A 71,915-nucleotide genomic window follows, 5' to 3' on the forward strand; every position below is an offset into this window, starting at 1 on the left:
TTGAGTGTGGTGCCTTTATAACACAATGTGCAAATGCAGAAACTGAGACGCTGATGATGTTATTTCCCAGAGTCCCAGTCTCTGCCCAAGCTGTAATTCAACACTGCAAATTATTCTGTAGACCTGAGCCTGTGTTTTCTGTTTCCTGGCTGAGTGCTTCAACTGCTGCTGTTAGTTTTTTGAACAGGAGCACCTGACTCTTTTATCTTTATCACCTGTGCATTTATGATTTGAAAGCAGCCCTTGCTTTAATTTTCTAGTAAAAGGGCCTAAAATCAAAGCTGTGGACATTTAGAAGGGTTAAGTAGAACACTGAATGAAATTTTTATTTTAGGCCCACAGTGAGCAGGTCTGAGGCCAGAAATTGGTGCCAGAGTAAGTGCCTTTCTGTGCTTGTGCTCTCCAGCTCTTCCTGTACTTGTATGTTCCCCTGGACACAGTGGGATGTGTTGTCATTTCCTGGGACTTCTCCTGAAGGCAACTGATTTTCTTTCCAAGGTGATTCTTATGTTTCCCCTCCTGGCTTCCCCAGGTGACCAACCTCCGTTCCAAGGTGTCCTGCTCTGCCATTGTCACTCTGGGAGAGCTCTCTGGGACCTTGAAGAAGGACATGGACTCTGAGGTGGATGAGGGTGCTCGGGTCCTTCTCCAGATGGTGTCCAGCTCCCCAGAATTTGTTCAGAAAGCAACCAGTCAGACCCTGGGGATCCTGGTGGAGAATGTGACTCCTGCACGAGCAATGACTGCTCTCATGGACATGGGAGTCAAGTAGGTTCTTCTTCTTTTTGTGATATTCTTCACCTTTGTGCGTGTGGGAGGGAGAAGGGATGAGACAGAGAATGGGAATGGTTGGAGGGAAGGGTCCTGTATCCTGCATCTTCTGGGAACTCAGTGACTTGATTCTCCAACCAACCTCACATCTGTCCTCTCGTCACCTATTTCTGCCCTCCTGCAGCCCATCAGTTCTCAGAATCACAGAAGTGTAGAATATGGGGAGCTGGAAGGGGCCCATCAGGACCATGGAGTCCAGCTCCTGGCCTTGCCCAGAACAGCCCAAGGGTCACACCAAGTGCCTGAGATTGCTGTCCAAATGCTCCTTCAGCCCTGTCAGGCTTGGTGCAGTGACCACTGCCCTGGGGAGCCTGTTCAAGTGCCCAACCACCCTCTGGGTGAAAAACCCTTTTTCCTGATATCCAAACTAAAGCTCCTCTGACTCAGCTTCCTGCTGCTTCCTGCAGTTCTCCCAGTCTGTCAGATTTTCCTAGATGTGGTGACTGATGGGGAAGGGAAAGTGCCTGCAAAGGCCAAGGATAGAGCCTTGTGCTTTTGTGGGCAGAGGGGCAATTGCAATTGCAGCTGTGAGCAGTGTTTGGTATTTCACAGTGCTAACCACAGAGGCCCTGGGAAAACCATGTCTCCTCATGATGCCACTAACTTGGGAAATGAGGAGGGTCCTTGCTGGGGCGTGGAGCACATGGGGGACAATCTGCTGGGTGTGGCACAGCCTGCACAGCAGGTGCAGCTCCTGCCAAAGGAGTCTTGTATGACTGTCCATGCTTAGAGCTCTGCTTTCTATGCAAACTGATGTTTCATGTTAGCCTTGAGAAGATGAATCACTTTACAGGCACCTCCAGAGGCTGACAGCCATGGGACAGTTGAAGCAAATGCTGCCTTAAATGTTGGTGCTGGGCCTGATAGTTCCCAAGAGACACTCTCTAGAACAGGACAGCCTGGCTAAACTGCCTGCCACCCTTTCCTCAGCTTTGCAATAGGATAAAACACTCAGATGCATCCATTGCCAAGCCCCAGAGAAGAAACAGGCTGCATTGCTGGATATTCTGCAACTTCACAGCCCACCACGTGTTTTCCCTGCATTTGTTGTTTTCCAAAGGTCTGCAAGTTTGGGGATAAATGGGTGGAAAGAGCCTCAGTCCTGCTGTCGCTCGGTGTACTGGGTGCCCTCTGATGGGTCAGCATCAATTGTCCTTAATTTCTAAATTATTCATATGTCATCTATTTCTTTAATCTTTCTCCGAGTAAATACTGTGAGAGAAACTGAGTATCAGACAGTGCAGGGAGACTGAATTCCTCCCTCTCCCGTGCCGGCAGGCCTAGTGTGCAATGCTGCCTTTGTGTTTAGCTGAGGACAGAGCCTTGTGCAGGTGTCTGAAGGTGCAGGGAGAGCCCAGGCTCCTTCCCCCAGCAAGGGCAGGGAGCGGCTCTGGCCAAGGCCGGCGCTGCCGCTGCTCCTTGTCCCTGTGCCCAGGGTTTGCTCTCTCCTCCCCAGCAGCCGCCCCGCCCCGGGGCGCGAGTGTGCGGCCCAACTCCTCCTGTCCCTGGTGGAGAGAATTGGAGTCACCCAGCTCGCAGGCACCCCCAGGGCTGAGAGGCTGCCACACGTGGCAGGGAAGCTTGCTCAGGACTGTCACAAGGACACAAGTAATGATCTTCATTTCACCTCCCAAAACAGGAAAACCGTTTTGTGTCTGGCTGTAAAGGTGCAACCACACAAGAGTGGAAACTAAAGGGAATATGAAGTTTCCTCACGGTGTGACTAAGGGTCATAGAATCATGGAATATGCTGAGTTGGAAGGGCCCATCAGGGTCATTGAGTCCATCTCCTGGCCATGTGCAGTGACCCCAAGAGTCACTCCAGGTGCTTGAGAGCATTGTCCAAACTCTTCTTGAGCTCTGTCCGCCTTGGCACTGTGACCACTGCTCTGGGCTGCCTGGGCAAATGGCTGTACTGGGAAACCTGAGGTTGGCCAGCAAAAAGGAGCATTGCCACCTTTTTCCTGTGGCTTGAAGGATTCTTTATCGAGATCAAAAGAGCTCAGATCAGCCAGTCCAACACTTTTGTTTGGCATTAGGTGCACAACACAAAGCCAAAGTATTGGCTAATGTTCATCACTGAAGGATCCCAACATCCATTTTTCATTAACTTGAGACTTTCTAGAAATATTTCAGGGGTCTTTAGCCAAAATATTCAGTCTTTCTAAACCTGTTCTGCAGATTTCTAGAAGGCTGTCATCTGTGGCTCAGTGAGTTCCAAACTTCTTCTTGAAGAAAACTGTGGTTTCCTACTGGCAAAATTGAAAAGGAATCTTGCGATTTCAATGGGGACCAATAGAGGAAATCTTTGGTGCATGTCCCTGCCCTTGATGGCATGCCATTCCATTTGATGGCTTTGGTTTTGGGAAAGATTTATTCTTTTTTTTGGTTGTTTTCTGAAGTGTCCATGCCATGTCCCTCATATCTTGCCCCCTAAGTTGTGTCTTGGTCCTTGACTTTTTCCCCTGCTTTTGCAACATCTGTGAGCTTAGTTTTGGCATGTTTTGGTCCCTTGCAATGCACCTGATATAATCCCGGGCCATTTTCTTAGAGTCACTAGATTTCCCAAATTTTCCTTTTTTTCTCCTCCAATTGCAATTCCTTTGATGCTGTCTCCATTCCAGCATGCTTGTAAGTCCTTCTTTTCTGTTTTGGCCTTCAGTGGGGATCAATTTTGGCAAGCTTTGCTGCATGTGCCTGCACTTGCTGCCGTATGGCCTTCATGCATTTTGATGGCTTTGACTTTGGGAACGATATTTTCTTGGTTTCTTTTTCTTTTTATGTATTCATGCCATGTCCCTCATATCTTCCCCTCCAAGTTTTGTCTTCCTACTTGACCTTTTCCCCTGCTTTTGCAACCTCTGTGAGCTTAGTTTTTGCATGTTTTGGTCCTTTGCCCTGCACCTGATATAAACCCGGGCCATTTTCTCACAGTCACTAAATTTCCGAAATTTTCTTTTTTTCTCCTCCAATTGCAATTCCTTTGCAATGCAGTGATTTTCTCATAGCCTGTTTTTTCTGGACACTTATATTCCCAATATTCTGCTTTTTTAAATTGCATTTCATTTGAACCTAACTCCTTTCCAGAGTGTTTGTAAGCCTTTCTCTTGGGATGTGCATGATTCCTTTTCCTTCCCGAAGGGAAATGAAATTTCCCTTCGGGAAGGGAAAAGAAATCTTGCGATTTCAATGGGGACCAATAGAGGAATCTTTGATGCATGTCCCTGCCCTTGATGGCCTGCCTGCATTTTGATGGCTTTGATTTTGGGAAAGATTTTTTTCTTTTTTTTGGTTGTTTTCTGAAGTGTCCGTGCCATGTCCCTCATATCTTGCCCCCTAAGTTGTCTCTTCCTCTTTGAGTTTTTCCCCTGCTTTTGCAACATCTGTGAGCTTAGTTTTGGCATGTTTTGGTCCTTTGCAATGCACCTGATATAATCCTGGGCCATTTTCTTAGAGTCACTACATTTCCCAAAATTTCTTTTTTTTCCCTCCAATTGCAATTCCTTTGATGGTGTCTCCATTCCAGCGTGTTCTTAAGTCGTTCTTTTCTGTTTTGTCCTTCAGTGGGGATCAATTTTGGCAAGATTTGCTGCATTGGCCTGCACTTGCTGGCGTATGGCCTGCCTGCATTTTGATGGCTTTGACTTTGGCAAAGATTTTTTCTTTTTTGGTTGTTTTCTGAATTGTCCGTGCCATGTCCCTCATATCTTGCCCACTAAGTTGTGTCTTCCTCCTTGACTTTTTCCCCTGCTTTTGCAACATCTGTGAGCTTAGTTTTGGCATGTTTCGGTCCTTTGCACTGCACCTGATACAATCCCTGGCCATTTTCTTAGAGTCAGTACATTTCCCAAATTTTCTTTTTTCTCCTCCAATTGCAAATCCTTTGATGGTGTCTCCATTCTAGCGTGTTTGTAGGTCCTTCTTTTCTGTTTTGGCCTTCAGTGGGGATCAATTTTGGAAAGCTTTGCTGCATGTGCCTGCACTTGATGGCGCATGGCCTGCCTGCCTTTTAATGGCTTTGACTTTGGGAAAGATTTTTTCTTGTTTTTCTTTTGTTTTAAGTATTCATGCCATGTCCCTCATATCTTGCCTCCTAAGCTGCGTCTTCCTCCTTGACTTTTTCCCCTGCTTATGCAACATCTGTGTGCTTAGTTTTTGCATTTTTTGGTCCTGTGCAATGCAGCGGATTTCCTCACAGCCTATTTTTTGAAGTCACTAAAATTCCCGATTTTCTGCTTTTTTCAATTGCATTTCATTTGAACCTAACGCCTTTCAGAGTGTTTGAAAGCCTTTCTTTTGGGATTCGCAAGATTCTTTTTCCCTTCCCGAAAGGAAATGAAATTTCCATTCGAGAAGGGAAAAGGAATCTTATGATTTCAATGGGGACTAATAGAGGAATCTTTGGTGCATGTCCCTGCCCTTGATGGCATGCCATGCCTTTTGATTGCTTTGACTTTGGGAAAGATTTTTTTCTTTTTTTGGTTGTTTTCTGAAGTGTCCATGCCATGTCCCTCATATTTTGCCCCTTAAGTTTTGTCTTCCTCTTTGAGTTTTTCCCCTGCTTTTGCAACATCTGTGAGCTTAGTTTTGTCATGTCGGCCCCTGCCAGGCGTCTGAGCAGGGACGAGGAGGCAATGAGGCCCCAGGCCTTCAAAGGTCACTTGTCCCATCGTGGCCTCAGGCCCAGGCCCAGCAGCCATGACAAAAGTGTGGAGAGTATTATTAATAATTGGTTAGCTGAGAAAGGCCATACTGACATAATGCCGCTGGTTAAGCTGAAGGAGAAAATTCAGCAGTCAGCAAGCTGAAAGGAAAAGTCAGCAGTGACCTTGCTGCAACATGAGGATAGGGAGTAGAGATTAGTCCTGAATATATCCTAAGAATATGTAGAAAGTATCAAAAGTAGAACTATAGGAATGTAGAAGTAGGCGTAGGTGCTGATATGTAAGCTGACCAATCCTGAGCTCAACTTTTGCAATATGTATGAAGCTCATTATTAACTGTATTTAACCCGCTGTACTGATCAATAAAATTGAGCCTGTGATGATCAAATTGATGTCCTGGTTCCCTTCCGTCGACAAATGGTGGAGAATGCGGGCATAACCAAATCTCTGCCCTTTTTCTCGGATTAAAAGAAAAAGGGATTATGCCATGGTCGAGGAAGTTGGGTTTCGGTCCCTGCAGCCGGGACCGTGCCAGAATTTGAAGCACCCTTGATGGTCACAACTGTGAATCAAGCCAATACGTGTCGCAGGAGCCTGGAGAGCTGCAACAGCGCACGCTGATTAATAGGTATGGATAGGCAAGCGGCATATGATTTATTTACCGCCTATTTAGAGCGGCGTGGGATAAAAGGGATAGATTTTAAAAAGGAGTTACCAGGGTTATTAGCTTCTGGCCATGCTAAGGGTATCTTTTCTAATCCTCATACAGTTCATGAGCTAGCAGAGTGGAAGAAGTTTGGGGAAATATTGTGGGATACAGTACTAGACGATGATAAGTCAGCAAAGAAATTCGGGAAGTTATGGCGGGTGGTGTATAACACGTTACTTCAGCAGGTCTCTGAGAGAAAGGCAGCAGAAAGGGCAACAGAAGCTCATAAGAGGAATATAGGGTATGGTCGTGAAGATGATCCCCTGGCACCTTCTGTAACTAAGGTACTTATGCCTAAGAGTCCCCAGCAAAGTGGTGTGGAGGATTTTCCTATAGGCGCAGTGGAACCGTCTGCACCTTTCCTGTCAGAGGGGGAGAGCGAGTCGGATGGTGGGGGTAGGGGCAGGCCAGCTTTGCCTCCGCCACCAGCTTCAGGCAGGTCGGATGGTGGGGGTGGGAGCAAGCCAGCTTTGCCTCCGCCGCCAGCCTTGCCTCCGCCGCTTCCCCTCAGCGAGCCGGCTCTGGTTACAGCTTCAGCGGGGGGGTCGCTTTCCCCGCACGAGCCGGCTCCGGCGGGGGGGTTGCTTCCCCCGCGTAAGCTGGCTCCACTTGTGTTGCCTCCGGTTTCACTGTCAGCTCCAGTGGGGGGGCAGCTTCCCCTGCTTCCCCCACGCGAGCCAGCCTCTGCTTCACTGCCCCCCCCGCGCAAAAATTCGGTGTCTGCACCGAAGCGCCAGCAGCATAGCACCCTTAAAGAGCCAGATCCCATCCCAGGGGCGCACCGTGATCCATGGGGGCAGATGGTTAAACAGAGGAGGGAAGCTTGGGCTGCTTTGGCGAAAGAAGTAATGCAAATGGGGGATGGTGAGGCGGTGGAAATAGCTTCTAGTCTTGCATGTCCAGTTACATACACACCACAGTATGATGCACAGGGGAACCTTACGCATAATATAGCAGAATATACTCCCTTAGATTGGAAGCTGTTAACTCAGCTACGTTCTACGGTTAGTCAGTTTGGAGTAAAAAGTGAACCTGTCAGGCAAATGTTAGATTATCTTTTTAATACTCAGGTTTTATGTCCTAATGATTTAAGAGGAATAGTTCGGTTGATATTCACTCAGCATCAGCAGTTATTGTTTAACGCCCATTGGCAAACGTTGGTGAATGAATCGGTTGCTGTACAACGAGCCCAGGGAGACCCATTACATGGAGTGACAGTAGAGCAGCTGATGGGCTTAGGGGCATTTTTGCGTACAGAGGCACAAATGATATTTGGAGCTGATAAACTTAGAGAGTCTATGGGGTTAGTGCGTGCTGCAATAGACATGGTTAAAGAGCCAGGAGGGTTACCGGCTTATATGGGTATTAAGCAAGGAAGGGAAGAATCATTTGGAAATTTTATTGATAGAGCAGCTACTGCTATAGATCGGGCTGGTGTCGCAGACTACATGAAGGGGGCGCTATTGAAGCAGTGTGCCTTGCAAAATAGCAATCCAGCAACCCAGAGAGTGTTAGCTACTTTAGGGGCAAATTGAACTATTGAGGAAGCATTAGAGCGAATGGCATTAATGCCAACAGCTTCACAGGCATTTATAGCAGAAGCCTTAAAGGAATTAGGATTAGGGTTACAAAAGCAAGCAGAGTCCACTCAAAATCAGGTGTTAGCTGCTCTTGCTCCTCTCCGAAGTGGCTCACTGGCATTCACGCAAGGAGGTTTGAAGCCATTCCTCAAGTGTTACCGATGCGGCAATGAAGGACATACACGCCGAACATGCGGAGCGACTGGCGTATGGTGTCAACACTGCTGATCCAGCTCCCACAACACTACGGCTTGTAGGCGCTGGTCGGGAAACCATCCGCGGAGCGCGCATCACGGGGGCCGCGCCCAGACACAGGTTGCCGCCGTGACATCGGAGACACCAGCAGCTGCCGTGACATCGCTGCCACCTCCTGTCTGCAACCCGCAACAACCGGGAGCCTCGGCTTGGACTTATCAGCAGCAGTAGACGTCACACTAATGACGAACCGGCCTGAGAGGATACCCACTGGAGTAAAGGGTCCTCTTATATTAAATGGACAAACATGTGGAGCATTATTGCTGGGACATTCCTCTATAACTATGTTGGGATTATTTGTTTTGCCTGGTGTTATCGATGCGGACTTTACAGGGGAAATACAAATTATGGCTTACACCCTTTATCCTCCGATTAAAATTACAAAAGGACAACGCATTGCACAATTTGTACCACTGTCACAAATGACATCAGGAATACAATCATTTACTGGGCAAGCACGGGATGAAAAAGGTTTTGGCTCTACTGGTGTTACACTTTTAACTGTGGATTTACAAAATAGACCAAAACAAAAGGTTGAAATTACCTATGGGCATCAAAGCATAACCCTTTATGGATTATTGGATACAGGAGCAGATACTAGCATCATTTCTCCAGAAGCATGGCCACAACATTGGCCTCTATTTCCTTCATCAAACATGCTCACAGGAGTGGGAGGATTTACATTGGCAAGCAGGTCGCCGTCTTTGTCTGTGTGCATTGAGAATCAACAAATATCTGCTGTGTTTTCAATTGTTCAACTGCCTCCTACAGTTTCCTGCTTAATTGGAAGGGACATTTTAACACAATTGGGAGTGGTGTTAACTAATCAGCACCCTTTGGGGTAATTGCCATTGCTTGGACTTTCCCCATTCCACTCACCTGGAAAACGGATACACCGGTGATGGTTAAGCAATGGCCATTAAAAGGGGAAAGTCTTATGCATGCCCATGAATTGGTACAGGAACAATATACAAAAGGGCACCTACGACTGTCCACAAGCCCTTGGAATACACCTATTTTTGTAATCAAAAAGAAATCAGAGAAATATCGTTTGATACATGATTTGAGGGCTGTAAATGAACAAATGGAACCAATGGGGGCCTTACAGCCTGGACTTCCAAATCCAGCTATCATTCCAGAACACTGGCCACTTTTAATTATTGACCTAAAGGATTGCTTTTTCACTATTGGCCTGCATCCTGATGACATGAAGAGATTTGCTTTTACTTTACCAGCAATAAATCATGGGGAACCAGATAAAAGATTTGAATGGACATCTCTTCCGCAGGGCATGCGCAACTCCCCCACTTTATGTCAGCTTTATGTTGATGCTGCATTACAGCCACTACGTCGTAAATGGCCAGCAACTATAATATATCATTACATGGACGATATTGTTTGCACAGCAATAGCCATCCTCCTCTTTACAGATTAACACCATTAAAAATACTCTTGCTGCATATTCACTTGTTATTGCTGCAGAGAAAATTCAGACTACAAAGCCCTGGAAATATTTGGGATGGACTTTGATGGATCAAATAGTGATACCACAAAAATTGGAATTACAATTGGACATTAAAACTCTACATGATGCACAGAAGTTGCTGGGAGACTTACAGTGGCTGAAGCCTATTGTGGGAATACCAAATCATTTATTAGAAGCCCTATGGCCTTTCTTAAAAGGCGTGGACCCTACTACTCCTGTACACCTGACAAAGGAGCATCGTCTTGCGTTGCAGCAAATTAGTAACTGTGTACAGCAAGGGTATGTGTCTCGTCGACAACTCGACCACCCCATTGACCTTACTATCTGGAATAGCCCTTGCCACTTGCTTGGTGCTCTCTCTCAGTTGCAAAAGAAAACGGGGGAATACGGGTGTTGGAATGGTTATCACCACCACTACAGCATAAGAAAACAGTATCTTCAAAAATTGAACAATTGGCTGCATTAATCAAAAAGGGGCGTCTCAGAATTCTTGAAGTGGATGGTAGAGAACCTGCTACTATTAGATTGCCTATGGAAAAAGAAACCTTGGACTGGTACTTGATAAATTCAAAGAATTTACAAGAAGCATTATTGATGTCACCTGCTAAAGTAGAGACTAGTAAATTAGTGCCTAGAGTTTTGCAATGGATGACAGAATGGAACTGGATTACTCGACCTTTGAGAGAAGAAAACCCCATAGAAGGAGCTATTACAGTTTTTACAGATGCAGGAAAGAAATCAAGGCGTGCTGCTGTTACCTGGCAAGAAAAAGGACAATGGAAGCATCAACTCCTCACAGCAGACCCTGCAGATAGCTTACAAACTTTGGAATTGTTAGCAGTAGTATGGGCGGTGTCCAACTTACAGGAGCCTTTAAATGTGGTCACAGACTCTATGTATGTTGCAGGAGTAGTCAAACGAATAGAGGAAGCAGCAATTAAGGAAGTGAATAATAAACAATTGTATGAGTTACTGATACAGTTGAGGAAGGCTTTACGAGAAAGAAATGCAGCATATTCTGTGATTCATATTAGGAGCCATAAGTGGTCTGAAGGTTTAGGAGAAGGGAATGAACGTGCAGATAAACTGGTTACCCTACCCATTGATAATTCTTGTCCTATTGACAAGCACACATTGGCCAGAGAAGCACATAGTAGATATCATCAAAATGCAAGAGGTTTAGCAAAACACTTTGAGCTGAGTTTGTCAGAAGCCAAGGCCATTGTCAGAGCATGTCCAACATGTAGTTATCATAATGGTGGGATAGGTCTAGGCATCGGGGTTAATCCTCGAGGTTTAAAAATAAATGAGATATGGCAAATGGATGTTACACACATAGCTAGATTTGGTAAAGTCAAGCATGTGCACGTCACCATAGATACATATAGTCATTACATATGGGCTATGGCTCAGGCAGGAGAGAAAGCTATACAGACATCTGTTAAGTTGTTTTGCTGTTATGGGAGTTCCAAAGAGTATCAAAACGGATAATGGTCGAGCTTATGTAAGTGCTAGGGTCCGGAAATTTTTGAATCAGTGGTCTGTTAAGCATGTGACAGGTATTCCACACTCTTCTACTGGACAGGCAATAGTGGAAAGAGCAAACGGTACCCTTAAGCAGTATATTGAAAAACATCAAGATTTGACAGATCCACAAGCATGTTTGGCTAAGGTTTTGTATGTGATTAATCATTTATGCATTTTTGGGGAAGATGATACCCCTCCCGCAATGAAGCATCATCCGAGGTCAGGTCAGGAAAATACTAAGGAAACAGAGGTCTGGGTTAAGTATAAGAACCCAAGTACAGGATTATGGGAAAAACCTGCAAAAGTATTATATTGGGGTCGGGGGTATCTTTGTGTTTCCTCACCTACAGGGCCTTTGTGGGTGCCTGCTAAGTGGACTAAACCTGTTTTTGATGCAGCCTATGGTGGATCGCCTTACGGAGGAGGACAGGGAGCGACTGGGGAAGAAACTGCTTCTAGTCCTACAACCACTACTGTTTCAATTGAAGGGGTACTCGGAAGCGGTGGACAGAGCACTGACACGTCACTACCGGACGGCCCAGGAGTTGATTCGTTTCATTGACTCATTATCAACTTTTCGCTTAACAAATCCAGCGAAACTACATTGCCTTGACTGTCACAATCCACATTGTGCTGCCTGGATAGCTCTACGTTGTGGGGGTTGTAAAAGAACTTTTTGGATAGAACAATCATTATTACGGGATTTGTGGTGTCATACTTGTGAACACGAGCATACATGGGGAAAAAGCTGGCAAGATGAATTGTGGAGACAAACGGGGCAAAACGCATATATAGCTTTAAATCTTTATGAGTCTCCTGAACAGAAGGTTCTTGCTTATTATCAATAGGAAATACAATGTATTGTAAATAGAATTAGGGTTCAAAGTAAATCACGTATAGTTTCTATAAGGTGTAGGAAATTAGTGCCTTTAACACAGCATTCAGTTGTAGGACCCTTCCAAGGGGATCCTGATAGAGTATTAGATTGCTGCATTGATAAGTTGCAAAAATTAAGTTGTAAAGTGGCAGGACCAGTGAAATTAAGAGCAGCAAGATTGAAGACAGATAAGAAAAAGAAGGCAAAAAAGAGAACGGTCTCATTTGAATTGGGGTATCAGTGATTGCTAATTAATTTTCTATGATTAGAACAATTTTACTGTTGTGGGACCCTCGGGAGGATATAGTTGTTGAGGAGGATACCGAACAAGAACTACGATTACGAAATAAGATACACCTTGTGTTAAAGAAAGACCTTGAGCTGTTAGCCTCATATAGTAAAAAAGCTGAAGAGGCTTTGCGATCACCACCATTGAATTGGTTGCATTGAGTTGAAGATACACAATTTTATACTGGTCCTTACTTACATTCGCTTCCTTGTTATGTTTGCAAAAAAGATAAAGATAAATGCTATGCATGGGTAGTTTGCATTGTACAGATTGTAATCAGGTTTATTGGTATCCACAGAAGTCATTGAGATATTTATAGTGTACATCTTGTTTTAGAAAGTGGATTCGAAATTATTTCTGGGTTAGAGCTCTTGAACAAAGTACTGGCCTGCCAAGACGGACAGCATTACAGCTCTTTGAAAGTGCAGAACAAGTGGTTATAGCATATCTTAGGTGGAAGTTACAAGAAAACCTTAGAATATTCGAAATTACTAAAGCCTCACGCATCATAGCAGCTCGCTGCAAAGCTGATTTGCCTTCAAACTTACCTCGTGCTATACTTGTGAGCAAAGATGCTGATTTAGAATTAGATCAGTATATTCAAGAATTGACTCAGCCTTACAATAGACAATCTAGCAAACCAGGGAAAAGACAGCGAAGAAAAGAAAAACAACGTAAGCAGAAGGAAGAAAAGGAGAAGCAAAGCAAGCAGAAAGAAAAATGAGGTTTGTTTTTGTAATACTGCTCAATGCTGTAGCAAGTGAAGCAGTAGGAGTAACACACTTTAGTCAACCAAGGGAAAATGTATGGGTAACACTTGCTAATCAAACTAACCAATCATCACTTTGTCTTAGTCTTGGAGGAGTCACTAACCCATTTCGAACATGCCTGGTGGGACTTCCGGTGTAGTCTCCTGGAGAATTTTGCAGTTTGATAAACAATCAAACCTTATGTAGGTCTAACATGTCAAACATCACATTGCCGGTGCAACAAGGGTATACTGCAAGTCAGAGTGATGGCTATCGTCAATGCTTACTAATCCAATCACTTAACACCTCTTTGCATTCTCCTCCTGAAGAATTAGATCTTTTTAGAAGTACAAATGCCAGCATATCTAACACTACAGCTAGTAGATGGTTTAGCTTCAAACTTTCGGGTGCTCAGAATTTAAACCAACCTAAAGAAACATGGGCTACCCTAGATTCATCCCTGAATGTGAGTGAGTTCTCTCCACAGCATTACAGTCAATGTAACGGCACAAATATCACAGCACCAATGAAATTACCCACAAGAATATTTTTGATTTGTGGAGACAGGGCATGGAATGGAATACCAGCTAAACCACAGGGTGGACCCTGTTTTTTGGGAAAATTGTCACTGTTTCATCCTAATGTGTCCTTGCTAATGCAGCTGAGTCAAAATTCAAACAAGAGAAAACGTAGCATACATGACTTAGACTGCAGCAAGATAAGAGATCCACGGTTTTAGGGCACATTCAAACAGGTGGTGGTTTCAACTATCTTACCAGGAGGATCTGCCAATAAAGCCATGAATTTAGCAAAACAATTAGGATGCTGAGCAAAGGATGAGCTGAACAAGACATCACAAATTCTAGACATGTTAACTGCAGATGTGCAAAGTGTTAACCATGCTGTTTTGCAAAATAGAGCTGCTGTAGATTTTTTGCTCTTAGCACAAGGGCATGGATGTGAAGAGTTCGAGAGAATGTGTTGCATGAATCTGTCTGATCATTCGGTGTCCATTCACACTAAGATAAAAGAATTACAACAGAAACTTCACAAACTTAAAGAAGAAGACAGTTTAGGAATTAACGAATGGCTTAAAAGCTTAGGACTCAGACCGTGGCTGAAGAACCTTGTGATCTATGCTATAAAATTGCTGAGTGTAATTTTACTGTTTTTGCTTATTTTGCCTTGTATCTTTAACTGTATCCAAAACATGGTCAGCCGTACAATAGCAAAAACATGGCAAACTAATCTCCTTGCACAAGAAGAAAACGGGAGAAATGTGGAGAGCATTATTAATAATTGGTTAGCTGAGAAAGGCCACACTGATATAATGCCACTGGTTAAGCTGAAAGAGAAAAGTCAGCAGTCAGCAAGCTGAAAGGAAGAGTCAGCAGTGACCTTGCTGCAACATGAGGATAGGGAGTTGAGATTAGTCCTGAATATATCCTGAGAATATGAAGAAAGTATCAAAAGTAGAACCATAAGAATGTAGAAGTAAGCGTAGGTGCTGATATGTAAGCTGACCAATCCTGAGCTCAACTTTTGCAATATGTATGAAGCTCATTATTAACTGCATTTAACCCGCCGTACTGATCAATAAAATTGAGCCTGTGATGATCAAACTGATGTCCTGGTTCCCTTCCGCCGACATTGACCAATCACACAAAGCAAAAGCATACTGACAGCAGTTCTATCCAATCACTTTAAGCACAGGTACTTTTGGTTCAAACAGTGCTTGTTTAATTGAAGACAATACCTACTTGTAAGCCTTAAAACACAATGCACTGAGCTCCATTATTAAGCTTCAACCTTCCCAATATCTTGCTAGATAAACTTTTCTGTAGCTTGGAGATTTATTCTAGACCAGCGTTAATACACAGACCATTGTTCTATTTCTCCTTGCTTTTCTGCAGTTTAAACAATTTTTCTGCTGACCTATCTCACGGCTGCTGCTTGGCTCTAATCACAGTTCTGCTGTATCTGAGACCTGCCTTTTGCAGCTTTCCCAAAACTCTAATTTTGCGGATTCCCTCAGAGGACTCAGTGTCAGAGCCTCTGGAGAAGCGGGGAGGGCAGGGCTCAGGCAGGCTGTGCCAGTGCAGGATTTGAACTCAAGGCACCAGGAAGCACCGAGGCTGCAGACAGGAACTCAACCCTTCTCATCTCCCTCCCTGCCAGAGGCAGGCTCAGAGCAGCCATCTCACCCCTCTCTAAACCAGTGGGGGCTCTGTCCTTACCAGGCTCCTCGGGCTCCTGGGGATTGTTCCCACAGCTCTCGGTGCCAGGCAAAGCTCCCTCTGCTGCAGCTCTGTCCACAGGCTCCCCTCCTGAGGACTCAGGGGCAACATTAATATTCCCCTTGAAAGAGAAACAGAAAGGAAGAAACCCTTCTCACCACTTAGACAAAACACCTGCTCCAACAACTCCATGGCTCACACACTTAATCCCTTGTTCCTAACAAGAACTCTGGGCCCCAAAGCCCTTCAACAGTCAGAAAAAATTGACTTCTCAAACACAGTCCAAAAGCTGTCAAAGCTGACAGTGACAGTGTTGAACATGGGGGTTACACTGAACACATGGAATGGCTGCTAAGGAAATCAATTGCTGCTCTGTTCTGTAAGGTTGCATGTCTGACAGCACTAACATCAGTCCTCATGTCACTAATTGCAATGGAAGTAGCACTGTCTTCTTTCTTCAGCCAACACCCCAATCGGTGTAATGGTTTCAATGCCTCACCCAAGGCAAGTTGATGTAGAAATAAATTCAATGTACCTCATTTTGCAGGGCCCTAGGGTCTGAAATTGCCATTACAGTTTTCTTTATAATGATGGGCAAATCTTTTTTCTCTGTGTTTTCTCTTGCTGGCTTTTTGAACGATAGGTGCTATCACAGTGAGTTGTCTGATGCTACATGGGCCACCTTTAATTTTTGAGGGAATGTCCTGCCAGGCTCTATCTCCACAAATGAGCCAATATTCTGTTGCTAATTGATGTGGGGACTCATCTAGGTCATCTACTCATCAGCAGTTTCACCCTTAGGGGGCACTGGGGTAGTACAATTGCACCACAAACTGGAGTATCTGTCCTCAGGATGATGGGGAGTAACATTCAACTGTGGATCTCCCTGGTACTGAAACTCAGCACAAAATTCCATCACCAATGAACCAAGAATCCCAATTCTTGATGTTCAGAAGGTGCTTTAAGAAGATCAGGGGCCCAGTGATGTCAGCTGGTTATGGGATTGGTCTCGTTGGCAGCCTCACACCAATATTTGTCACGATTGGGTATTGGCTGCTCCTTGGCTGGCACAGGCACACCGACCAGACGGGTTGCAAATGATTTGTCTGGGCTGAAATGGGTCAAACACACGGTGTCTGAGCCTGCTGACTTGGCTAAAGCAAGGCAAACATTCATTTTTGGTTGATCTACAGGCACATATACATGCAAAAGCAAGCAAGCAATACCAACAAGTGCCAGTATATCATTTGATCAAGCTCCATGTTCCTGTTCAGCTGTTTTTTGGCAAAAGCTTCCCCATCTATTTCAGTTCTCAAGCAAATTTTTTAGCGCTTGTTCAGGGACTGGCCAACTATAGGGCACTAAACTGTCCCTCTAACCTTCAATTTTTACAAATTTGGATATCTTAGAATTCTTTGGAACACAATGGACACCACGCTTTTGCTGAAAGAGCTCTATGATACAAACCATTTTCCCAAATCAACATCAAACTCCAGAATTGTTGCTTTCACAGGTTGAACGGGGAACGTCTGGCATGCACCGTAGCTTCTCCGTGCGGCTCACGTTTGCGTGCTCATTTCCCTGCTGGTGGAATTGTCGGTGTGCTCTTGTGTATGAGACAGTTTCACATCCTTCGCGGGGACCCACTTAGGTCCGGCACCTGTGCAAATACAAGCATACCCTTTGCCCCAAGTGATTAGTGAAAATGGTCCTTCAGTTTGTCCTAACTCAAGGTTTCTGATCAAAACTGAAGGATTTTCTTTCAATTTTTCCTGTGTGCTGTTTGAAAAGTGCCTAAAAATTGGAGGATTAGTTCCTGCAAATGAGCTATTAAAAACATAAAGACATATAAAGCTTTCCTCAACCTCATGTGGGGTGTTGCTTGGGCCACTCCCCGTTTTCTTGTTGTAGAATGGTTTTAGAGTGTGGTGCGTCCTTTCAACAATTGCCTGACCTGTGTAGGAATAGGGAATTCCAAAATGTGGCGAACACCCCAGTCCATCAAAAATGTGGCCAATTTTTGAGCTGTGTATATGGGACCATTTGTCAGTTTTCATCTCGTGGGGGATCAGTTTGGCGAGCTCTGGGCCCAGTGACACTGACAAGGACAAAAGCAAAAGACGAGAGGCACTCTCTCTTCCCGGGACCAAAGTCCCACAGCTTTAATGGAGAACAGCTCCAGGAGAGAAAGGGAGTGTCCAGGAAAGGAAAGAGGATGTCCAGGGGAGGAAAGAGAGTGTCCTCCTCGTGGCAGGAGACTGTAAATGCTCGGAGAGGGGGGCAGTAGAAAGGAACTGCCATAGTTCAGCATAATAAATCACCACACTGTAGTTTCTGCATAAATTGCTGCACTTGTTGCAAACAAAATCCTGAAATCTCCCCAAACACAACCGTGCAGTCCCAAATGACCACAGTGTGGGAGAAAAACCACTCAACCCCCCTGTATACCCAAGCACCAGGTGTCACAGGGAGTACCAATCCCTGCAATTAGAAAGTCCACACACACAGTCTCACCGGGAAGGGAATATCTCTTTATGAGGGGACAGAGAGCTCACTCTTCTCAACACAACACACACCATACACCACATCGGCATCCACCCACATCATCTTCCTCAAACATTCACACACTGAAAATACAACCACAATTACAACAGACAGGAAAAACAGCAGCAATAAAACAGGATTTGCTCAATTCACCCCCAGAATTCCTAGCAGGTCCTTATTGACACAGCAAATCCTTTCTGCCATCAGCCAGACCCAAGCCCAAACTGCACAGGCGTACGTTGTGCACAGGACATCTCTGTGTGACTTGTGAACAGCCCTTCCCCTGCATACGCCTTACGGGTTACTTTATACAGAGTTAAACGTTCCTTTCTCCACAGTGCCAGCAGTCTTGTCTGTTCCCCACGAGGACCAGCCGAGAGCGGAGGTGCCTCCAGGAAAGGAATGTCCTGGCAGTGCCCAGAGACGTCCAGAGCCCGGATCTTCTTGCTGGAGCAGGGAAGCGTTCCTGCCGCGGTCAGCAAATGAGGTGTGGAATAGAACTCCCCACAGTTAAAGGTAGGAGGTGGTGTGTTTATTACAGCCAGGCACAGGAGGAGTTGTCTCCTAAAGACATGTGTGAAGAATCACTGGCTCTCTCTCTCATCTCTACTCATCTAAAATATCTTACACATTCATATAAATCCCAAAAAAACTAACACATATTCATTAGATAACACTGCCTACCCTCCTTTGAATTAAAATGTATTATAATTGAGTCCAAAGTTCCTTCACATTTCTGCAGTCTTTCACTTCAAATGGGTTGGTGGGTTTTAAAGTGGGTGATGGTCTCCTTCTGATGAAGGCCAAGACGTCTTCCTCAATTTGACCTCTTTCCTTATGATCTGTTGGCAGGCTTTCACACCCCTTGGCTATAGTTGTAGTTTTGGGGCCCAGGTGCAGGCTACGGTCCTCTTCTTTGTCACAAAGAAATCCGCTTCCCATCCCGCTTCTTTAAACATAGTAAAGACAGGCAAGTGATATATTACCCTAGCCTTAACTACCTTATCTGATAAAAAATAACTATCCCTTATTATTTCTACTCTTCTTGCTATACTCTTTCCCCCTAACTAAATCTTGCTAAAATGTTAACTCTTCCAGTTCTTTTAAATCCTGGATTCATGGCCTCATCTCACACACCAGCCATGTGTGAGCCGATGCTGTAACTGGGAAATTCCACTCCTGAGCAGGAGATCCCAGGCCTGGTTCTGAGCTGGAAGGGTGAGAAGGATGAGATGCACATGGTTTTGCTCCAGGGGATGTCCTGAAAGTGCACTGCCCACCTGCCCCTGCTGCCGAGCACCACGCTCCACCTCCTTCTCCTGCTCAGCAGATGTTTAGGAATCCAGGGCTTGGTATGTATTATTTGCTACTACAATAAATAGAATGAATTTGCTTTGCAAGCCCAGTTTTGTCCTGGCTTATTTTCTGCATGGGTCTCCTCCTGAACCTGGGGCAATGACCAGTAGGGACCTAGAGGACACTCCTATTCTCTTGTCAGTAAATTTGGAGAAGTGATTTAAGTATCAAGAAGTCAATAAGTATCAATCAGTAAATCAAATCATTTGGGGGAATATTTAGCCTGTGAGTTTCAGCAAAGTATTGAATATGTCTTAGATCCATGGATACAAACTAGTAAGTGAGATTGCTGGGTGTGCACGTGTTAGGGAAGTGATTCCCCACACAGCCAGTGCTGAGATCAAGGATTGTCTCTCTTCTAACCCTGAGCTGGCAGCAGGAATTGGGCCCTGCTTGGTAACGTTCATTTTGAAGACTTCTGTTGAGCAGGTAAGAATGGTGAAAATGAAATCTTTTCCAGCTGTTTTCCTTTGGTTTACCAGTTTGAGGGTTAAAATTGTGTGCTGCAGGTGTGCTGGGTGTGTGCAGAGCAGTGCAGCCCCAGAAACCCCTTGGCTTGCCCAGGGGTTGTCATGCCTTGTTGCCAGGTGTGCCCAGCTGTGGCAGGAGAAGGAGCCCGCAGCGCAGTGGGCACCGTGCCCTGCCCAGCCGGAGCTCTCTGGCACAGAGCAGCAGCAGCGCCAGCACCGTTCAACCCGCTCCTGCCTTGGCTCCCCCTGGCACACAGAAGCCTCTGGAAATCAGCAGCGCCAGTGGCGTTCCCAGCTGGGAGCAGCTGCTGCTGGCAGGCAGATGCTGCCAGTTCGACTGCTGCCAAAGGGGAAGAGAGGCAGAGATGTACACGCACCAGAGCCCTGGGCATGTCCAATAAAGGTGAAAATATGTGGGGAGATTTGTTAGGAAACATTTCAGCTGTGATGCCAACAGTGGCTTCTCTCCTGGTTCTGTGTGTTCTGGACAAGTAATGCAATGGTTGGCTCTGACAATTAAGAAGCAGATGTTATGTGGATGTTCAAATGAGTAGTGATTATATTGTAATATATCCTCCCATAGTCCTCTTTCCCGTCCCCCTTGTAACAGCCTGGGCAGTCAGGGCATTTGGGGAGGGCTGGCTTGTGACCAGCAGGCAGGGTGTAACAACGCCTGACCTCCAGTCGGGATGCAGGAAAGTAATCTCCACCAATGGACAGCAGAGAAAGAGTTGACTAACAAAACTTTTGGAGGGGCTGAGAGTATAAAAGGCAGAGCATCCTTTTTGCAGATGAGCACATGGCTGCTAATCACAGAGACTCCCAATGCTGCAATTTTTCTTATTCAGTCCTTTGTTAAGGTTTACTAAACCTTTAAAATTTTAAAAGTGAGAGTCATTTCTCACACGTGCAAAGCTGTGGGCAATTATCTTGGTCTGGTTTCCTTTGCTTGTGTCCCATCTGAGTGCTCAGTTGAGGTACAGGCTGTAGGTGCTTGAGGCACTCCTGGAGTTCCTCTTGGATCCCCTGAACAACAGGGTTTGGCCCATGAGGGGAATTTTTGGTGCTTTGTGACAGATGAGAATTTCCCAGGCTCTTTTGTATTTTCTGTAGGGAAGGTTGGTTATTGCTTTGCATAAACTCACAGACCAACACAGAGCTGTCCCTTTGTGATGTCAGGGCATGGTTGCCACGTCGTCATAGTGGCATCAGAAGGTTGCCTTGGTGCACGGAAGGCCTGAGTGTCAGAGCAGCCCTAGGCCTTGCTCAGATCAGGAGACCCTTCCTGGTCAAAGCATCTGTCAGTAGGCAGCTGCCCACTGACACGAGGCTTGTTTTGTTAGCGTTTAGAAAAATTTCAGAAATGCCAATAGTTAACCATCTGGCCACTGCAGCTTTTGCTGCATATGGCATTACTTATTCCATTTATTATTTCACGAATTTTGCACGTAAGTAGAGGCTTCCCTTCTGCTTAGGTTAGGCTGTATCCTAACCTGGCTTTTGTATGTCTTCCTGCTCTTTCTTGGGGGCTGAGTTTCCAATTTTGAAACAGAAAGAGCATTAGGATGCCTCTGCTTTGGTATAGCTCCTGTCAAGAGTTCAGCTAAAAGGGGGTGTCTGTAGCCACAGGGGCAGCATTTGCAGGGGAACCTGCAGGGCTTCCGTTCCCTGCATGGGAGAGTCTGTGGCAGCAGAGTCTGTCATTTCCTCAGGTTGTTGGGAGAAGCAAGACACCTTTGAAAATGTAGACTGGCAGACCTTCTTTAAGGCTTTCCAAAAACTCTTCAGTTGTTCCCAGAATTCAGAGAAAGCTTCTTTCTTTTTAAATTGTGTCATGAAAGGATTTGACTAACTTGACCTTTTACTAAATGCTAAAATAATTGTTCCCTTTGAAAGGAAGTGCTGCTGTGCTTTTCCACAATAGAACTGCGCCACCTCTGGGGGATTTTGGGGAAGCTTTTCTGGGCAACGGTTTCCTGCAAGTTAATCAGAATTAGTGCATGACACTGAGTGAAAAAAAAAAGAGTACCTGAAGGAGAAGATTTCAGAAGCTGTCTTATGTGTTTGGTAGAACAGGAGCATTGAGTGTTAAAGAAAAACACTTTGCATTTGCTTGATCATATTTGTATTCATTTCCTGGCTAAACTGGCTGCAGTGTAGGCACAACCAAGAATATTGTCCTGATCTCTTGCTGGCTGTGTGAATGAGATGTGTCTCCTGGAGGGATGTTGTGAAATGGGAAATCATCTCTGTTTGGGTTGACTTGTTCTGCGGGATTCAGCAGCCCAGGCAGTTTTCTGACAGAATCTGGTTCATTTTCCCTTCCCACTACAGGACACCTGAAGCGTGTATTCAGCAGCGCTGAAGATCCTGAGGTGAGTGAGAAAGGAACATTTCATGTTCCTGGTGTTTAAGACTTGTAGAGCAAGCTGAGAGCTTGGCCAGTAGCAGTAGATTGTATAGGGCCAGCTAGGAAGGCCGAAAGAAAAACCATATTCATGCCTGTAACAAAAATAAGAAAGGCAGAGATAGATATTTTTAAATTTCCTTCTCAGAGTTTGAAGAACTAAAAACCTAGTTTTGAAAAGAGAACGATGCTTGCAGACAGCAGATAGGGAAAATTTAATGAAGAGCAATTTCCTGTACAGTTGAATTAGATCATTTTAATTTAGAGAGAGGGACTTAGAATCCTATTCCTATCAAACTTGATGATATCTCCTTGGAACATGAGGTGGTGGAACAGGAAGGCCATCTTGCAATGGTGCCTGCAGTATCTGAAGTGCAATGGGCACCTTTGTGGCTGGGGAGCTGCGTGGGCCCAAAGGACGCAGGGCTGGCGGCCGTGAGCAGCTGAAGAGGAGGCAGCGTGGGGCCAGGGGGCCCAGAAGGCCAAGGGCACGGTGGCTGTGCCAGCAGCAGTGGGGCAGCAGGAGCAGGGCAGGGAGCGTGGCCTGTGCTGGGCAGCGCTGCGGCCACAGCTGGAGTGCTGTGTGCAGCTGTGGGCCCTGGGAAGCAGAAAGTCATGGAGGGGCTGCAGCGTGGGCACAGAGGGACAGGGGAGCTGGGCAAGGGGTGCAGCACAAGGCCAGGGAGGAGGTGCTGAGGGAGCTTTAGCCTGGACAATGGGGGCTCATGAGGGACCTTCAGGCAGACTGCCATTGATCCCTGCCTTGGATCCATAGAGCCAATGCTCAGCACGAGGGCTGTTTCCCTGCCAAACATCCCTTCCCTGCATCCAAGTGCTTTAGACACTGGTGTGGGTAACACTTTCATATTTTGTTGATTTCTTTGTTTGCTAGAAGGAGAAGCCTTGTGCAATTTCTCCTTCTCCAGGGAGCAAGGGAGCTTTTTTCTCAGTCTTTCCTACCCTTTTACAGCACTGGCAGAAATTCTGCTAGAATTTCAGTTTTCAAGGGGGCAGTTCTGGACAATGCAGTATTTTTGCACAAGAACACATCGTTTGGGGCAGGGATGTTGGTGCAGAACGAGCTGTTCTGGTGCCAGACCAGCCAGTAGGGCTTGCCCATCCTTTTCAAGTTAACGGCTCCCGTGTCTTTGGCTGCCCAGGGAATCAGTGTGTGTTGTGTTTGGGAACTGAGTAGGAAATCAATGCCCTTGCATTCCAGCTGGTGCTCAGAGATGAGAGGAGCTGGGAGGGGCTGGGCTGCATTTCTGATTCCAGCCACTTCAGCACCATCAGTGTGGGCGAGTCCAAGCGAAGAACTTGCCCGAGCAGAGATGCACAAAGAGAGCCGTTCCCAGTGCAATGCTCTGGGTCTGATTGCATTCCATAAGGACCGACATGCTCCAGATTCCCCAAGAGTGTGGGTTACTGAAGCAACAGGAGAGCAAGTTCAGGATGGCTGCTGGTTGGGGCACTGCTGCCGAGTGCTGATGTGTGTAGCGACAGAAAGGACAGGATTGATTCAGGGTGACCCCCACGTGGCGAAAAATGTGCTTTCACTCTATGATTCAGAAGTTTAAACAAATGCTTTATTAAGCTATGTTATATTACACTAGTACTATATTAAAACTATACTAAAGAGATATTATACTAAAAACATACGAAAGAAAAACTCGTGACTGTCTCCACACAGCCTTTTATCTAATTATCTAATCAGTCTAAACAACTATCTCTAAAATCCAATTAACAAATCACTTTCAGTAAACAATCACTATAACACATTCTTCATGTACTAAAAAACAAGAACAGCAAGTAGAGATAATCATTGTTTCCTCTCCTTCTTTGAGTTTCTCACTACCTTCCCTTAGAAAAAACCTAGGAGAGAGAATTATATCTCTCTCCATTCAAAGAAAGTAAATTCTACAGCACAGTAAAGTGAGATGATAAAAGTGAGATCTGTCTATCTATCTATTTTAATCTTCCTGGCTCTGCTCCAAAGCAGTGGAAGATGCAAAGCTCACCTAAAGGCCTCCCTTCAGGAGAGAAGTAGAGACAAGTTCCATTGACTGATCCTGAGCAGGCAGAGATGTTTCCCCCTCCAGAGATGGTTGTTTTTTCCCCTCATGTTTTCCTACTCCAGCCTTTTCTGACCTGAAGCCTTCATTTGTCCTTTAAATTCTTGCATGTCTTAAAGGAGTGGAACTATCCCATGCTGTAGCTGGGGTCTGGTGACTCTGGCCATACATGCCATGCCATACATGGCACATGGTTTCCTTCACTGGCATCCCCAGGGCTGTGTAAGTGCATTCCTTAATGGGGCCTTATGAGAAACTCTGTTACTGCTGGTCAGAATTCTCCGTTGACAAAAGAGGGAGAAGAAACACCTTGGTCCTCCTCCATATACTGAGGTGGCCATAGAGGTTCTCTGGCTTCCGTCAGAGATCTTTGCATGCATCCTTATCTCCTGAATGACCCAGTTTTCTAACAAGAGTGTGGATGTCAGCAAGGAGGAATGCTGGTGCAGGCCTGAAGAGAAGGTGAACTCCAGAAGTGTCTCTCACAAGGAGTGAGCTCAGCCAGGAAGCCCCTGCAGAGCCAGGATGGAGCTGTGGGACAGGGCGGGGAGTCAGTCACTACTGAAAGACAAACAGGACACGGCGGAAGCAGAGGGAGGCCCTCACCAGACCCTTGAGAAATGCCACCCCTTCCCTGTCAGCTGCCTGAGAGGCTGCTGGAGCTTCAGTCCCAGATGGCCCCTGATTGTAGGGCCAGGGTCACTTTGGAATCTGTGCCTCCCCTCGGGCAGAGAACGACCCAGGAGAGCAGCAGCACAGTGCTTTGGGAACGTGTGAGCCCAGCAGTCTGTGAGTCTTGGCCCACAAAGGGCGTATGGGAAGCTGAAACCCATCTTCTCTTGCTTTCTGTGCAGGTGCTTCTAGAGAAAGAGCGGGAGCACACTGCCTCATCTGAGCTGCCATGCCAGACTCAGGGAGAGCTGTTCCCAGCCCGAGAGCAGGAAGAGCAGCTCCGGCAGCAGGTGGAAGAGCCACAGGAGAATGGCCAGGTAAGCCTGACTGGCCAGGGCACAGAGGGAAGGGCAGGGAGAGGGGCATAAACCAGAGCTCTTGGGACTGAGGAGGCCAGGAGTCCCACAGGCAATGGAGGCACAGAGCCTTGCAATCTGCAGAGAACAGCCTTGGGACAGGAGGTTTGCAATGGAGGCAGATGTGGGGAGGGAAGCAGAAAGAAGGGGCTGAATGAATGTGATTTTGAGGCTGCAAGAGGAAAAAAGCTGAGCCTGATGGCACCTCTCAGTCCCTTGCTCTGCTTTTGTGTGTACAGAACATCAAGGCAGAGCCACATGCAGATCTGCCCGAAGCTCAGAGTGACATCATGGCAGTGAAGAGAAAGAACAAGGAAGACATGGGAAGAATTCAAGAGGAGAATCTCCATCAGCAGAGGGGCGATCATCAAAACCAGGTGAATGAAAGAGTGGCAGCCACTCCACTCATGAAATGTCCTCTCTTTTGTTTATTAGAGAACATGAAGGAACAGCTGGATGCAGAGCTTCAGACAGCTCCCAGTATGATCAAGGCAAGGCATAAGCAGCTGGAGGAAGAAATGAAAATCATCAGAGAGAAACTTAATCGCTTCCGTCAGTCTCTGCAAAACCAAGTGAGTGAAAGAGGGATGCAGCCACTGCAGTCACCAATCTGGTGGTTTCTGCCCTTCTTGCCTTTGCAGTGCAGAGCAGCAGGGAGTGGGGCCATGCCTCTGAGTGCCATGCTGCTGTAGTGTGTGTATCACAGTCACTCTGAAGGACATTTCCTGGTGTGCTGAATCTCCATGTCTGCCCTGGACACTGAAACTTGTCCTTTGGCCTTTTGGCCAGCAGTCATCCAAATTGATTCCTGCTGGCCTGTTCCTGCTCTCCTTTTTTCTTGAGGTGTTTTTACAGTGGAACTTGGTGACCCAGATGGAGGATTGAAACAAGCTGTTGTATCCCCTGTCAATCTGTTCTTTGCCTTTCCTCACAGTCGATGACTCCTGGCTGACAGGGACAAGCTGTAGTGTCTGACTGCTTTGTTCTGTTTGACTTGAGGTGCAAGTGTTGACATCTCACCGGGCAGCCTGCGAAGACTTGCAGGGAATGTGTGGCAATGAAGAACCCCAAGTGAGGAGTGGGGCACAGGAACTGTGCCCAGCAGAAATGCTCCAGGTCCAGCACATCATGGGCTCTGAACCTGCTGCTGCAGCAGCATCACCTGGAGGAAGCCCTTCTGTGAAACCTGGGAACTCAGGCTGGGGCACATCCCGGGAACAGGAGATTGAGGAGGAGTACCTGGAGCTGCTGGGTACGTCTGGGGTGTTTCTTATCTGAGGGACAGTGTGTTGTGTGCAGGTGTCAGCAGAGCTGTACCAAATGCTCCTCCTGAGCTCGGTGTCACAGGGCCATTTAGGACTCCCCGGAGGCAGTGCTGTGCTGCGAGGCAGCGAGAGAGCTCTGGGTGTTCCTGCTGCCTCTGAGGGCACCTGGGACTGGCTTGGGTTTGCCTGAGCTTCCCTCTCTGCTAAAGGCTGAAGCAGGGATTGTTCTTGGATCAGCAGAAGGCTGTGACCTAGCAAATGATCTAGGCAAGTCCTGTGTGCTAGTGGCCAAATTGAACAGAATTTTTAGCTTCCTAAATTCTCCTTAGACTCCTGACTTGCAACCAGTCATCACAGCAAAAAAACTTCACAGAAATGGACTGACTTTGGAGTTTTGTCTTTTTGGTTGGGGATTTTTTTTTTGGGGGGCGGTGGGGTGGTATTGCTTTTCTGTTGTTCATTTTTGGTGGGGCTTTTTTGTTGTGTTTTTCTCCATCCTGAAGGAGCCCTTCTACCCCACGTTTTACTAATGTCATTTTTATGACTGTTACTGTTACCACTACTACATCTACAGTTTATTTTCATGAGGAGGCTATATTTTTGTCAATAAGAGAATGCTATCTTTTGGTCAATAAAAACTACTTTGACAGAACATCAGGTTACAGGACAAATAGAGAGCACAAAGTATTTTCCATGTGCCCCCAAAGAAAAAACAGAGACTTTGATAACAAACTTTATTTAATCTTCTAGTTTTATGCTTATCAAGATGTGTCCAGGAGACACATCCAAGTGGCGTGATCAGATAAAACTGTACTGCAGGCATTTCTCAGGAGAGAGCCTCCAGCCCAGCCATGGTATATCCCTCAGATCCATGGCACTTTTCCATACCTGATTCCCACTCTTTCCCATGACTGTTAGAATCTTCCCCATTGGCCCAGGCCCTGCTCAAATCAGTCTCTAGGAAAACACATCAAGCCCTTTGTGATTCTGCAGCACAACCCAATGAATCTGCTTTTTGCCCATAACAGCTGCCAGTGCTGTGCTCTCAGATAAGAGACCTGGTGGGGCTGAGACCAGAGCCCAGTGGATTCTGTGTCTGCCATCACCTGTTGGGACAAAAAGGCCACTGATCTGTGCCTCGGGGTGGCTGATCTCAAAGCCCATCCTGCTGTGTCCTGAATGGGGGCAACAGCTTGTCTGGGGCTCAGGCTCACTCTGGCTTCTTCCCATCAGTGCCTGTCAGTGCTCATGCTGGGGCTTTGCCAGCCTTGTTGTGGTCGCTGCCCTGTCCCTGAGGGCTGGAGGGACTGCAGAGGCTGGAGCCTTCCTTAGCTGGGAGAGGGGCAGCTTTGAGCTCAGCCTGCTCACAAACAGGTCAGGGTCCTGATGCTGAAAGCCCCGTCAGGATCGGTTACAGCTGGAGCTGCTCTGGTTTACAAATGGGAAGGCATTCCTTTGGCAAACTGCTGAAAGGTGGGGAAGATGTCCTCCTCTCCTGGGATTGTATGTCCCTGTGCTTTGTTTCCTGTCAAGAGAACTCTTCAAAAGACTGTACAAATCAGTCTCTGTGCTGCCCACCTGTGCTGCAGGGCTGTCTGCCTGGTTGTGGTCGTTGTTACTCAGCCGACTACAAAGGGCTCAGAGCTCCAGGCGCTGGGGCTGCCTTTTGTATCTCCTGGAAGCTGGGATCTCTGCTTTAAAGTCAGCATCTTGCATTTTGTTTCCCTCAGGGAGAATGGTGAACACCACTGAAAATCCCCATATGAAATACACGCATCTGAATTATATTGGCAGCGGGTGAGTCCAACAGCAGTTACTCCTGCACAACCCTGGGCCAGGTGTTTTGGGGGTGGAATGTCTATCCAGCGTGAAGTCAGGACAGCTGCAAAGATGATCACACACTGGGGATAGATTGTCCCATCTCTCAATGCTGCTCAGAATTTGTGAGTGGGCTCAGAAGGCATTGTCAGAGATGCCTTGCTACCGAGGTCTTGCCTGCATCAAGGAACAGGACCTGGAAGGTCTCCTTGTCTCTCAAGTGTGGGACAGCTCTGTGTTAATTTTTTTAGCATTTTTTATGTGTCTCAAAATCATACTGGCACACTAATGAAAAGAGAAGAAACTTGCTTGCCTGAAAGAGCAACCTATGCCCTATCAAAGCTGTGAGATAACAGTTCCCAGGAACAATTCTTTCCCCTGGTTTGAAGAGGGAAACACTCTGTGGTCAGGATAGGAACCACACTGTTTAGACAGTGAAACCCAAGAGGAAAGACTAAACTCCCTTTAGAAATTGGACCCCAGTGCTTCAGGAACAGGCCCAGTGCCCATGCACTTGACAGGAAAATGCATCATCTCCCTTCTGGCAGAGCCCTCCTGCATCCTGCAGGTTTTGACACTTCCAGCAGAGATCTCCTGTGTGGGCTGGCTTTCACTGCAAGATCTAAACAGCTTCTCCTTTCTCTGCTTCTGTTTTGTTTCTAGGACTTTTGGACATGTTTACAGAGCACTCGACAGTGCCACAGGAGGAGAGGTAAATGTCACCAGCCCCTGCAGGCTCTGCTGCACTCGAGGGCTTTCCCCTCTGGTGTGAGCTGTGGCTGGAGCTTTGGGCAGAGCTGTGCTGAAAAGGCACAAGAAGCACAGACTGGTGCCAGCCCACAGAACACATTTGGGACTTTGTCCTCCTCAGCTGCCGGAAGGAAGGCACGGAGGGCAGCGGTTCCTTTCAGAGAAGGACGCACTCACTCGCTCTCCATTGCTAAAACAAAGGTGGTGCCTGCGAGCACCTCACTGCTCTTTGGGGCTACAGCTTCAGAGTCCTGGATTCTCATTTCTGGCTGCCAGCAAATCCATCTGAAAGTTACTGGTAGTTCCTTAGCCACCTGCAGTGCTGCACTTGGGAACTGCACGTAGGGAGAGATCTGCAAGGCGTCCCTGAAAGCCCTAAGCCCTGCCCATATAACAAGATGTATCCACAGAGTATTAAAGCATGGATTCCTTCTTCTGAGTCCCAAACAAAGCAGCAGAGAGTGCGGTCAGAGGTTTGTGGGTGATAACTGAGACACCGTTGTTCCCAAGTGGTCAAGGCAAAATGTCAGTGGCCCCACGTGTCCTGTAACTGGCTCCCAAGGGAGCAGAGAAATGGGCTGTTGGAATGTCAGTTCCTGATTACTGCAGTGCCTAATCACAAGGCAGTTTGGCACAGCTCAGCTGTGTCATTGCAAAATCACTCGCTCCACGTGCCTTGTGGTCTCGTGCCACCAACCCCTCAAGTTACTGATTTTCAATGTCATTTTAGGTGGCAATAAAAAAAATAAATCTTCAAGGAGTGAGGAGGAAGGAGCTAACCTTTAATGAAATAACGATCATGAAGACGTATAGGAGTCCCAATGTTGTGAATTATTTAGACAGGTGAGAGGTCGTGGTCTTATCCCATGGATGTGTGTTTACATAAAGCAAACATGAGAGGTTAAAAACCCACTTTGGTCAGTGGCAGCAAGTAAAGCTGTTAATTTTTATTTATTCATATTTCTCTACTCATCTCCAATGGATGAGAAGAGAGTGCATCTTGTCTGCATGAGTCTTCCCTGGCACACCTAGTTTGAGAATTACTCCAAAATTATTCAAAACCTGGATCAGCTGTATCTTCCTAACTCAATAGCCTCAAAGTTCACTGCCTCCACATTTAATTGGGATTGATTTTTTCAAGTTTCTTAAGTGCAGATGAACCATCCTAAAGTAGATTTCCCTTGGATTGTTGCCCCTCTTTGCCATTGCTATGCATGCCAGGAAGACTAGGTGCTTATTTCCAGAAACACCATGCCTGCCATGTTTTATGTCTGGGCTGTTTCTAAACTGCACTTTTCATTTGCTGCCCATCTAAGACATCTCCTTTTTCACAGATGTGTCTTTCTCTTTGAGACTGCACAGATTGCAAACAATGCACAGCCAAGAGGGAATGTCCATTCCTTTGATTCTGTCCTTGTCACAAAAGCATCTGGAAATAAGAAACCTGGAAGCAAAAAATCAACGTAGCCATGCATGTTCATCTCTACCCCCTTGTTTCCTTCTTTCAGCTACCTTCTGGGCGAGGAACTCTTGCTGGTTATAGAGTACATGGATGGAGGTGTCCTGAGCGACATCGTCAGCCAGACCTGCCTGTCTGAAGATGAGATGGCAGCCATCAGTCGGGAGGTCAGCAATGCCATCTGTGTTTCCAAGGGCTTGGGCCGGATTGTCTGGCAAACAGGGGCTCAGAACAGGAGAGGTTTCCTGTGCCAAGCTTTGTTTCTGTGTTGCTGGTATGCTATGGGCAAGTAAAAGCATCTCGAGTGAAAGGCCTGCCAGTGCCCCTGCACTCCCTGTACTCAGTGCCAGTACTCTTATCTCCTGCTGTTGTATTCTCGCTCTGTCTCTTGTATTTGTAGTTGCTGTTCTCCACCTTGCCTCTCTAAATGTTTGCCTGGAGTCTGTCTTCACTGCATTCCTTGCCTGTAAAAGCAAAGGTGCTGGTGGCAGGATTTGAAACAAAGAGCAAAGAAAGAAGAGAGAGACTCGTTTCTCTCAGTGCTCAGCTAAAAAGGATAGGAGTGCAGCCAGAATGCTCTTTGCTTCTGAGCACATGCGCTGCAGCAGGAGTCATCCTGGCTGGTTGGCAGGGGACAGCCTACAACAGCAGGTGCTGTTGCTCTTTCAAAAGCTGACGTGCCTTTCCTCAGAAAGGTCCTGCTCTGCAAGTGTTGGAGCAGCAAGCTCTTCCTCTCAGTGGCCATGACTGTTCTGCCATTACTCCCCATTCCCCTGGAGAGGGAATCTTTTGGATTCTTTGTTTCCCTTCTTGTGTGATGAAATCACATCACTCATTTTTGCCCTTCTGTTTCTGTTTTCTCGCTCAGTGCCTGCAAGGACTGGATTTTCTTCATGCAAACGATGTGATCCATCGAGACGTGAAGAGTGACAACATCCTTCTCAGAACGGACGGTTCTGTCAAACTGGGTCAGTATATTCTTGGTCAGGTGCAGCGTTCCAGGGATGTGGGTGTGGGGCTGCTTGGCGTGACTGCCAGCTCCCCAAAAATGGTGCTGGTGGCAGTGCAGGGACCCCTGCTGCGAGCTGAGGGCACAGTTGCAACGTGCACAGAGGTAGAAGGAGCCACAAGCAGTCAAGAGTGGCCTTGCTCTGTGTGGGTCCCTTCCAGAGGGAGGGAGTTACAAGTCTAAAGTTTCCAAAGAACAAAAGCCACTGCTAAAAGCAGTGTAAAACATGGGGGGATTTTTAAAGTCGCCAACGCCAGGAGATTCAACAGAGCAATTTCAAACTTCTACTGGGGAATTCTTTTGCTTGCTTTCCTAATTGCACAGAATTCAGATAAAACCAGTATTTTGTTTTCTCCTCAGCTGATTTTGGCCTCGCTACTCAGCTCAGCCCTGAGCAGAACAGACGGTGCTCGGTAACCGGGACTCCTTGGTGGATGGCGCCTGAAGTGGTGACAGGTCAACCATATGGCCCCAAAGTGGACATATGGTCTTTTGGAATTGTGGGAATTGAAATGATAGAACAAGAACCTCCTTACTTGAGCGAAAGTTCTGGCACGGTAAGGAGCAAATACTCACTGATCCCACTGTCTTTCTCACCTGTCCCATGTCCTGTGTGCCACTGGACAAATTCCCATTGCCATCTGCTGGAACTACTTCCACCAAGGTCCCCTCCTACAAATGTCCCTGCAACACATCAGCATCTGCTGGACTTTTGCTTGCATCAGTGGGGGAACTCAAGCCTTACCACATGCAAACAAACTCCAAACAAACTCCATTCCCACTCAACACTTTCCTTTGGGTTAGTGGTTCCAGTTCTTTTGTCTGTGTAGATGGCCTTAATAACAGGGAAAAAGCATCTTAAAAGTGTTGTTATCTTTCCAGAAATGAAGGAAGGAAACGCAAACCCAACAAAGTTTCTAAAACCGTGGTCTTTAGAGAGGAACCTGACCCTGTGTGCAGTTTCTTCTCACTGGAAAACATGGGCATGAGGGTGTAATGCACAGAGTCTCTTCTGCTTCTTGTGCAGTGCTGCTGAAACACTCAGTGACCGTGTTTCTCTCCTAGCCCAAGCAACATTCTGCACGTCACCAAGCCAGAGCCTGGTGATGTGGAGAGCCTGCCAAAAGCTCCTGTTTGTTTCCTGGCACTTTCTGGCATGGGCCTACCATTAATGCATTGACTTGAGCAGCCAAATGACTAGAGGGTGTCCATAGGGATGGAACCTTTCCTTCTTCTGACCTAGACAATTTTTCTTTGGCTGCAAAAATGGGAAGCTGAAATTTTCAGACTGCTGAGAGACAGAGCTTCAAGTGGCTCCTATGTGCCCAAGCAGGCATTTTCATCCCAATACATTTGTGCAGGCATCTTAATGTGTCTGTGTTGAAGAGGAGATTGTAAATGTTTGTTTCCCTACCTGGGTATTAACTGATGGATTTCCTTTCTTTTCTTCCAATTCCCATTGTTTTCAAGAACAGCACAAAAAGCTGGATGAGTTTTGTTCTAGGGCACGTGCGCTTAAAGGACCAACAAGCACTGCAGAGATGCCTTTCATGTAGTAACCCTTGAAATTAGTTAGTATAGCAAAGTCCCTCTTCCAAAAACCATCTCAAGCTGGCATGAATCCTCAGAGAAGCAAATGTCCTTTTGCTGATGTAGTTCCCACTAACTAGGTCAGGCAATGAAATCAGCTGCCAAGGCAAGATCTGCAGGATGGTGGAAAAGCTGTGGCTGCATTGGGGTTTGGGTTTTTGGTTGGTAAAGGAAAGTCATCTCTGGGTCTGTGCCAGGGCAGAAACTGCCACTGAAGAACAGAGGTTAAACAAAGGGATCTGGGAGAGCCTTAGAGATGTGAAAGCAGGAGGTGGAGCCTGGTGTCTCCTTTCTCTCCAGGCTACATACCTGATAGCCACAGTAGGGACTCCACAGCTGCGGCAGCCCAAGCTCCTCTCGGCTTTGCTGCGTGACTTCCTGAGCTGCTGCCTGCAGACAGAAGAGGAGCAGCGCTGGTCTGCCAAGGAGCTCCTGCAGGTAAAATGTGAAGGGGCTGCAGGTGAAACAGGCTCTGAGGGATGGGCTCCTCCTCCACTCAAGCCCAAGGCAGCAGATGAGCCCCCTTCCTCCTCACCTCCACTCTTGCTGCTCTTCAAATGAAAATGGTGGGGAATCCTAGACTGGGCTGGGCTGGCAGGGCCCTGTAAATGCCCTCTGGTGCAAGTGTCCTGCAATGAGCAGGGACATCTCTAAAGAGATCAGGTTGCTCAGAGCCCGTTGCCACCGGAGCCGGAATGGTTGCAGGGATGGGGCACCTACAAGCTCTTGGGGCAAGCTGTGCCAGGGTGGCACCATGCTCTGAGTACACAAGTTCTTCCTTAGACCTACTCTGATTAGATGCCCTTAGTGTTTAAAAATATTTGTTCATATCCTATTGTAACTGGCCCTGTTAAAAAAGATGTCCCGCACTTTCTTCAAAGCCACTGTGAAGTCTTGGAAAGTGGCAATAAAGTCTCCCTGGCGCCTGTTTTTCACAAAACTGAATTACTCCAGCTCCCTCTGCATTTCCTGTGAGGAGAGGTGCTCTGTCCTCTGACTGTGTCTGTTGCCCTCTTTTGTGATTTGGTGGAGTATTCAGTTTTATCTAATGGCAAAAAAATTGAAGTAGAGCAACGCAGGGTACAGAGACATGAAATGGTGGTGGAGGAACCCAAGGAAGCCAGTCCCAGCCTAGGGGTCAGAGATTTGGCTGTGGGCAGGAGGGGCTGTGGGGGGCTCACTGTGAGCCTTTGAGGGGCCCTGGTTGGTGCCCCCCAGCCCACCCTCAGAGGTTTCTGCCATGCAAACAGGGACAGCTGGGAGGGACTTGTCCCAGCCCCATCTGCTGCCTGGCACGCTCAAGCAGACAGGAACTGTGCCAGGGTTACTGGCAGGTTGTGTGGCAGAGAGGGAACTGCAGGGCCCAGTGCCACTGGGCTGTCCCTGCTGGGAAGGAAGGTGCCATCCAGCACACGAGGGGCAGGGCATGGAAAGGCAGACACTGCTTTCTGTCCCTGTGGGAATCAGCACAGTGCCTGTCTTTCAAAGGCAGGGACCTATGTGAGTCATTGGAGTTTCCTGAAAGGAAGAAAAGCCCGGGACAGAAAGCGCCATTTCTAGAGCGCTGGCAGGGCAAAAATCCCAGCATGATGAAGACATCACAATAAACAGATGAGTGGGATTCTGGGCCAGGTTTGCCTGTGATGGCAAGGTCTTGCACATTGGGGATGACTGGGGAGCAGATGGTCCCATTGCTCCTCTTTCTGGGTCTTTCCAGGAACTTGAAGTATCCTGATTGAGTCCCTGAAGCAATGAGCTTGGAAAGTAATGGTTCACTGTTCTTTCTTTGTTTGTTTTTTTTTTTTTTTTTTTTTTTTTTTTTTCCGGTGGACAGCATCCATTTGTAACTTCAGCCAAGCCACCATTCATCCTGGCACAAGTCATCAACTCAGTGAAGAAGACGAATAACCCTAACCCTAAACTCTAAACCTAAAACCTAACCCTAGCCTTAAATGCTAACCCAAATCCTAACCCTATCCCTTACCCTTTCCCTACCCCAACCCTAAGCCTAAGCCAAAGCCTAAACCTAAACCCAAACCTGAACCTAAGTCTAAGCCTAAGCCTAAGCCTAAGCCTAAACCTAAGACTAAGCCTAAGCCTAAGCCTAAAACTAAGCCTAACCCTAGGAGACAAGAACATAGCAATCATGTCAAGATTTTATCTCTGTTACCAATTTAGAGTAGGATTGTAGAGTAGGGTTGCTAAAGAGATTTGTAGCATAGAATTATAGATTAGAGTTGTAATTAATAAAGTTTCTGAAACATCAACTCACTTGGAAGATTCTCCTCCTTCTGACCCCTTCAGAAAATTCAGCATTTCCTTCTGAATTACCAATTGTTTTTTATTGGTGCTAAGTCACACATATGGCTTTTTTTGTATGGTTTCATAAGTGAGGAGGGCTCTTTTTCATTCATCCTCTCCAGACCGCACTGCCTTTGGAATATGACCCACAGGCTGGTTATGGCACAGCTGAGGTATTTCTAGTTGAGGCAGAAAGGGCAATGGCATTTGAAGGCAAAACCAAAGGAAGAATGAGGCAGCCCAAACATCTTGTGCAGATGCAGGCCTTCAGCTGTGACTGGAGAGCAATGGGGTTCCTGCCACTTGGATTTGTATCCCTAACTGCAATAATCTCTTTGGCTGGAGGAGAGCCTTGCTCAAGTGAGAAAGCAGAAAGATCAGAGAGGGTGCTCGGGAAGGTCTCCTGTGGCGCAGAGCTGTCAGCGCCTGTGAGGTGAGAGCGGGCCCGGCCTTGCCCGGGCTGGAGCCCCAGCAGAGCCCCGGCAGAGGCCGGAGCAGCCTGAGCCCCAGCAGAGGCAGGCTGGAAGGAGGCCCTTGGAGCTGCAAGAGGCAGCAGCCGGGCCCTGGGTGCCTCTTGCTGGGAGCGGGCGAATCCTCCGCTCTCAGAGCCCAGGTGGCAGCTGGCTGCTGCCGAGGGGAAGCGCAGCCGTGCTGGGCACAGCCCGGCCTGGGGGCCATGGCCGTCTGGAGTGTGCCCAGGAGCAGAGAAAGGCCAAGGGCAGCCGCGGGCCGCTGGGCTGGCTGAGGATTCCTCCTCTTCTGCCGGCTGCCCTGCAACTCCTGGCAAAGGCCAGCAGTGTGTGCAGCACTCTGGGCACCGGGGCAGGGAGCCGGGCTGCTCGGCAGGCTGGAGCACAGGGCAGCTCCTTCAGGCCCGGCACTTGTGCCAGGGAAGCGAGGCCAGCGTGAGGCAGGGACAGCTTGGCAGGGCCCATCTGCAGGAGCCAGCGCCTCACGCAGCTCTGGGAGGAAGCGCCTGCAACCCTGCAGTTCTGCACTGAGCCAGAGCAAAGGTGTGAGATGCAGAGTGTTTGGCAGAAATATTCAGGCCCACCAGGCCAGCCTGCTTTGTGCTCTGTGGGGCACAGCAAGCGCTGTGCAATGCAGCTCTGAGCTGCTGGGAGAGAGGCAGTCGGGGATGTGCCTGAGGTGAGTCAAGGGCTTAGCTGAAAATGTAATGAGGAAAATTGAAAAGTGCAGATGCGTCGAGGGCCCAGCTGGGAATAGAATTGGGATAGTAGAAGATTGCATATTTTAGTTAAGATTTTAAAATGAGGTAAGAAGCTAAGTTAGTAATACAGGTAACAGAAATCATGTGCCTTAGTTAAAGAGTACCAAATATATTAGGAACATAAAGCTAGGAGTGACAGGGATAGAGGAAGCAATTGTGAAGAAGCTGAGACCATAGAAAGACCTTGCCTTAAGAATAATTGAACAGTTAGGAGAGGCTTGGACCATGAGCAGCAGGTCAAAAGGTCTTGCCAACTGGCCATGGGAGGAGAGTTCACCATGAGGAAGACTGCTTTCTTCCTCCCATACAACCACTCCCTCATTTCAAAATCCCACCAATCCAGTTAAGGGAATACAATTGCGCAGCTGTAATAGATATTCAGCTGATAAAAATGCGAAGCAGGCAGGTAATAATTATGTATTATGGGTCCTTAGAAACCTAAAGTAAAACCTTTTCTGTAGAAATAGAGAGCAGGAGTCTGCAACTCCTTGCACATGTCTCTGGAAACTAGTTCACATGTGACCACGGCTGCAATAAATACCCTTCTTTTCTGCTATAATTAGTTGAAGAGTCATCTGTCCGTGCTTCAAGGGTTATGCTGGAGTAGTGAACTGATTTGCAAGGGAGCAGAAGAGTTTCAGCAGGCAAGTTTTGGAAGAGATGGAAGGCTCTTGTGACTGAAGGGAAAGTCATTTGGAATGGAGAAATGATCCCAAAGTCCATCCAGTTTTATCTTTGTGTCTGAATTGAAATCAGAATGATTATAGATAGCTTCATGCAATTTGTCTACAAATTTATCAAAGTCTTCATTCTTTCTTTGACAAATCTGTGTAAAAGATAGTGTATAACTTATCTGGAAGTGCAAGAAATGCATTACATGCTATTTGTTGGCTCATCTGTAAGACTTGATCAATGCTCCTAGCCTGGGCAGTGGCAGTAGCCCCGGGCCCTTTGCCAAGTAACTCTTGTGCTGTTAAACCATACAGAGGATCACCCTGCACTCTAGCTCTTGCAGCTTCTTGAGCACACTTTTCCTCCCAGCTTTTATGAAACATCACCTGCTGATAGGGTGGCATTCTAAGTCTTATTACGGTATGCACATCAGCTGGAATTAATGCGTTAGATGGAAAAATATACTGCAGAAGTGACTGTGCAAGTTGGCATTTTCAACCAAATTGTGAAAATGCAGCTCTCATCTTTTCTAAAATCTTCCAATCGAAAGGTTCTCAAACTCTACTTGCAGCTTTAGTTACTACAAGAAAAGCTTCTACATCATTGGAGAGAAAAGTCCCTTCTACAATAGCTTCTGCAATAACTTTTTTCTACTTTTGTTTTCCTTTGGTGGAGATAAAGCTTGGCCTGCAATTCCTCAGAAAGGATTAGGGGGACCATGCTAGTTTGGGAAATTGACAATGTTTGTCCCTAGTATTCAACAGATGCTTGACATCAGGCACAAATTCCAACGTCCAAAATGTAGTGAGCATCTATTAGGCTCAGACTGCAAGGATAATGTAGAATTGTGGAATTGGCCTTTGGTTATCCTGGCATCACTTTTTCCACCAGGATTAGCTTCATCACAGGCCGTTACATCATTCAAACGATTGGCTTGTTGGACAGGAAAACAAATGAACATTACATCTGCAATCCGGAATGAGCTTACCACTGATGTAGGTAGCATACACCACACTGTGTTACAGGATAGGACTGCTATAAATTTTTTGTTGCTAGCACAAGGAGATGAGCGTGAAGATTTTGAAGGGATGTGTTGCATGAATCTCTCTGACCACTCTGGATCTATTGACAAGCAATTGTCATTGCTTAAGGAGAATATGAAAAAGCTCACAGTGGTTGAGAATTCTTTTGATGAGTGGCTAAAGTCCTGGGGAATGACAGGCTGGCTCAAGGATTTAGTACCCTTTGGCATAATGATACTTTGTCTTCGTTTTCAATTCTGCTTGTAGTCCCTTGCTGTGCAGAAAATAATTGAGCGTGCTTTTAAATCAGTCTGGCTTGTGCAAAAACAAAACCGGGGAACTGTTGAGAGTTTTTTGCAGATTGAGGAGTTCTTGCTAGACAAGGGCCATATTCAGCCGATGCACAATCCAACCTGCTTGTACTAATGGACAATGGACACATTCACAAACAATGGATAATGGACATATTCAGAAATGGGGTTGGTATATCCTTGAGAAAAATACAAGAAGAGTCATCAGGACTCAGCAAGTTTGACAGCAAGCTTGGGAAAGAAGGAAAACATTGAACCATGAGTGGGCCAGAAGACGACAGCAAGACGCGTGAAAAATTAGGTGATCCAATCAGCATTCTAATTTAGATGTGTAAACAACTAGGATTAACCAATCATGTATTAGCTAGACACGTGGACAGTAGAGATTTATTATAAATATAGTCTTTCTAGGGATAATAAATTTGGCTTCACTGGATCATATTGGTTGTGGTGTGATATCCCTGAACCTCCGCACCCCGCACAAGGGCAGCTGGGGAGGCCCAGCCTGGGCAGCAGCAGAAAGGAATTTCCCTGGCAGGGCAGGACTGTGGTGCAGCACATCCCCAGCAGGAGCCTGGAGCAGCCCAAGGCTCTGTGTGGGCAGGCAGGGGCAGGCAGGAGGCAGAGCTGTCAGCAAAGGAAGGGCCCAGCCAGGTGGGGCAGCCGGGGGATGCCGACAGCCTGCAGGGACAGAGGCGCAGGGCAGGGACACCGTGGGACAGCCTGGGCTGCACAGGGCACAGGGATGGGCAGCAGCTGCGAGACAGCCCTGCCAGAGCCAACATGGGCAGCACTTTGGCCATGGCTGCTGGGCCTGGGCCTGAGGCCACGAGGGGACAAGTGACCCTTGCAGGCCTGGGGCCTCATTGCCTCCTCGTCCCTGCTCAGCAGCCTGGCAGGGGCCGACATGACAAAACTAAGCTCACAGATGTTGCAAAAGCAGGGGAAAAAGTCAAGGAGGAAGACCCAACTTAGGGGGCAAGATATGAGGGACATGGCATGAATACTTAAAGCAAAAAGAAAAAGAAGAAAAAATCTTTCCCAAAGTCAAAGCCATCAAGAGGCATGGCTTGCCATCAAGGGCAGGGACATGTACCAAAGATTCCTCTATTAGTCCCCATTGAAATCATAAGATTCCTTTTCCCTTCTCGAATGGAAATTTCATTTCCTTTCGGGAAGGGAAAAAGAATCTTGTGAATCCCAAAAGAAAGGCTGTCAAACACTCTGAAAGGCGATAGGTTCCAACGAAATGCAATTGAAAAAAGCAGACAATTGGGAATTTTAGTGACTTCAAAAAGTAGGCTGTAAGGAAATCTGCTGCATTGCACAGGACCAAAAAATGCCAAAACTAAGCTCACAGATGTTGCATAAGCAGGGGAAAAAGTCAAGGAGGAAGACCCAACTTAGGGGGCAAGATATGAGGGACATGGCATGAATACTTAAAGCAAAAAGAAAAAGAAGAAAAAATCTTTCCCAAAGTCAAAGCCATTAAAATGCAGGCAGGCCATAGGCCAGCAAGTGCAGGCACATGCAGCAAAGCTTGCCAAAATTGATCCCCACTGAAGGCCAAAACAGAAAAGAAGGACCTACAAACACGCTAGAATGGAGACACCATCAAAAGAATTGCAATTGGAGGAGAAAAAAAGAAAATTTGGGAAATGTACTGACTCTAAGAAAATGGCCCGGGATTGTATCAGGTGCAGTGCAAAGGACCGAAACATGCCAAAACTAAGCTCACAGATGTTGCGAAAGCAGGGGAAAAGGTCAAGTAGGAAGAAAAAAAGCAGAAAATCGGGAATTTTAGTGTCTGCAAAAATAGGCTGTGAGGAAATCAGCTGCATTGCAAAGGAATTGCAATTGGAGTAGAAAAGAAGAAAATTTGGGAAATTTAGTGACTCTAAGAAAATGGCCCGGGATTCTATCAGGTGCAGTGCAAAGGACCAAAACATGCCAAAACTAAGCTCACAGATGTTGCAAAAGCAGGGGAAAAAGTCAAGGAGGAAGACCCAACTTAGGAGGCAAGATATGAGGGACATGGCATGGACACTTCATAAAACAACCAAAAAAAGAAAGAAATCTTTCCCAACGTCAAAGCCATCAAAATGCAGGCATGCCATATGCCAGCAAGTGCAGGCACATGCAGCAAAGCTTGCCAAAATTGATCCCCACTGAAGACCAAAACAGAAAAGAAGGAGCCAAAAACACGCTGGAATGGAGACACCATCAAAGGAATTGCAAGTGGAGGAGAAAAAAAGAAAACTTGGGAAATTTAGTGACTGTAAGAAAATGGCCCGGGATTACATCAGGTGCAGTGGAAAGGATCAAAATATGCCAAAACTAAGCTCACAGATGTTGCAAAAGCAGGGGAAAAAGTCAAGAAGGAAGACACAACTTAGGGGGCAAGATATGAGGGACACGGCATGGACACTTCAGAAAACAACCAAAAAAAGAAAGAAATCTTTCCCAAAGTCAAAGCCATCAAAAGGCATGGCATGCCTTCAAGGGCAGGGACATGCACCAAAGATTTCCTCTCTTGGTTCCCATTGAAATCGCAAGATTCCTTTTCCATTCCCGTAAGGAAATTTCATTTCCGTGTGTGCTCCGCGGGCCCCGGGAGGAGCCGGGGCCAGGGCCGGGGCCGGGCTCGGGCCAGGCGGAGGCGAAGGGCGGTGATGCCGCCCCGGCCCCAGGCACTGATGCCCGCCCGCAGCGCCACCGCCAGTACGGCCAGAGCCGGGCGGAGGCGAGACCGCGGCGGGACGGCCGGGGCCGGGCACGGGGCAGCCCCGCCCGGGGCCGGGGGCGGGCCGGGGGCATGGCCCGGCCTGGAAGGGGAGAGGGAGGCGGGGAGAGGAGAGGGACGCCGGGCAAGGGACCCCGAGAGAAGGGTGCCCGACAGCGGGAAAGGGAGAGGAAAAAAAAGAAAAAGAGGAAGAAAAAGAAAAAGAGAAAGAGCATTCTAAATTATCTGTTTTATCGCTGCTTCTGCCGCTGCTACCACCGCTGCTGCCGCCGCTGCACCTGAAGCACCGGGGCCGTTCGTCCCCGTGTCCGTTCCCCGCTCGCCCCACGAGCCCCACGTTCGAGCCCCGCGCGCCCCGGGGACAGCCCCTCTGTCTATCCAAACACGGGAACTTTGCGGCCTTGAGCCCAGATGCAGAGCCCTGACTCCTGCACGCTGGCACAGCGATCCCCTCGCTCGCTGCTGTGCATTGTCCTTGCTGAGGGTCAAACACTGTCGGGACACTTCCCTTGGGGTAGGATTCCTACCTGACCCCAGCACTGCACTTACAGCTCCAGTGTTGCCTTCCAGTAAAAACAGGGGAAGGAAAACTGTGTGTCTAAAAATCACTAAGTCACCGATCTTAGAGGTGCTGTGCATCTGGAATTACTGGGATGGAGAAGTAGTGTAACATGGAAAAGGGGAGCATAGAAATAAATAGAGGAAAACATCTTGGATTGTTTCTTTAATTTCCATTTCACATCTGGAAAGCTGTTTCAGTTTTCCAGGAATCTTCTCCTGTCTGCTCATCCCAAGAATCTCTCATGGAGAACAAGGTCAAGCTTCTGTCACAAGATTTGCCGCCAGGAAATTACGCCACTGGTACAATTTTCATGATGACTGTTTGTGCTGGCTGAGGGCAAATTTTGGGAGGAAACCTCCAAAAGGGGTCCGCCTAGAAAGCAAGTTCAAGCTACGTCTCCCCCTACTAGTTTAGGAAAAGACTTCCTTGGAGAAAAGTGAAAAAACCCCAGTTTATTTAACAAGTAAAGTATTCACAAGCATGAAAAATGAATATTAAATAAATGTTAAATAAAACCTCTGACAGTGCTGAAGAGATGGCAAATTCAGGAAGTCCTTTTTGTGGGTTGTAGTTGGCTCCCTCGGTCTCTTCTAAGTCCCTCTGGTGCTGGAATGCAGCATCCCAGAGCTCGGTGTGCCACAGGTGTGAGCTGCCGGTGTTTGTCTGGGTTTTCAGTCCAGAGCAGGTTTAAACAGTTCCAAGAAAAAGGAAAGTCACAGTCTGAGGAACTTCTCTTCCTAAGCTAGCTAACCCCACATTGCTAGACCTGGGCTGTGAAGGCATCGGGAAATTTCCAAATCTGGGCACTGGCAGTCCCAGTAAACACCAGATCTGGGTGGAGTCATTGCCAGTAACAGAAATCTGCCAGATTTGGGCTCTGCTGGCACTGAGAAATTTCCAAATCTGGGTTCTGGTTACATGAAACACAAGATGTGGGGGTGGTGGCAGACCCAGTAGCAGGAAGCTGCCTCGGTATTACTGGGACCTGAGTGGGTCGCTGAGGGTGAGAGATGGATGGTGAATCTTGTTTCTTGATCAGAAGGCTGGATTTATTGATATATGATATATAATACATTATGACTATACTAAATAGAATAAAGAGAGAGAAGTTTCAGATGCTGCTGCTAAGATAAGAATAGAAAGAAAGAATCTGTAACAAAGTTGTGTCCAGGGACTCTGTCCCTAGCTTGTTCCTGTGATTGGCCCTTAATTATAAACATGGGAACATGAACCAATGACAGGTCAAAATAGGTGCATCCTATTGCATTTCACAGCAGCTGATAACAATTGTTTACATTCTCTTCTGGGGCCTCTGCCTTCCAGAAGAGGCAGAAATCTGAAAGAAAGGATTTCTGTGAAAAAATGTCTGCGACACCTCGGCTTTTGGATTTCTGTGCCAGGAAATTGCTGCACTTGGGCTGTGCCAGAATAGGGAAATTTCCAGATCCGGGCACTGGCAGTGCCAGCAAACAGCCCATTTCAGGCTCCAGGCTCCAGGAAGGACTGGATCTGGATGCCTTCCTCTTTTCTTTCCTTCTTTCCTTCCTTCTTTCTTGGGATCCTGCTGCCAACAAACTCCAGATTGGGCAGTGCTGGCAAGGGGAAATTGCCAGGTTTTAGCTTTCTTTGCCAGTAAATTCTGGATATGGGTGGTGCCAGAAGAGGAAAGTTTCCAGATGTGGGCACTGGCAGTGCCAGTGCACACCAGATCTGAGTGGGGAATGTGCCAGCACTGGGAAATTGCCAGATGGTAATTTTCTGTGGCAGCAAATTGCTGGAATTGTGCTGTGTGCCCAGGTGGCCAAGAAGGCCAATGGCTCCTGGCCTGGATCAGGAATGGTGTGGCCAGCAGGAGCAGGGCAGGGATTCTTCCCCTGTGCTCAGCACTCCCTGGGCAGCACCTCGAGTGCTGTTTGCAGTTCTGGGGCCCCAGTTTAGGAAGGACATGGAGGGGCTGGAGTGTGTCCAGAGAAGGGCAGTAAGGTTGATGAGGGATCTGGAACACAAGAGCTGTGAGGAGCGGCTGAGGGAGCTGCTGGGGTTGTTTATCCTGGAGGAGAGGAGGCCCAGGGGAGACAAGGTGGTGTCAGGGCACGGATTGGACTTGATGATCTCCATAGCCTGTTCCACCCTTGCTGATTCTGGGATTCTCTGAAAGAATACTTGGAGCAGTTGACCGATGAGCCCTGGGCCTGCTGTTCAGAAGCTCCAGCAGCCCAGGTCCCTCAGCTTCTCCTGCCCGCCCCAAAGCCCCTCCTGTCAGTCCTGCAGAGCCTCTGCAGCTCCTCCTCACTGCCCAGAACAGGGAGCCCCAGAGCCAGACACAGCAGCCCAGATGTGCCCCCCTGCCCTGGGGTGCCGCTGGCAAGGGAGCAGCACCAGGCACTGCAGGAGCCTGCAGACAATTGATCTGAAGGCCAAACCTCCTTAGCTCCTTCTGAAAGAGCAGGAACAGTTCCTCATTCCAGAGTGGTGGAATGCTGGGCACCGCAGCTCCAGGTGAGGACTGGACACAAGTTTGCTCCCACTGAGTGCTGTGATGGGTTCTGCAGGAGCTCTGGGCTCCTGGGCTTGCCAGGCACAATGAGGAGAGGAGGAGCCAAGTGCACTGATGTGGGAAATGGATATGTAGAAAGTTTTTAGGGCCTAATAGAAGGCCCACACAGTATGAATCTGTATATAAATCTTGAGACAAGAAACGCTAACTTAAAAATTTCCATGGAATAGGACAGATATTGTTGAGAGAGAAATGGAGCTGGAAAAGTTTCAAAAGATGGCCTTGCAAATAAGATTTTGGAAAAACAGAGCTATGAAAGATGCATTGTAGTGGGACCCACAAAGAGTATTTTTAAAGAATTGGCTTCAAGGCATCTACAACATGGCATGGCAAAAGGCTGATAGACCAAGAAACGCTTTTAATGTATTATATATAGGAAGTAGCTGGCTTCTGATGGTGATGGCGTGAATTATAACATCTGTATTGTCTCACCATTCTCATGAGACTGAAAATAGAATAAAAGTTTTTAAAACACCTCTCAGTTGCCCCATCTCTAGGTCAAGAAAAGAGTATTATCCAACACACTGACACACCTTTGCCTCGAGCATAGCCCAGCCTGGACCAAACACACTGAAAGGTTTCCCCTTTGGCCCATGTCTCGAAACATCAGGTCTCCTGTTTGACAACTCAGGTTGGGTTTCTGTCAAGGAGTTCCCTCAGAAATACTGGGTTTGTCTTCCTCTGTGCCTTCCCCTCAGCAGCCCTGGGGATGCTCCTGTGTGAAGCCATCTGTCTCACACAGTTTGAGACAACTTCAAATAGGATATTGTGCAAGAAGTTGTCTCCTCTAAAGTGTGCCAACAATCCCTTTCCAGCAATAGGAAATTATTACTAATGGATGGAAGTGGAAAACCCCCAACAGTTTATTATCAAACAGAATCCCCCCATGACACGCGTTCCAAGACGGCGCTGGGGTCTCTCTCGGAAGAACAGGAGCTGTCACGGAGCAGTTCCAGCAGCTGATGGAAGCTCGGGGACTCATACGGTGTCAGCTTTCTCCCAGGGCAGAGCTCCACGGAGCGGGCAGGGCAGTGAAGCAGCTGGGCTGGAGCCCCTCGCTGCCTTGTCTCCCCGGCGTGGCTCAGCCCACAGACTCTCGGGCTGGGAGCGGGGCCGCTCCGCTCCTGCCGGCACCGTGTCCCTGGGCTGGGACAAACAGTTTCCTGCCAGGAGAGCCCTGCACACTGCTCCACAGATCTTTCATAAAGGCCCAAACCAACTCCAAACACTCTGTCTGCAGCAGCTTTTCACAAAGGGCTGCAGCAATCCAGGACAGCTGCAAGTGAGTGTCGGAAGGCTCTTGTCTTGTTCCTGACAGCAGAATTCTTGATCATCTGATGCAGTTTTATTCAGATGTAACATGAGAGCTGAGCTTTTTTTGTTAAAAATATTTCATGATGAATAACAAGCCTTGGGTGCATGAGGTACAGGACTGACATGCCAAAGCATGAGCATATCCTCCAAGGTGGCCAGTTTATTTGCCCATTTTATTACTCTTGTATTTACTCCACACTAATAAGGAAAACCAAGCTCTGCTTGGAGGCAAAACAGGCATGGGATACACTACAGTCCCTCGCAGGCTCAGCAGGGCTGGCAGTGACAAAGCAGGCCGTCTGCTTCATTGTGAACCACTACAGAGCTGCATCCCAATCTGGTTTAGGTAGCGTGGTATTATTAAGAGCTCCTTTTCTGCATGAGACACAAAAAAAAGATCCCAAATGATCTTCATGCAAGCATGCAGTAAAGAACTGCTCCTGCTATCCTAACGAAGCGTTTGCTTTGGCCATTACACTCTTCCCATTCATCTTTCGATGCAGACACTTCAGGTTTTCTCTCACACCCCTGCAAGGCTGGCAGTCGCTGTTTCCCAGTTCCTGTTCTTCCCTAGAGATGGTGCAGTGGCTGCTTTGAAACAAAAAGCCCTGAGATCTGGATAGTTTGAAGGAGCATGAAATGCTAATTAAGTGCTCATCTTGGTAATACCCAGGTCTGCACTGCCCAGTGCTCTGAAGCAGCAGCAGCAGGACCATGCATCATTCCTGCTGGTGGATGTTCATGTTTCTGGTGTGCAAGAGCAATGACTTTGAGGAGGGACAAAAATGCCCCACTTCAAACACTGGCTATGCAAGGAGATGTGAAGTTTCACAGCCTTTTCTAGGATATTTTAGAAAGATCTAAGAGAATATTGTGGCATGGAGTAGGTCCCTAATTTTGTCTCCAGAGGAATCCCCAAAGGGCACATTGACTCTGCTGCTGATGGCAACCCCATAAGCTCATGGACCAATTTTCCCTGCAATGGGCCTCCCTGCCTGGGCTTTACTAGGCTGGGACTAGACCTAGAGCTAAGCAAAAACATGCAGCCAGGTGACATTGTGTAACATCAGAAGCTGGCAACTGTGGAGAGTCTGGTTCTAGCATGGCTTAAAGAAAGAGGCCATGAAGGTATACAGTTGAGGGAAAAGTAAAAGGTAGTTTTAAAGCATTTCCCAGGCTTGATTCTATAAATAGTTAGGCTCTCTCAAGCACCACTTGTTAAACAATAAGATTCTCAGACAGTCTTCCCATAACAGGCAAACATTCTGTCCTTGGGCTCTCTGAGAACACTGATCCTGTTTTCAATAGACAAACCACAGGTATTGTAAACAACAGGAGGGGTTAGAGTTTTCTCTGTAACCTATCGTGAGCTTGGATTTTGCAATATGCATGAAGTTAATTAACACTGTTATATAAAGTGGCTGATTGATCAATAAATCGAAGTCAATGCTGATCAACGACAAGGTGGGTTGGCTTCCTTTGCTTTCAACAGGCAACCATGAGGACTTTGCTGCCAAAAGGTTACAGTTTGCACTGGGCCCAAAGGCAAAGCAAATTGAAATGTGAAGTTTAAAAGCTTCAAATGACTATGAAAGGAAACTGCAGAATAATTTCTGGAAGTGCAGCATTGTCAATGATCATGCAGCCCACCAAGAGCTGGAGCTGAATCCAGAATTGCTTCTTCCAGCTGTGCAGGAATTCATTCCACTGGCAAGCACTGGTCCATGGGAACAAGTAATCGCCTAGCTCTGGGCTGAATGGCACCCAGGCTGCAGTGCAGATTTGAGGAACCCTTGTCATTTGTTATTGGCCTCCCAGGGCACTCATCCTTCTGCAAACAAGGTGCAAACAACACAGCTGCACTGCTGTCCCAGATAAATATACATGTGCCAAAGCAGTGCATCATTTCCCAGTGAAATACATGACTTCTTCTTACCTATGGAATTGTGATTGAAGACACCTGTGAGGCAGATCTATGGGAGATTGCAAAGGAGCAAAGCTTTGGGATTTGGGCACACTTCTCTTGGTTTCTTTGCTCAGGGCTTTGGTGAGCACACAACACACCTAGGTAGAAAACCTTTGACTAGATAGGATCTTTTGGAGCCATTGTCCCCCAAACATGTCAAAGTGTGGCCCCGTTGTAATGCCAAGTAACAAAGAGCAGCACAGATGACACAAAGAAAGCATGGCCAAAGAGGAAGAGGAGAGGCCCAATGAGGAAAGGATGTGGTGAGACACTGGCACACCGAGTGAGCTGCACTCCCATAATCTCTAGGCTAGCAGGTGCTGGTCTCACATTCTCCTCTTGGCTTATTTAAATTTCATTTATTTACTTTCTTTTTTTCATCATCAAAATACAATATATACAATTAAAAATATGTCATCAAATTTTAAAGATACAATCAAAACACATTAATTCAGAACTGTATCTAAAGATCGGAACATATGTACAGCTGTAACTATGAAGCCTAACACATCAATCCTAATCTGCAAACACTCTTCATACAGGCGGCAGCTTCTTCCTGAGCTTGGAGGAAAGAGAGCTCTTCTGGATGGGGAGTCGAGGACTTTGTGGGTGAGGGAACATCCGAAGTGTCCAGAGAAAACTTCTCAGTAAGACTGTAACCAGTCAGATCTGCAAAATGGAGATACAAAGTTTAACAGAGAGGCAAAGTTTAGCAGAGGCCACCATGCAAACCTAAAGCATCTGAAGCTCTGTATTTCATGGGACACATTTCCTGGAGATGTGTAAACAGCTGCACAGGGAAACATGCTCCTGCTGGCAGACACTGAGGCAGGCCAGGGCAAAACCCTGAGCCACTTGCCCAGAGCTGGCACAGGCCCAGCCTGGCCTCGGGGCTGCCCTGGGACAGCAGGGAGCCCAGAGCCCTGTGCTCCCCAGGAATGGCTCAGCTGCACATGCACCCTCCTGCTCCTCTGCCTGCCCCACAGCTCAGCAGCCCCACAGCTCCAGGGGCACTGGCAGCAGCACAGCTCATTGCAGGGGCACGTGCAGGGCACAGCTGTTCCCTGGCAATGTGCACAGCCTCTCTGGGCTGCCACAAGACCCTTCCTGCCAGCAGAGAGTGGCCCAGCTCCCCCCTCACCTCTGCGTGCGGCTGAGCCATGATTGCCCTCACCTTGTCATTAATCTGGAGTTGCTCCAGGCCGCCATGCCATGACTAGGAAGGGCAATGGAGAGAGCGGGGCAGATGCACACCCTTCCTTAGCATTCTGTCATTTTTGGCACAGCTCAAAAGGCAAATCCAGAGGTGTCCAACTCAGCGCTTCCTCAGCTTTCTGGAGAACATCTCGCCTTCACCAGCCCAGCATTTTGGAGAGGTTTTCCCGCACATGTGGAGGCTTGCTGGCAGCACATTCCTTCAGCTGGGTGCCCATCACCTTGCAGAGGGCAGAGGCCAGCTTGGTGGCCACGGTGCGGACGTTGGCGCTGCGCACAGGCAGCGCCTTGTTCTCCAGGCAGGGCCAGAGCACGGGCAGGGCATCGCGCTGGACGACTTCAGGGCTCCTGGCATGAACCCCCTGCACAAGCACTGCCGGGACAGAGACACAGCTCCTTACCCACCAGCCTCCCTGCAACAAGGATCTGCCTCTGCTTCTGCTTCTTGCCAGCCTCTCTGGCCAAGAGCAGCAAAATAGCACCCAGAGCCCCTTGGTCCAGGAACAGGCAAAGCAGCTGAGCATCCTGGAAACAGAACCACCAACCCCTCAGCACTAATTGCTCCAACCAGAGCCTTGTCCCTGCGGCAGACTTCCTACCTTTACTAAATTATTTCACAATCTCTGCATGAACAATGAATGAAATGTCCAATTGCCTTTGATTTCCATTAAGAAGTTGTCTAAACCCACACTGAAGATTTGGAAATGCACCATAGAGAGGAAATGGAGAGATTTCTAATAAAAGGGATGATTTCATTTTTGTAACTTTGATGCCAAGTGCCAAATGTCTAATCTGCCTTTTCCCTGTGTTCAGCGGCACACAGCAAAGGGCAGGATTAGAACACACCTCAAAACTCCAGCCCACCAGAGATGGCTGCTGCCTGACAGCTGGATGAGAAACATCAGTGGCCAGCTGGTGTCTTTGGCAGAATGCTTTTGGGGCTTCCAACAAAGAGCTGTTTCAAACCTCAGGGTGTCTTAGAGAATTACCCAGACCCCATTGCCTTGGCATTTGGGCATCTCCACATTTTAATGCCATTTCCCCTCTCAATCTTAATGGCATTTTTTCCTATAATGTCCACTCAAATAGGGGCATAGAGAAAGAAAAATGCTACACAGGGGACTGAAAGGTAACCAAAACACGAGTGTTTTCTCACATTGTCTCTGAAATCTCTCTGCCCATTTTCCTAACTGAACTGTATCAAACATAGACAAAAGCTTACTACCAACAGGCTCCTTGCCACAGGCAGATTTGGCTAAGATATGAAAACCTGAAATGCTCGGGAGACCATTCTTATTTTCTGATCAGACAAAATGTTATCTAGAAGCCATTTAATATTCTGTGGTGGAAGAGACTTCATTTTCTCTATGCTGTTAATCCACCAGCAGACATCAACATTGAAAGAGCTCCTGCAAGTACGCAAAACCAATTCTGCTAAGCAGAAAAGGGTTATGGTACCCATTTTAAAATGGGAATTCATCTGAGTTTAAATGCAATTAAAGACATCGGTGACTACTGAACGTGAGGAACAGTTGTCCGGTCCTGCTAAATCTCAGAGAGAACATCTGCTTTTTCTAAAGTAGTCCTAATTTATGGTTAATTCCTTTATTTGAAAAGGAGATCAAAAGAACTGCTAAACTAAATGCCCTATTGCTGGAGATCTACTTTATTCAAATGCTCTTTAAAGGGCCTTTGACATTCCCAATCTCAGAACATGCCCTTTTGAGATTCCTAATGAAGACACAAAGTGTATTAAACCTTACATTCAAAGAAATGGGCATAATTAGCAGTGGATTTAGCCCCAGTTGAAGCAAGGCTATCAATCATCTTCTCTGCTATATATTGAGATTATCCTTTTTCTATTCCTTGGCTCTTGCTGACACAGCAAGCTCCTCTGAGGAATCAATTATCAGCTGCATGTGTAGCATTTTGGGCAGCGCTGACACAGGCAGACACTGTTTGCACACCCTGAAAGGCTCAGTCCAAGGACCCTCTGAGAGCACAGACAGGGAGCCTCAGCACTCTGCTTCTGTCCCTGTGCCCCAGAGGCTGCCTTGCACTAAACCCGTGCCTCTGGTACCTCTGTTGAGTTCTGGCCTAAGCTGTGACCCCCAGGCCCTGCACGGTTCAGCCTCAAAACTTTCCAAGAGAAAAACAAGAATTCTGTGAGGACAAAATAAACGGATGCCCTGAAACAGCATTTGCCACCATTTCCCCTCAAAGATCACAGATGTCCCTGAGCTCCCCAGAGAGGAGCCAGCTGGGGCATTTTTAGCCCTCCCTTTGCTGGAGGTGGTTCTGAGATGCCCCAGTGAGAGCTCAGCCCCAGGCCGAGCGCCGCCCCCATCTCAGGTGCTGCCCAGCCCTGCAGCAGCCAGGGAAAACCTGCCAAACCCACCTGCCTTGGCCATGGGGCAGCAGGGACAAGCTCAGCACCTCCTGGTTTGGAGGAGCTGCTCTGCTGTCTGCTCACAGGCATTCCCTGTAAATGCTCCCTGGGAAGAGCTCTGGGCTCAGAAGGGGAGGCCATGCCTGTGATACGCTCGGTGACATCCAGCAGGGCTTGGCCACTCAGGTGATTCCATTGGTAGCTGAACTCTTTCAGCAGGGACACTTGATCTACAAGGGAAACACACGTTTCTGCTCACTTTGCTCAGGTCATAGGAGAAAGGGCAGGGCCAACCCCATTTTATAAAATAAAGTACATTTCTGTGGATTTTTGAATCCTTTTCTTCTTTCCTTCCAGCCTGCTTGCCAGGGTTTTAAGTTCCAAAAGAAAGGCACTCCTTTCACATTTGTAAATCCAAAGTTGTCTGCTGTAGCAGGAGCTGTGTTAAAACATTTCACATCAGGGACCTCAGGAGTTCAGTCACATGGAAGCAGTGAAAAGGTTTTGCATCCCAGAGCACAAAGGAAGAGCCCCATACTTGGGACACAGAAAGGCACTGAGTCAGGCAGTTCCTGAGTTCACAAAGCAGCTGGGGAGGAGAAAGTGGAAGCTCCCCTTGAAGACCTGCCTCTCCAACACTTCTTTTTTCAGGCATATTTCCCCAGTGCAGCATTCTCAGAGCTGACATAAATCTGTGTGGCAAAGGAATTTAGAGCAGCCCTTGCCTATGTAGTTAATTGCTGTGGCCATCTTGCCCCACGCAAAACAACACGTGGAACAAGGCATCATTGACAGCTGGGTTTATACCTGTTTGATATAAAGAAATGAACTTGGTGAATCACAAGTTCCCCTTTGAACATAGAAGACAAAGAAGAAAAGTGGGAAATAGGCAGCTAATGCCTCTAATGTGGAGCCTTGCAGGTGGCTGCCCTGCAGAAGCTCTGATGGGTGAGTGTCCCTTCATGCCAACAGCAAAGCTGTTCATTTGGGAAGTCAGACGGGGCCCAAGCAAACTCCAAACCCCCTTTGCCCCTGAACTGTAGCAGAGCTGTAGCCCGGGACTTGCTCTTCAGACAAGCAGCACAGAGCCAAGGGCTCCTGGGACTGCTGGGAAATGCTGATCCCATTCCAGCCTGTTGGGGATGGTGCATAAGGACTGCACCTGCACAGCCTCTGGTGGGTGTCAGCTGGAGGGTTCCCCAGACAAGAGCAGCTGTCAAGGCACTCAGCGCTCTCTTGTGCAGGAGAGACAGAGACGAAGCTGAGGAGAGTCCCTGCCAGGGCTCAGCCTTACCCAAATGAGCAATGGATTCTCCCAGTGCTTTCACAGCTGCCCCACCAACCCTGGGATCCTTTGAGTTCAGGTTCTTTGTTATTCCTTCCACCAAACCAATGATCACCGGGTTCAAGGCATCTTTCAGGGCTCCTGTGATTTCAGCCAGCACGTCCAGCACCCTCTGCTTCACTTTCTTGTGGCTGTCAGGTATTCTCAGGACAAAATAATCAAAAATCTGTGAAGAGAACAAGCAACGTGAAAGCTGGATTGAAATGCCCCTGTTTGAAGAGTGGCTGTAGCAGTCAGCAATGTCAAAGATGAAAGTGATCCTTTCTGTCAGGTCAGCACTCGCTTGCACAATGTCACTGTTTTCCTGTGGGCCACTCACTGGAATGGTGGCACAACTTCATGCTGGTTGAAAGATTTTCTTCTGTTTTTAGGAGGTTTGGCTGGGGACCGAATGGTTCCTATTTCTCTCCATCTATAAATCATTAAATCAATTTCATTTATTAATGCTAAAGAATACCTTTGCTTTGAATGGAAGCAGATGTTTACAATGCCTGGTTTTCTAAACAGTTCCCTCAAGTACTGAGGGCAATTCTGATTTTGCCAAAACTATGGCTGGAAGAGATCTAAGTTTTCTTTTGTTTGTCTCAGAGCCAGTGTCTGGAGAAGAGCAGGGCCCTGATCAACTCTTCCAGGATCCAGACAATTTCTCTAAGTGACAGGTGGACTTCTGAAGTGTAATGTGCTGTACAGCTCTCATTAGAGCAGGTTCAGTCCCTTGACAGCCTCATTATCAGGCACCTTTCCCTGGAAAAAGGGAAAAAGCAGCTACTGGGAGGAGAAGGCAGAGATGAGTCCTTAGCTGTTTTCCTCCTTTTCCAAAGAGAAAAAAAGACCCCCAAGAAGGGAGAGCACTGTCTTTACCAAGAGGAATAGGAACAAGGATGGAAATGAGTAGCCAGAGCTGTACCTGTGTAAGACAAGATGGAGTGTATAGAAGTGTTCTTAAAAAAAGCAGCTGGGTTTAAACCAACCCAGCCTGATACTTCTCTTCCCTGTGCAAACCCATTTTTGGTCTAGAGAACAATTGCCATGCTTTCAGGGGCTGGATTCCCTTCACTTCACCCAGCTGGGAGTAGGAGAGAGCAGCAGTTACACCAGCAGAAAATTCTGCCATCATCTGATGAACAGCATCAATAGGCACCTGCCAGACAAATACAGCTGGACTGAAATGACTTGTCCTGAAGCCTGGACCTGAATTAAATTTCTCTGGGTGAGAGGGACCAGCGTGTCCCAAACAGCCAGGACAGAGTGCCAAGACACACTGAATTAACTTTGCTGCTACAGGCTTAGGACAGGAGCTAAAGGAAAGGAGCAGTGAAGGTACCTTACATACTTGGGCAATGTTAGTGGAGATGAGCTGGGGGCTGGTTTTGCCCAGGTCTAGGAGGAGTTCCACTCCTTCCATCCGTGCCTGAAACCCCTTGGCTTCCAGGAGATGGTGAAGCTTCTGGGGCAGCTCCGTTTCTTCCACAGCTGGAGGTGACGTGACCTGGGCTTTTGCACGGGGTAGGAGGTGTCCAACAGAGGGAGATTTCACCCTGGAAAATAAAACCTAATGAGGACCTGGTGGTGATAATTATCATAGCATGGCATCCCCATAGTGGAAATAATTAGCATTGACTCCATGATTCCAGAAGGCTGATCAATTGCTATGCTCTGCTATGCTGAAACTCATTGCTCTCACAGACAGTCTGATACAGACAAACCAGATTGGGCAATTGAATCCAAAACACCATCACCAGTGACCAATTAAGAAATTACCCTTTGGTAAACAAATTTCCATAACACATTCCACGTGTTCACAACAGGTGCAGCAAGTGAAGATAAGAATTGTTTCTCATTCTTTTCTCTGGTCTTCTCACAGCTTTCTCCAGGAAAAATGCCTGGGAAAGTTGTGCCTGCTGCTCTCTATGGAGACAGCTGCAGCCACAGACAATACCTGCAGTTAATTGTGAGCAAAACATCTTGAGCAGCTTTCCTAATCATGTGATTTCAAGCTGGAAAATCATGAGGCTCTGAAGAACAATGTGGACCTCATGACAATCAGTATGGCTGACAATCTGCAAGTGACATTCTCACCACTGCTCACTGAGGAAAACCAAGGATGAGATGCATCTGATCTATCTTCAGATGGCTGCCAGGGCACACAGGTCACTTTGCTTTGTGGAGAAAGAGAGACACTACTGCCAAGTTTAAATGCCTCCTCATATGGGATGTGTGTGTCTTAGAATAAGGAAACTCATCACTCTGGAGAAGTGTCTCTGCAACCAGACATGACAATCTGGAAAAGCAGCTCAGATGCATTCTGAACAGATAAACAGGGCCATATTTGAAGGATTCATAAAATCAGTAACAGAGATAAAAACAGAAGCCAGACATCCCAGAACTATGCTCACATTTCATTTGCTTCCCTGGAGACCAGATGCACAGCTTAACAACCCCACTGGGAACAATTCTCCTGATCAGCCTGTCTCTTCCATGAGCACAGGAATGTTGTATTCATGTTGTTATATAATTATATTTCCTGAGTCTCATACCTTCTTTCAATGTTTTTCTCATGTCAGATCTTCACAGCAGTGATGTTGTTGCTTCTCGGTCAGGGCTCCTCTCCCAGGCTCTCCCTGACCACCCCGCCCCCTTTTATCTCAGTTACCTGCATGGGCTACAGCTGCTGCCCAATCAAGGACATCACAGCTGCAGCCCATTTACAATAACTAGAACCAGGGCGGGGTCACTAATACAATAGAGAGATCTTTAACTGCCATACTTACAATACATAAGTTAACTCAGGCCCCCACATTTCCCCCTTTACTTTTAACAACTTTACAATTACAATATACATATCTGTCCCAGCTCTCAGGCTGGCACAGCTCGCAGCTGTCTTTTCTTCTGTCCCAGCTCTCTGGCTGCCACAGCTCTCGGCTGTCCTATCTTCTAGAGTCCCAGCTCTCAGGCTGCCACAGCTCTCGGCTGTCTTTTCTTCTAGAGTCCGAGCTCTCAGGCTGCCACAGCTCTCGGCTGTCTTTTCTTCTAGAGTCCCAGCTCTCAGGCTGCCACAGCTCTCGGCTGTCTTTTCTTCTAGAGTCCCAGCTCTCGGCTGTCTTTTCTTCTAGAGTCCCAGCTCTCAGGCTGCCACAGCTCTCGGCTGTCCTTTCTTCTAGAGTCCCAGCTCTCAGGCTGCCACAGCTCTCAGCTATCCTATCTTCTGTCCCAGCTCTCTGGCTGCCACAGCTCGCAGCTGTCTAGTCCCAGCTCTCTGGCTCATACATAGAATATATACATATCCTCCTTTTTTTTTTTTTTTTTTTTTTCTTTTTTTTTTCCTTTTTTCTTTTTTTTTTTCTTTTTTTTTTTTTCCTTTACTTCTAGCAACTCTACAACTACAATACACATATCTGTCCCAGCTCTCAGGCTGCCACAGCTCTTGGCTGTCTTGAATACATACTTTACAGTCCCAGCTCTCTGGCTGCCACAGCTCTCAGCTGTCCTATCTTCTGTCCCAGCTCTCAGGCTGCCACAGCTCTCAGCTGTCTTTAAACACACACACAAATCCCTAGATGTTCCCAGGCTCTTCTCCTCAAAGGCCATAGTCTTACAGCTCTCTGAAAAGCCATAATCTTATAGCTTTCTGCTGTTACAGCTCCTTGATTTAAAGGCCTTACTATATTCTAGAGTCCCAGCTCTCAGGCTGCCACAGCTCTCAGCTGTCCTATCTTCTGTCCCAGCTCTCAGGCTGCCACAGCTCTCAGCTGTCCTATCTTCTGTCCCAGCTCTCTGGCTGCCACAGCTCTCAGCTGTCCGGGGAATTCCATACCTTCATTCGATGTTCGGCTGCAGATCTTTATCACGTCGGGGTCACCAGATGTTGTATTCATGTTGTTATATAATTATATTTCCTGAGTCTCATACCTTCTTTCGATGTTTTTCTCATGTCAGATCTTCACAGCAGTGATGCTGTTGCTTCTCGGTCAGGGCTCCTCTCCCAGGCTCTCCCTGACCACCCCGCCCCCTTTTATCTCAGTTACCTGCATGGGCTACAGCTGCTGCCCAATCAAGGACATCACAGCTGCAGCCCATTTACAATAACTAGAACCAGGGCTGGGTCACTAATACAATAGAGAGATCTTTAACTGCCATACTTACAATACATAAGTTAACTCAGGCCCCCACACAGGAAGATGCCAGCTGTGCTACTGAGGCATGTGGTCACTTTCCTGCCACTGCTGAGCAGGACAGAGCTCAATAAATCCCCTCTGCTATCAGAGAAGAACAGGTACAAGCAGCTCTGCAGCTGCCATGAAGAGACAGCAAGGAGCAAATCCCTGTCTTAAATGCTGATTGCAGCACAGGGGGAAATAAACCAAACATGCTGTCCATCAAGCAAATTACTTGAAGGACAGGAATATCAAGGCAAAAAGTCCACATTGAGACATCTGTTGACTGAAGTAGTTCAGGAATTGCCTTGCTACTTACTACTCAAACTTGGTACTGTTTGAGGGAAAGAAAATCATGATTCAGCCAGGCCAAACCTCACAGATGAGAACTGCATCTTTGTGGAATGGTGTCTTGCTTCCAGACTGAGATTCCTCATCAAAACACCCACCTGAAAATGACTCCACTCAGATGATAAAAAAGCCCTGTTTTATAGGGGCCTGAGTAAATATATGTATGGCAGTAAAAGATCTCTGTATTGTATAAGTGACCCTGCCCTGATTCTAGTTATTGTAAATGGGCTGCAGCTGTGATGTCCTTAATTGGGCAGCAGCTTTGGCCCGTGGAGGTAGCTGGGATAAAAGGGGGTGAGGCATTCAGGGAGGGCTGCAGAGGAGCCCTGGCTGAGAAGCAACAACACTGCTGTGAAGAGCTGCTGTGAGAAAACCACCAAGAAGGTATGAGACTCTGGAAATATGATATACAACAATATGATTACAACATTGTTTGAATTTACTTGTCCCGAGTCATGCAGCAGAAACCTGGCTCTCTCCCAGCCTCCACAACACTGCCCTTGCCACTGCACTGGATCGTCTGAGCTGCCACCAATGGGTGTCTGGTTGTCTCTCCATTTTTGTGGACACCCCTCCAGAGAAGTTGTGTTCAGCACAATGCACAAGTAGACATTTTTTATCCTAGAGCATATCCTAGAGTAGGGAAAGGAAATAATCTGTGGCATTGGTCATCTCTGCCACACAGTTTTTCCTGAGGAAGAGGCATGTAAAGCTTGTCATGTGCTTTGTCACATCTGACAAAAGTGCTCAGCACCGTTTGCCAGCAGACAATGTGGCCTGGGGCTCCTCTGAGCCATCGTTCCTCTCCTTCACCGGCTCCTTGACAGATGGGCCTTCAGCCTTCTGGTTTTCCATCCCCTACAAAGACACAGAGAAACCCCATCAATCTTTAGAGTATAAAACAGCAAATTCCCTGATGAAAACACAAGTTAGAACCAGGATCACTGCTACCAAGGCTTAGGGAAACATTTCCTAACTTACAGATGGAAACAGACCAGAGATTCAGTGATGCCAACTCTTTGTTTTCAATAGCCCAAGGCAGGTTATGGGTGCTACCAGACTCAGCAGCAGTCTAAAATCCAAAATTCCTTAGTCTTGAGCATAAATGGGAATAATGCAAACTGGCAGACAACGAGTGTTTGTGAAGGAATCAACAGAATAAATTGGACTCTTTTGGGGGTTGGCCCATTGTGTTGGAAGTCAATTTGGTTCAACACTCACTCTCCCTGTGCCTGCACAAAGGCAGGCTCCCTTCTATAATGTTGATAACAAAATATAAAATCCTCCCTCAAGCAAACAAAGGATTTTCCACTGGATGCTGCTGAATTCACCAAGCTTCTTCCAGCCCCACATGGCTGGACAGCCAGGGCGGTATTCCCAAAAGACAGACAGTCATTGTAGTAACTAGGATTGACTTGGACATCTTTTGTAAATTTGGGAATTTTTTTGGCACTACTACTTCCAGTGTCCTTTGCAAAGTCTCTATTATCTTCAGAAGCACAATTCTCACTTAATTGCTTTACAGGGGGCAGGGTAGGGAGAGCATGGTGGGGGCTTACGCTTAAATGTAAATCCATTTTCTCCTCTTTCCCTTTCCTCTTTGTGACCAGTATTGAAAATATTCAAAACCCCACTTTTTCCCTAGTAATATCAGTTCCTTTGTGGTCTGCAGATGAACAGGCTGAGGATTAACAGCTCATTCCCAGGAGCAAAATGATTCAGCAGAAGAGGAATGAGCTAAAGACAGATTGGGTATGTTTGATCTCACATTAGCAGCGGCAATACTTGCACAAAGGAGACGTTTCTCCTGCCAAGCACTTACTTTCTTCTTAAATCTTGTCAGAATATCTTCCAGGGCACGGGGGGAAAGAGATTGTTCCAAAACTGTTTTAAATTGTTGATGATTGAGCAACATCTTCACCATCTCCTGTCCATAATGCCTAAGGAAGGAACGAAGGAAGGAAGGAAACAAAACAAAAGTGAACAAACACAGGAAGAGCGTTACCAGAAGAGACTGATACCTTAAACTCATCAGGTGCAATCCCGGCATAAGAAGGCATTGCCTACTCAGCAAAGAGGGAGATTTACCTCACTTGACACTGCACAGTGCTGTCAGCTGAACACAAGAGGCAAGAGGAGAATGTGGGGCCACAGAAAAATACCATTTCACTCTGAAACTGGGGGTGTGCTTCTGTGGCATCAAAGGATCCCAGGGAGCAAGCAAAACACATCTGCTTTGTTGTCAGAGCCTATTAGCAGTGTCTTGCTGCCATTGCACAATAATTTGCCTGTCTTTACCTGGCAGGGAAGCCAGGACAAAACACCTCATGCATCCTATTGATTGTTCTATACTATGGGTATGCACAAGGGCACCTAGTTGCTCTGGTGTTCTTGGCAGCTATTCATGGGAATTTCATCACCAAAGGAAGGGGATTTTGGTGATTTGGGTTGATTTTGCCAGTAGGAAACCACAGTTTTCTTCAAGAAGAAGTTTGGAACTCACTGAGCCACAGATGACAGCATTCTAGAAATCTGCAGAACAGGTTTAGAAAGACTGAATATTTTGGCTAAAGACCCCTGAAATATTTCTAGAAAGTCTGAAGTTAATGAAGAATGGATGTTGGGGTCCTTCAGTGATGAACATTAGCCAACACTTTGGCTTTGTGTTGTGCACCTAAGGCCAAACAAAAGTGTTGGACTGGCTGATCTGAGCTCTTTTGATCTCAGTAAGGAATCCTTCAAGCCACAGCAAAAAGGTGGCAATGCTCCTTTTTGCTGGCCAACCGTAGGTTTCCCAGCACAGCCATTTGCCCAGGCAGCCCAGAGCAGTGGTCACAGTGCCAAGGCTGACAGAGCTCAAGAAGAGTTTGGACAATGCTCTCAAGCACATGGAGTGACTCTTGGGGTCACTGCACATGGCCAGGAGATGGACTCGATGACCCTGATGGGCCCTTCCAACTCAGCATATTCCATGATTCTATGACCCTTATTCACACCGTGAGGTAACTTCATATTCCCTTTGGTTTCCACTCTTGCGTGGTTTCACCTTTACAGCCAGACACAAAACGGTTTTCCTGTTTTGGGAGGTGAAATGAAGACCATTACTTGTGTCCTTGTGACAGTCCTGAGCAAGCTTCCCTGCCACGTGTGGCAGCCTCTCAGCCCTGGGGGTGCCTGCGAGCTGGGTGACTCCAATTCTCTCCACCAGGGACAGGAGGAGTTGGGCCGCACACTCGCGCCCCGGGGCGGGGCGGCTGCTGGGGAGGAGAGAGCAAACCCTGGGCACAGGGACAAGGAGCAGCGGCAGCGCCGGCCTTGGCCAGAGCCGCTCCCTGCCCTTGCTGGGGGAAGGAGCCTGGGCTCTCCCTGCACCTTCAGACACCTGCACAAGGCTCTGTCCCCAGCTAAACACAAAGGCAGCATTGCACACTAGGCCTGCCGGCACGGGAGAGGGAGGAATTCAGTCTCCCTGCACTGTCTGATACTCAGTTTCTCTCACAGTATTTACTCGGAGAAAGATTAAAGAAATAGATGGACATATGAATAATTTAGAAATTAAGGACAATTGATGCTGACCCATCAGAGGGCACGCAGTACACAGAGCTACAGCAGGACTGAGGCTCTTTCCACCCAATTATCCCCAAACTTGCAGACCTTTGGAAAACAACAAATGCAGGGAAAACACGTGGTGGGCTGTGAAGTTGCAGAATATCCAGCAATGCAGCCTGTTTCTTCTGTGGGGCTTGGCAATGGATGCATCTGAGTGTTTTATCCTATTGCAAAGCTGAGGAAAGGGTGGCAGGCAGTTTAGCCAGGCTGTCCTGTTCTAGAGAGTGTCTCTTGGGAACTATCAGGCCCAGCACCAACATTTAAGGCAGCATTTGCTGCAACTGCCCAATGGCTGTCACCCTGTGGAGGTGCCTGTAAAGTGATTCATCTTCTCAAGGCTAACATGAAACATCAGTTTGCATAGACAGCAGAACTCTAAGGCCAGGACAGTCATACAAGACTCCTTTGGCAGGAGCTGCACCTGCTGTGCAGGCTGTGCCACACCCAGCAGATTGTCCCCCATGTGCTCCACGCCCCAGCAAGGACCCTCCTCATTTCCCAAGTTAGTGGCATCATGAGGAGACATGGTTTTCCCAGGGCCTCTGTGGTTAGCACTGTGAAATACCAAACACTGCTCACAGCTGCAATTGCAATTGCCCCTCTGCCCACAAAAGCACAAGGCTCTATCCTTGGCCTTTGCAGGCACTTTCCCTTCCCCATCAGTCACCACATCTAGGAAAATCTGACAGACTGGGAGAACTGCAGGAAGCAGCAGGAAGCTGAGTCAGAGGAGCTTTAGTTTGACATCAGGAAAAAGGGTTTTTCACCCAGAGGGTGGTTGGGCACTGGAACAGGCTCCCCAGGGCAGTGGTCACAGCACCAAGCCTGACAGGGCTGAAGGAGCATTTGGACAGCAATCTCAGGCACTTGGTGTGACCCTTGGGCTGTTCTGGGCAAGGCCAGGAGCTGGACTCCATGCTCCGGATGGGCCCCTTCCAGCTCCCCATATTCTACACTTCTGTGATTCTGAGAACTGATGGGCTGCAGGAGGGCAGAAATAGGTGACGAGAGGACAGAAGTGAGGTTGGTTGGAGAATCAAGTCACTGAGTTCTTAGAAGATGCAGGATACAGGACCCTTCCCTCCCACCATTCCCATTCTCTGTCTCATCCCTTCTCCCTCCCACACACACAAAGGTGAAGAATATCACTAAAAGAAGAAGAACCTACTTGACTCCCATGTCCATGAGAGCAGTCATTGCTCCTGCAGGAGTCACATTCTCCACCAGGATCCCCAGGGTCTGACTGGCTGCTTTCTGAACAAATTCTGGGGAGATGGACACCATCTGGAGAAGGACCATCTGGATGAGCAACCTCATCCACCTCAGAGTCCATGTCCTTCTTCAAGGTCACAGAGAGCTCTCCCAGAGTGACAATGGCAGAGCAGGACACCTTGGAACGGAGGTTGGTCACCTGGGGAAGCCAGGAGGGGAAACATAAGAATCACCTTGGAAAGAAAACCAGTTGCCTTCAGCAGAAGTCCCAGGAAATGACAACACATCCCACTGTGTCCAGGGGAACATACAAGTACAGGAAGAGCTGGAGAGCACAAGCACAGAAAGGCACTTCCTCTGGCACCAATTTCTGGCCTCAGACCTGCTCACTCTGGGCCTAAAATAAAAATTTCATTCAGTGTTCTACTTAACACTTCTAAAATGTCCACAGCTTTCATTTTAGGCCCTTTTACTAGAAAATTAAAGCAAGGGCTGCTTTCAAATCATCAAGGCACAAGTCATAAAGATCAAAGAGTCAGGTGCTCCTGTTCCAAAAAGCAACACCAGCAGTTGAAGCACTCAGCCAGGAAACAGAAAACACAGGCTCAGGTCTACAGAATAATTTGCAGTGTTGAATTACAGCTTGGGCAGAGACTGGGACTCTGGGAAATAACATCATTAGCCTCTCAGTTTCTGCATTTGCACTCAAAGATGAGTGTCAGATACCCGACCTGGCAGTAAATACAGCTGCATGTGCCCACAGATCCTACAGATAGCTGACAGAAATTAGAAATCTCAGGTCTAAAACCAGAAATGAAGGCAGACCCTGAGCACACATGGAGATGAACAAGCACATACCTACTCTACACACTGTGTATGAAGTATAGGGGACAATTCAGAACAATGTTCTCACCTCGCTGGTAACTGCCAAGCAAACCTCATGGAGGCTTCAAAGCAGGACCTCTGAATGGGACCCAGCCAGGTGTTGGATGGTGAAGAGTCCCTTCTGGTTCAGCTCCCTGAAAGGCAGAAGATTGATTTTTCTCTCCACCAAGGCAGCACCCTCTGAAATGAGCAGCACTGGGACAGGTACTTGGAGGTGTCAGGGATGGGCAGGGGCGTTTGGAGCCTGCAGTTGCTCCTCAGCTTGTCCCCTCTCCTGCAGAGGCTGGTCCAGGCCAACACTTGGGTGGTGCTGCGGGGCCTGGAGCCAGGGGTGAGGCACCACATCCAGCTGTGCAGCAAGCCCGACGGTACCTCCATGGACGGCGTCTGGGGGCCCTGGGCACAGGCTCTGGCTGCAGAGACCCCCCACTCCTCCGGTGAGCAGCCATCCCCTCTGCAGGGTGCTGGCAGCAGCAGCAGGGAGGCACCCACGCCTGGGGCTGCAGGGGTGGGGGTCCTGTTGTAGCAAGGTGTGACTCCCAAGTTTTGGGGGGCCAAGGGGAAGCAGCCCCCTCCCTGTCCTGGCTCTCCCTGCCCAGGAGACATCGGGCTGTGCTGCAGAACCCCTTACCTGCGGCACGTGCGCTGCAAGTGGAGCTGGGACCCTGCAGAGCCCCACAGCTCCCACCAGCTCCTCTACCGGCCACCTCCGAGCGGGGCTGGCACAAGGTAAGGGGCATGGCAGGCAGGTGGCACCCATGCAGGCACATCCCAGAGACCACTGGTCCTGCTGTGTCCCAATATCCCACACTGGGCCCCTTGCCCATGCCCTGCTCTGTCCTGCCCTTCCACCACCTATCTCATACCCCCTCACCACATTGCACCTCCAACTACAAGCAGCAGTAGCTTTCCTGGGGAAGAGCAGGAGGAATGCTGGCTGTGGGTATGCTTTGGTGAGACTGACTGGCTCCCCACTCCTCCCACAGGGAAGATGCATGGCAACAGTGCGAGGAGGTAAGCAGGGGGGCACAGGGCACCTATGCCTGCACCTTCCAGCCCAAGGCTGGCAGTGCCACCTCTGTCCTGGTGAATGTCACCAAGACCCACATGCTGCCCACACTCAGCTACTTCAAGGAGCCCTTTTGGCTGCACCAGGCTGGTGAGTCCCAGTGCCATTGCAGCCCTTGCTTGGCTCACAGGGGACCCAGTGTCCCCTGTCCCGTTTCACAGGAGCGACGAATGCCTATCCCCAACACCAGCAGTGCTCACAGATGCCCCACAGCTTGTGCAGGCAACAGCGTCGCAGGGCCGGCTGAGCCTGCAGTGGCTGCCGCCCCTGGAGCTGCCTGCAGAGCAGCTGGACTACCAGCTCGGCTACGCCATGGAGAACAGCCATGACTGGAAGGCAAGGCCTGCCCAGGGAACCCCGAGCAGTGCTGCCCCCCTCCGCTGCTGACACACGGCAGGCGCGGGGTCGGGCCAAGCGGGACCCGCCCCTTGGTGCCAGCCCACAGCAGCCATGCCTCCAGCTCGGCTCTGCCCCGCAGCTCCTGCAGGTTCCGCGAGCAGCGAGGAAAGAGGTCCTGGACCTGCGGCCAGGCTCCCGCTACCCCGCGCAGGTGCGGGCCCGGCCCAGCGGGCCGTGGTACCGGGGCAGCTGGAGCGCCGGGCCCAAACCCGTTGTGGTTGATGCCGTGGCCGATGCGGGTAAGGGGCAGGGCTGGAGGCTGCGGCCGCAGGAGCCTCACGGCTGAGGGCAAGAGGCGGACAGTGCTGGAAATGGGGAGGGGGGCACGGGGCAGGGGGCTGCGAGGGGCTCAGAGATGGTGGCTCTGGGAAAGGCTACAGTTCCGGCATTCCTCGGCCGATGCAGGCTGGCTCATCCCCAGTGTTACGGTGGTGCCGCTGCTCTTCTCAGCAGTGCTCCTGGGGCTGCGCTGCACCTTCCCCTCCCTCTACAGGTAAGGGCAGTGCCGGGGGCAGGCGGGGGGGTCCAGCACCAAGCCTGGGCACCTTGCATGGGGCATTAGGGCACCTCAAGTCTGAGGGTAAATTCGATGCCCCTTCCTGCGTACCCAGCAACATGAAGCCGAAACTCCGGCCGCTCATTCCTGAGCTGCACCGTGCTCTGGGCAGCTTCCTCCAGGAAAGCAGCAAGCACGGCCAGGCCAGTGGGTGGGCAGGGCGACTCAGCTGCTCCCGGGGGCAGCTCGAAGGGCAGCCCCTACCCCGTCCACTCCATGTCGCCCCAGGCCATGCCTTCGACAAGCAGCCGCCGGAGGAGACCGTCCTGCCCTGCCTGCTGGAGGTGCTGCCCGGCCCGCAGCGTGAGGCTAGGACGAGTGTGGGCAGGACTGTCAGCTGACAGCTTTACATCCTGTGAGCGTTTTTGTATCTTCCCCTTATCTCTGGACTCTGGAATTGTTGCACTAGACCCAAGGAGTTGCACCACACTGTCCCTAACCAACTTGGTGGCAGGGAGGAAAATATAAGTTAGTTGTGACTGTGTGGCATGGGACCTCAGAGTCCTACTTGTCTGGTGGGTGTGATGTGGAAGAGTGTTGGGTTTGCTCCCGTGAAAGCTCTAATACAGGCTGTTAAATAGCTGTAAGACAATATTTTCATATGTGAATGCAGGTAAATCTGGATCCAAAATTCAAAGCTACCCCACAAAGGTGGGGGGGATCGCTACATTCCCAAACGCAGCACCTTGCAGATGGAGATGGCAAATTTCCTCCTAACCAAAGAGAATGACCCTGCTGAGGATTCCCCTACCAAGAAGGTGAGCATGTTGCTAAGTTACAATTGCTTCAACAACCGCTACTCCTTCCTGCCCCTTTACAGAGCAGTGAACAATAGGTTCTATCAAGTGGGCAGACGGGACTGACAAGTCCCAGCCATCACTACTTGCAGCTCTGGGCTTCAGGAGCCTAGGATGAGACTGAAGCTGTAGAGACTGCCATGCACTCGAAGCCTATGCTGCTTCTGGTAGCAAAATTTAGCTTTTGACTAATGAGGCTTTAAAATGTAGCAGGCAACACAAACACAAAGCTGTTGAGCCTATGCAAAGTAAAACTGCTGGTGGTAGCTATTCTAGGACAATGTCTCCACAGGGAACACTTCTGGAATGTTTTACACTGTCTTCTGCAATCTGTTTGTGAAGCATTTGGTCGTTTTGTGGCTGTGGCTTTTCCCACTGGCAATGACACTGAATTTGCCATTGTGTGAAAATGTGAGCAGGACGATGTATGACAGTCTGAGGAAAAACTGCTTTGACCTGCCTCTGTGTGACTGACCCTTGCAGCACAGGCAAACATCTTCAGATTCTAAGAGAAGGGGACTTAGGTGTCTATTTAAACTGCAGTGTGGGAATTGTTTTAAATGCATTGCACTGAGGGTGATTTGTCTCTGTAGGAGCAACAGAAAGCCTGGGCAGTGAATCTGAAAAGTTTTGATGTAGAAGAGGCAAAAATCCTCCACCTCAGAAGGAAACCACAGAATGCTCCAGAAGGTGTGATACAGGCTCTGTGTGAGCTGAATCAGCAGGAGAGATCAGGTCAGGGGAACAGCAACACAGAGGCTCTGTGTGTGGTCACAGGAGAAATCAACTGGTTTCTGAGAGCTGTACAGGCTGGAGTCTCCTTTCTTAAGGTTCCTGAGGTCGAGGGAGGGCATAACAGTTACAGTGAATTTATTTAGGAGAGTTTCTATGACTGCCAGTTGGTCACCTGTTACAGGGCTTGCAAGGGTCTTCAGGGTGGAGAGAGAGACGAGAATCTTGACCTCATGTTCAGAAGGCTGGATTGATTATTTTATGATAGATATTACATTATTACTATACTAAAAGAAATAGAAGGAAAGTTCTCAGAAGCTAGCTAAGCTAAGAATAGAGAAAGAATTAATAAACAAAGGGCTGTGTCTCAGCAGAGAGCGAGACCTAGCTCTGCCTTGAGTGGTCAGTAAATCCAAACATCCACCCGAGACCAATCACACATCCACCTGTTGCATTCCCCAGCAGCAGATAACCATTGTTTACCTTTTGTTGCTGAGGCCACAGCTTCTCAGAAGGGGGAAAAATCCTAAAGAAAGGATTTTTATGAAAAGATGTCAGTGACCTTTCACCTATACTGCAGGTTCCAAACCTTCATGAAGTCTGTAAGAGCATCAAACCCTCTGCTGTGCACTTTCTAGCTTAAACTGCAACTAAATATAATGGGATTCAAAAACCCAAGTGTTTGTCAAATTTGTTTCCATGAATGAGGAAATTGTAGCTCACCCCTGTTCAGCAGTTCATACTGCCAGTGATTTTAGTGCACTGCAGGCTTGTGAGTGTTTCTCTTAGGACTTTATTTTCACTCCAAGGGATTCCTAGTTGGGTGAGCAGCACTCAGCTGGGAGGAAACTAACTCAGGTTAACAAACCTGTTCCCCTGCACACAGGCTGTCAGAATAACCTGAAAGTGCTCTACAGTCAGAAAATGGCACCTGGATCCAGCAGGAAGAATAGCAGAAATATTCCCTCAAAGCCAGAACGGGTCTTGGATGCACCAGAGATGTTCAACGACTACTCTAAGTCGGCTACAGGGTTGAGTGCTGGGCATCCAGAACATTCTGCACTGGATTGCTGTTCCTAGGACAGTGTAACTGGGCTATCTGTATTATTTGGTGTAGCCAGGCTAGCACAGACCCCTTCTGGAGTGTCCCTGTGTGGCCTTAGCAGGACAGTGGTCTAGGGCACAGTGTAGATGCCTTGGAGCAGGGTACCTGGCCCCAGCAGCTGGGCATAGTGGCACTCAGAAGGCTGCCCCTCACCTGCACGTGTGTGTGTGCACATGTGCACCCACACCTGCTGCAGCAGCACGGGTGAAGGGCAGGGCTCTCTAGCCAAGCATGGTGTGACCTGCATTGCTCTTTCAAATTGTGGAACTGAATCTCATAGACTGGAGCTCCCAGAACTTGCTGGCAGTGGCTCTGGACAACACTGCTACACAGCGCTCTCATACAGGACCTCAGTGCTGCCTCACCTGAGGATTTAGAGCTGCCTCCCGGCCTTTCCAGGCTAAGTGCAGGTGCTCAGGACTCTGAGGTTTCCTAGCTTCTTGGGAGAAGGTGTTTGCTTCATCTGGACTTCTTGGGGTTTCCTTGGAGGAGCCAGGCACAGGCAAATTTCATTTTCACTGTGAGCTCTTCATTCTGCTTGTTCCCATGAAGCTCAAATGCCAACCTGAGCTCATCATTCCTCTGGTTCCCACAGACCATCACAGCCCTTCCATGGCCTCTCCAGAGAGGAGCAGCTGCACATCTTCAGAGCAGCAGTTGCCAGCCCGCATCTCATCAGGGAGGGAAAGAGTTTCTACCCTTGCTTTCCAAGCAGGTTCTGGTTAATGACCCTTTAAAGTGTTTTCCTGCAATGCTCTATCATGGGTAGATCTCAAGTGAGAATCAGGTAGAAAGGGTCAAGTCGCCTAGGAAGGGGGACCTTGAAAACAGAAAGATTCTCTGCCTGCTTTTCCTGTCCTTGCTGCAGATTTGGAGGGTGTTCTGGGCATTTTGCAGACAGCCTCTCTGTAGGGGTACAAGGGCAAGGTGGAAGATATTGCCTAACAAGTGGTCAGTGTTAGGTGCACTCTCCTCTTTCTTTGAATGAAACCACACTAGGACTCTAATAGGATATTGCAGATCTTTAAGACTGTCTGCCCTGCAGATCAAGCCGTGCCATTTGACGCTGGCAGGGGCTATGTAGAAATCACGAGCGGGCCGGGGCTGCTGAGGAACGCGCCTCGAGCTGTTTGTTTTCCAGCATCACTCTCATTACGTGGTTATGACAATGGGAAGATGCCAGCAGCTCACATCCCAGGCAGCAGACAAAGAACTTAATGTTAAAACTTACTTTAAAATTTTTTTGACCAATCACACAAAGCAAAAGCATACTGACAGCAGTTCTATCCAATCACTTTAAGCACGGGTACTTTTGGTTCAAACAGTGCTTGTTTATTTTGAAGACAATACCTACCAGTAAGCCTTAAAACACAATGCACTGAGCTCCATTATTAAGCTTCAACCTTCCCAATATCTTGCTAGATCAACTTTTCTGTAGCTTGGAGATTTATTCTAGACCAGCGTTAATACACAGACCATTGTTCTATTTGTCCTTGCTTTTCTGCAGTTTAAACAATTTTTCTGCTGACCTATCTCACGGCTGCTGCTTGGCTCTAATCACAGTTCTGCTGTATCTGAGACCTGCCTTTTGCAGCTTTCCCAAAACTCTAATTTTGTGGATTCCCTCAGAGGACTCAGTGTCAGAGCCTCTGGAGAAGCGTGGAGGGCAGGGCTCAGGCAGGCTGTGCCAGTGCAGGATTTGAACTCAAGGCACCAGGAAGCACCGAGGCTGCAGACAGGAACTCAACCCTTCTCATCTCCCTCCCTGCCAGAGGCAGGCTCAGAGCAGCCATCTCACCCCTCTCTAAACCAGTGGGGGCTCTGTCCTTACGAGGCTCCTCGGGCTCCTGGGGATTGTTCCCACAGCTCTCGGTGCCAGGCAAAGCTCCCTCTGCTGCAGCTCTGTCCACAGGCTCCCCTCCTGAGGACTCAGGGGCAACATTAATATTCCCCTTGAAAGAGAAACAGAAAGGAAGAAACCCTTCTCACCACTTAGACAAAACACCTGGTCCAACAACTCCATGGCTCACACACTTAATCCCTTGTTCCTAACAAGAACTCTGGGCCCCAAAGCCCTTCAACAGTCAGAAAAGATTGACTTCTAAATCACAGTCCAAAAGCTGTCAAAGCTGACAGTGACAGTGTTGAACATGGGGGCGACACTGAACACATGGAATGGCTGCTAAGGAAATCAATTGCTGCTCTGTTCTGTAAGGTTGCATGTCTGACAGCACTAACATCAGTCCTCATGTCACTAATTGCAATGGAAGTAGCACTGTCTTCTTTCTTCAGCCAACACCCCAATCGGTGTAATGGTTTCAATGCCTCACCCAAGGCAAGTTGATGTAGAAATAAATTCAACGTACCTCATTTTGCAGGGCCCTAGGGTCTGAAATTGCTATTACAGTTTTCTTTATAATGATGGGCAAATCTTTTTTCTCTGTGTTTTCTCTTGCTGGCTTTTTGAACGATAGGTGCTATCACAGTGAGTTGTCTGATGCTACATGGGCCACCTTTAATTTTTGAGGGAATGTCCTGCCAGGCTCTATCTCCACAAATGAGCCAATATTCTGTTGCTAATTGATGTGGGGACTCATCTAGGTCATCTACTCATCAGCAGTTTCACCCTTAGGGGGCACTGGGGTAGTACAATTGCACCACAAACTGGAGTATCTGTCCTCAGGATGATGGGGAGTAACATTCAACTGTGGATCTCCCTGGTACTGAAACTCAGCAGAAAATTCCATCACCAATGAACCAAGAATCCCAATTCTTGATGTTCAGAAGGTGCTTTAAGAAGATCAGGGGCCCAGTGATGTCAGCTGGTTATGGGATTGGTCTCGTTGGCAGCCTCACACCAATATTTGTCACGACTGGGTATTGGCTGCTCCTTGGCTGGCACAGGCACACCGACCAGACGGGTTGCAAATGATTTGTCTGGGCTGAAATGGGTCAAACACACGGTGTCTGAGCCTGCTGACTTGGCTAAAGCAAGGCAAACCTTCATTTTTGGTTGATCTACAGGCACGTATGCATGCAAAAGCAAGCAAGCAAAACCAACAAGTGCCAGTATATCATTTGATCAAGCTCCATGTTCCTGTTCAGCTGTTTTTTGGCAAAAGCTTCCCCATCTATTTCAGTTCTCAAGCAAATCTTTTAGCGCTTGTTCAGGGACTGGCCAACTATAGGGCACTAAACTGTCCCTCTAACCTTCAATTTTTACAGATTTGGATATCTTAGAATTCTTTGGAACACAATGGACACCACGCTTTTGCTGAAAGAGCTCTATGATACAAACCATTTTCCCAGTCCAAAAATCAACATCAAACTCCAGAATTGTAGCTTTCACAGGTTGAACGGGGAACGTCTGGCATGCACAGTAGCTTCTCCGTGCGGCTCACGTCTGCGTGCTCATTTCCCTGCTGGTGGAATTGTCGGTGTGCTCGTGTGTATGAGACGGTTTCACATCCTTCACGGGGACCCACTTAGGTCCGGCACCTGTGCAAATACAAGCATACCCTTTGCCCCAAGTGATTAGTGAAAATGGTCCTTCAGTTTGTCCTAACTCAAGGTTCCTGATCAGAACTGAAGGATTTTCTTTCAATTTTTCCTGTGTGCTGTTTGAAAAGTGCCTAAAAATTGGAGGATTAGTTCCTGCAAATGAGCTATTAAAAACATAAAGACATATAAAGCTTTGCTCAACCTCATGTGGGGTGTTGCTTGGGCCACTCCCCGTTTTCTTGTTGTAGAATGGTTTTAGAGTGTGGTGCGTCCTTTCAACAATTGCCTGACCTGTGTAGGAATAGGGAATTCCAAAAATGTGGCGAACACTCAAGTCCATCAGAAATGTGGCCAATTTTTGAGCTGTGTATATGGGACCATTTGTCAGTTTTCATCTCGTGGGGGATCAGTTTGGCGAGCTCTGGGCCCAGTGACACTGACAAGGACAAAAGCAAAAGACGAGAGGCACTCTCTCTTCCCGGGACCAAAGTCCCACAGCTTTAATGGAGAACAGCTCCAGGAGAGAAAGGGAGTGTCCAGGAAAGGAAAGAGGATGTCCAGGGGAGGAAAGAGAGTGTCCTCCTCGTGGCAGGAGACTGTAAATGCTCGGAGAGGGGGGCAGTAGAAAGGAACTGCCATAGTTCAGCATAATAAATCACCACACTGTAGTTTTCTGCATAAATTGCTGCACTTGTTGCAAACAAAATCCTGAAATCTCCCCAAACACAACCGTGCAGTCCCAAATGACCACAGTGTGGGAGAAAAACCACTCAACCCCCCTGTATACCCAAGCACCAGGTGTCACAGGGAGCACCAACCCCTGCAACTAGAAAGTCCACACACACAGGCTCACCGGGAAGGGAATATCTCTTTATGAGGGGACAGAGAGCTCACTCTTCTCAACACAACACACACCATACACCACATCGGCATCCACCCACATCA

This window comes from Melospiza melodia, chromosome 23, assembly GCF_035770615.1.
Source record: "Melospiza melodia melodia isolate bMelMel2 chromosome 23, bMelMel2.pri, whole genome shotgun sequence".
NCBI lineage: Eukaryota > Metazoa > Chordata > Aves > Passeriformes > Passerellidae > Melospiza > Melospiza melodia.